At 41.9% G+C, this 72,089-nt stretch overlaps 1 protein-coding gene across 1 annotated transcript; it reads right to left on the minus strand.

The window, feature by feature from the left end:
• Positions 1-1,946: 1,946 nt before the first annotated feature.
• Positions 1,947-47,056, minus strand: LCP2 (lymphocyte cytosolic protein 2). Its single transcript, XM_063123286.1, has 21 exons — positions 46,832-47,056; positions 39,702-39,764; positions 39,379-39,425; positions 21,652-21,717; positions 20,441-20,481; positions 18,810-18,847; positions 16,911-17,103; positions 15,803-15,888; positions 15,315-15,369; positions 14,975-15,058; positions 13,300-13,322; positions 13,190-13,206; positions 13,021-13,095; positions 11,753-11,783; positions 10,602-10,614; positions 8,710-8,827; positions 8,030-8,073; positions 6,497-6,618; positions 4,909-5,001; positions 2,736-2,891; positions 1,947-2,417 (listed from the first exon to the last, which is right to left on the minus strand). The coding sequence occupies exons 1-21, from the start codon at positions 46,907-46,909 to the stop codon at positions 2,295-2,297; spliced, it is 1,566 nt and encodes a 521-aa protein (XP_062979356.1). The 5' UTR covers positions 46,910-47,056; the 3' UTR covers positions 1,947-2,294.
• Positions 47,057-72,089: the final 25,033 nt, after the last annotated feature.

The raw sequence follows: 72,089 nt of genomic DNA on the forward strand, positions 1-72,089 counted from the left end.
TTTGTTTGTAAATTGCTCTATGGGCATTTGGGTGATATACAAATCTAAAAACATCCAACCAACCCTGGACTAAGCCTGACATTAACTAAGCTGAGTTTAAGCAAGCCAGCTTCACAATATATTATTTGAAGTTGCCTTGCTTTAAATTTACAAGGCTAACGTTAGCCACAGTTTATTGGTTTGTATGACAAAACAAGCTTGGTTAAACAAAAATGGGAGCAAAAGTTCAAAACTCCTCTCAAATGTACAGCTAGTGGAGAAGGGAGGCCACAAGCCCAAGGCTTGCTGCGGTTTATTCACATCACACTAAACTATGGTTTGGCAGAGGGCTGGGGAATCTTTTTTAGCCTAAGGACAAGATTCCGCTTTGGAGAAGTTCTTGGGGTCTGCATTCCAGCGGTGGTCAGGGGCAAAGCCCAAAGTGTTTGAGGTTGAAAAAAATCCATGTTCCCCCAACAAATTCCATTGTTACCAGTTTATAGTAGGAAGTCAGAAGTAAGCATGAGCAGCAGCATGTCTGTTTACAAAAAAGCAGGACAATCCTCTGTATGACTACTCAGAGGTAAGCAGGACAAGCCTCAGAAGGAACCAGGACTAGATCACCCAACAGCTTCCTCCCCTTGACAGGCCTTTTGCAGTGTTGAGCAGGGAGAAGCACTCTATGGCCCTTTCTACGCCTAAGTGTTACCCCAGGAAAATGGAGGGATCATCCCTGCCTGCTCCTGGGATCCCCTGTGTGGCATTTGGATGCACAGGAACGATCCAGGGATGATCCTGGGGGAAAAGGCAGGTGTAGAAAGGCCCTATATTCTTCTGATTAGAGATAAGACTTTTCCTCTGATCGGAGATGAGAGCATGGCAGAGGGTTTGGGGTCAGGAAGGTGCTGCTGGCTCATTGCGAAACCTCATAAGCCTTATGAGGCCAATGGGCCAGAGATTCCCCATCCCAAGCTTTACCATGATGTTTGAATGTTGCCATTATCTCTGAATAGAAACAGAATGTTTATTGATAGATTCTTTATACTGCAACATGCAAATCAAAGACAGAACAACCCCATTGTAAATACATCTTTTTTTAAAAAAAAAACACCACCCTGTTCATATGCATAATAAATGGTGGTTTTGTTTTGTTTTACTTTACTACAATACAGATTTTTTTTAAAAAGAAGACTTTTCTAACCATTGTGTTTTGTAATGTTACGTTATGCTATGGTTTTCCTTACCGATAAAATTATAAATTTAGGAGTCATTTCAGCACTCTTTACTTCTATTAATAGTACAAGAATAATACTTCAGTTTAAATTTGACAGAGTATTATATATATATTTTATGACAAAGTGTACAATTCAGCCAAAGTTAAGGATTTTTCTAGCATTAAAATCAACTTGACAATATCTTTCATTTCACTGAGTCCTTTTCTGTGATGGCAGTTTAATTGAAAGTATGGCTGCTGGTGGGTCAGGTTGACAATTACCAAACGTTAATAGTAAACCTATTTGATGTTTGTGAAGTCTAGGCAGTAGTTTGAAGAAATTTGAATTACTAGTGCAGGGTATTGCCTACATTCTATGACTGATGAACAAAATTTGCAGTGGAAAAAATGAATATTAAAACGGATAGTTTATTGATTCTTGCTTCATCTGTAAATACAAGATATGCAATGTATTGATGTCATCATACATGAAATATTGCAAAGAGCACGCATGCTGTGTTTGACAGCATCAGAACACTGATACATTAAGCCAGGGATGAGAGACGTGTGGCTCTCCAGATGTTGGACTGTTACTCCAATAGTGAGGAATAGTGGGAGTTGCAGTACAAAACCATCTGGAGGGCCACACCTTCACCATCCCTACATTAAGCTATTCTCAGCTGAATGTACTTGTTACTGTAACCTTAGAAGAAATGTATATATATATATATATATATATATATATATACAGTGTTACCCACTAGGAAGAAGCCTTGTCATCTGAAGAAAAATGTTAATTAATAATAAGATCCGAGCCCTAAAGTTCTTTTCAGTTTGTGTAATGTGTATTTCAGACAACGGACGACACACACATGAAACGTCCGGGAAGTGTTTGCTTAATGAGAAGTCACAGACAGACAAAAGAAGGGTGAGAGGTAACATTTGAAAACCAAAGGCAATGAGTAGCCATTACACTCTGACATAAAAATACAAGATGAAAAGTTATCTTAGTTCACCAAATATAAACCCGTTACTCTTCTAGCTTGATTTTTCAAAGATAAATAAGGTGGAACTTGAGCTGATCCTTCCCGATTTTTTTCTTCTAAAGCAATCCAGCAGCGTATGTTAACATGCATTGCTTCTTTGAACATCGATCCTTTCCATCAATCAGTAGAAGAGGCATTCTTTTGAAGTAATCAATGATGTCAGTCACTGAAGAAAAAACCTGTGTGATTTACAAAATGTGTTTCAGTCAATGATTTTCACTATAGAGAAATGTAAAGCAACATAATTTTGGCTTTTCTGAAATTACGTTGTTTTATACAAATTGGTCTTTTAGGAACAGATAAGAGAAGACTACTTTTGTACTAGTTCTTGCTATTGCTCTAGATTGCATTGTGCTTACTTGTTGCATTTGAATCTGGAGAAAGTTTGAAGCAGAAGCAGTACGAACAGTATGAATGATGCAGAAAGTCTTACATTTAATAACCTCTTTCCATACTGGAAAGATGATGATGGTAAATAGAGTGATATCACATCATACCTCGTTTCCTTTCAGAACAGTTCCTAAGAAGTATGCTCGCTCCTCCTGCTGATAACGTATTTGAATATTGTATACTTTGTTATGATAAAGTACCATCAGGACGTATGGTTGTTCAAGAGTTTTTCTTGAGCTGTTTCTTACTAAGAAAGTGCCATCCTAGAAAAGCAGGACATTAAAATATTTTTAAGACAAACATAATCACCACTGTGAACTAGTTTGATTGCATTTTCAGCTAAATTTCTTCTGGATTAGAATCAGTGTTTGAGGCCCTGTCTAGACGTCATACTGAAGGCGCATGCATGCGCCCCAAGTACGGCCCCAAAACGATAGTGTAGACTACAGCCAGAAGAGACGGAGGAGGCGGCAGCTGGGGAATCCGGGCGCGTCCTTGCCGCCTCCGCCGCCTCCACCTCCCCGCCGGCCTCCTGCTGCCGGGGTAAGAGCGACTCGGGTCGGAGAGCTCGGCGGAAGCGTAAGCCGAGCTCTCCGACCCGGGTCGCTCTTACCCAGGCAGCAGGAGGCCGGCGGGGAGGCGGCGGCGGCAAGGACGCGCCCGGATTCCCCAGCCGCCTCCTCCTCCGTCTCTTCAGGCTGTAGTCTACACTATCGTTTTGGGGTCGTACTTGGGGTGCATCACAGTAGCTTATTTTGAAAATAAGGTACTGTTATACACCAAACAATCAGACAAATAAGCTACTGAACATAATCTAAGTCACCCCTTATGCACCCTGTCCTCCTGCAGTCCTCCCACCCCAGCAGTGGTGGTTTCACCCATTGACAACATTGTAGTGAAGTCTTTTACCTTCCACAACATCTCAATGAGAGGGGAGAGGTTAATTCAGCGCTTCCAGCATCACCCTGACAAGGGGATGGTGGCTCTAAAGTGCTGAAAGTATGCACAGCTTCCCCTACTCAGGAAGTATCCGATGCACCATCAACCCCCTATGGGATCACACACAAAGGAGCGAAGCCCCCAGGTGCACCAAAAAAGGGGGCGCACAAAGAAACCCTTGGAAGTTTGCAGGATCGGGACTAAATTTGATACACAGCCTCCCCTAGCAGGGATGCCCATCAGGCCAATTGAAAATCTGCATACTGTCAAAGCCATGCGAGTGAAAGCACCTTTTCACCAAAATGGGGGTGGGGGTGGCTATAACTCCATGGAAGTTTGTAGAAGCGAAAAAACTTCATTTGCAGCATACTCTGGCAAGGATGCATGCAAGGCAAAATGACAACCCTGTGTAGCTGCCATCACCCAACAAAGATGGTGTTCGACACTTGGGGAGGTTGCAGAGTGCACTACTGGGGGAAGAGTTAGTGTGATGTTGGGCTGTGAGTGCAATCAGTTGCTAGGCAGATCATGGAAACAGAGACAGCTGGCTGGAGGGGAGCAGCAGCAGTGGTTTGACCGCTCTTGCCAAGCAACTCTAGGCAACCAAAATAACCCACTGTGACCACCACACAACACGATAACCCATGATGGCTTAAATAACCAACTCTGCAGACCATAGATTATTAGAGTGGGTTATTCTGGCCAAATAAGCCACCGTGGGTTAAAACACACCCAACAGATGACACGATGGTTCAGTCCAAACAACACGTTTCTCTACGCAGTGGGAAAACACCACTCAATGGTGGAGTTTGTAGGGGGTACTCACAACACAACATGTTCTAATTCCATCATTGTGTGACTATGGGCTACCATGGAGTTGAGTAAAAGGCAACACAATGTTTGACAGTTCCTCCACCCTCTCTCCTCCCCTAGTCCCCCTGATTGTATCCCATCAGCCATTGCTGAAAAAAAACCCAATCTCGTGGCTCTCCTAGAGCAGCACTTGCTCCTTTTGCCACTCTTGCCAGAGAACGCTGTAGCCAGTGGGAAAAGTCAACTCAACGCAACAGAAAGCTCCACAGAGCCCTCCACACAGCACGCAACACAACGGTTGTGCAAGAACTCTTCTCTGCACAGTGTGGATATTCAGCGTGGAGTGTTTTCCTGACAGACAACACATTTCTCAATGGTGGTGTAAAAACTTCAGTGTGAAGTTCTAAAACCACCATTGAGAAATGTGTTGTCTGAACTGAGACGATAACTCATAATGGGTTACATAAGCCATCATTTCACAATTTTCTCATATTACCATATGCACAGATATTTAATTTAACTCTTCACCTGGTTTATATTCCTGAGGGCGACTTCTGCTTCTGGCCGGTTGATATCAGCAGCATACCATTTCTGATTTTGGAGGCCCTGATTAGAGTTGGGCTAAATGAAAAGAGAAACAGAAAGCTGTTTTTATAGTGAGTAAGTTTATGTAGGCCAAAGGAGTACAAAGTATTGAGAGGCAGGAATGCTATTCATTAACAGAGTGCTTAAGGTGCCGATCATTTATTTATTTACATAATTTGTATACCACTCCATATCTGAAACAGATTCCAGAGTGGTGGACATAAGAAGCAAAACAGTGAAAGATAACAAAGATTAAAACACCATTAAAATTATAATTTTTAAAAAACAGAATGCTAGTAAAAACCGTGGCTGTCAGTCAAAGAATGTTTCCTGGAATAGAGCTGTTTTCAGGAAGCACCGGAAGCAACACAGTATTGGAGTCTGTCTGACCTCCAGGGGCAGGGAGTTCCAAAGAAAGGGGACCACAACAGTGAAGGCTCTTTTCCTGGTGGACTCAAACTGGGCTGTAGGTCCATGTGAAACCACTAGGAGCATGTCCTCTGATGACCTCCGTGAATCATTCTTTTCTTCACTTTACACTGATCACTTGAAGACATCACATGATAGTATACAGGAAGAAAAACAAAAATGGCTTACAAAATGTCAGGGACAGTATTGCAGGGTGGATAGCAAGAATTTCTCCCCAGTAAGTAAATGCTCTCCCTCAGAATGGTGCAGTCTTTAGCATTTTAAATATCAGAAAAATAAAGTATTTAGAAACATTTTTAAGACTTCTTAAACTGCTGTGGACATGGTGGGGAAAAACATATCAGTTTTCCCAACTGATATCGTAGTTCATATCTAACAATACTCAGTAATGATCTAAGCAGTAGCTTATGGGGAAAGGGGAAATTCCCAGCAACAAAAGACCATAATTGAAACACTTGAAACAAGGCTTATGTTAGCTTGGTGTGCTCTGCTTTTTGTGCCTTGGATCTGTTTTTATTGTAATATTTGTTTTTATTGTATTATATTTGTAGATATTGTATTTTTATGTTGTTGTTGTTTTGTATATCACCCTGGTATTTTAAAATGTAGGGCAAGTTAAAAATATTTTAAAAAATAAATAAATAGCACGGGGATGCTCTGGAATAGTTATGCAATGACTGTGTCCTGAAAAGAATGCAGACTAGAAAATTGTTTGAAAGAGTTCAGTGTCAGGGCTTGAGTCCATGCTAGACTAAATCCCTCACATCAGGTGGGGATTTAGTCTATACACTAACACAGCTTTGGACAAAGAGTGGCCAGCCAGATCTGTAAAGAGATTCTAATTTAGGCCAGATCACATCATGTGACAAAGTTGGACCTCTAAAAAAGTTTCCTGCTATCAGACCCCTTCTTTGGCCTGAGTGAGAAAACGACTCAGTTTCCTGCTGCTCCTTGTCAGAGATTTTTCTTTCCTTCACCTTTTCTCACCCAGTGTTCCCATGCCTGGCTCCTTTGCATGCAGGAGCCAAGTCTGAAATTCTACCACGTAAATAATCTGCTGCCAATTCAGCATATTAAACATCTCTTGGTGGCATTCTTGTACCTTGTGGCATTGTTCCACCTCTTCATTCTCAACTCTGGGAAATTGCAGGGTCGGTCTGTTAGGAATGGGTAATGGTGGTCTGCCATCAGCTGGGCCTTTGGAAAAGGTTCTGGAGATGTTACCTTCAGAAAAGTTGAACGTATTTAAAAATTAAACGAAGTCCACTGCATGGATATTGAGACATAGTTAATGAAGCTGATCCTAAGTTAATGAAGCTGATCCTAAGTTAAAGAGCTTGATAGAGCGTTGACATAGGTAAAAACTAAGAGTTTAAATGAGCATTAGATTTGGTTACAACTTTGCTTGATACAAATGTGATGAAAAATACAGTGTATAACACCCAAAATCTCACAGGAATGGAAGGCTTCATAAGGCTATTAGCCCTGATGGTTATGTTCTATGCCCAGTATCCAAGGCAGTAAGCCTGTGTGCACCAGTTGCTGGGGAACATGGATGGGAGGGTGCTGTTGCACCATGTCCTGCTTTGTTGGTCCCTGGTTGACAGCTGGTTGGCCACTGTGTGAAAAGAGTGCTGGACTAAATGGACCCTCGGTCTGATCCAGCACGACACTTCTTATGTTCTTAGGTATTCTAACAAAAGCATTGGTGCAGATGTGCTATAACTTCTCACTGACTTCTGAGTCTGTTATTGCTAAAGAAACATGGGGAAATCAAGGTAGAACTATTTTCCCATGTAAATTCAGGAAAAGCAAATCAGAAAAATGTTTATTAGAAAACACTCATTTCTGGTACGGGGCAAGTCAGTAGCACTCCCTTATGTGAGCTCTACTGACCTGCCCATTCCAGAAATGAGCATTTCGCTCATTTAGGATTGCCTCCAGAAGCACTAAATCTCTGTTTGTGGGACAGATTTGGCAGGGCTGGCTGCTCATGGGTGGTCACCATCAGATTCTGCCCTTTGTTCCTGGAATATGGCATGGGATATGTTACCTCCTGAACTAGAGACAGAAATACCATATCATAAAATCCCTAGGCAAGGGGGGAAATGTCGTAAGAGATATTAAAAAAAGGAGATGGGAGAGGGGAATAGGGTGGCTAATAAGAGCCAAGGGCGGCAGAAAATCAGGCTAAGGGACAGAAAGATGTGGCAAAACCACAACAAAAGAAAGGGCAGGCCACTTAGTCCCTGCCCATTTTTATTGCCACCTAAATATACACAGTGCCACCATTTTCTAATCATTTCACTAGTTCTATTACATGAGTTAAAGCTCTATCAAACCAGTAATCAGTGACTTTTGAATTTAAAATGGGAAACAATTCTTTTTGCAAGGCTAAATTTGGTCATACATGCCACAAGTATTTGATTTAGATTATCTAATTACCATGTCGGGCTACAATAAAAAACCCCACATGGTTGGGCTGCCAATGCTTTATAAATGTGTATTATCACACCATACTTTCTCTTTGTCTACTTAATGGAAAATATGTAAGACAGCACTGGCTACAATTAGATGTTGTTCAAAATGTAAGCTGAACATCCATGAGGTTTTTTTTTTTAAAAAAAATACATACTTGGCTGAACATGTGATAGTAGTGATCCAGTTGATGAAACAGTGCTGTAAAAATAAAGAGTGATTAGCATATACAAATGAGATCTATGTGTTAATTACTAGTTATTTTTAGTATTGCTGTTACAAATAGGCTCAGCCAAGCTGCCATTTTTCTTTATCTCCCTGGCACCTTGCCTCCAAAAAAAGCAATTTTGTCTGGCAAGCAGAGGCTTGTAACCAGGGCAAAGTCACGGTGTATATTAAGTATCCTTTATTAACAGAATAAACGGGAGTGGCTCCTCAACCTCTAGCTTGTGGGTCTGGGACTATTATTATTATTATTATTATTATTATTATTATTATTATTTGCATTTTTATACCGTCCAACAGCCAAAGCTCCCTGGGCAGTTCACAAAAAAACTTTGGAATATGCAACTGCCTTACTCCCTTGCCAGGTTCCTAAAGCACTCAAGTCATACAGACACATGGAAACCACCGTGGAAGAAATGCTAGTAAACACAGGGGTTAGGGACCCACACTCAAAATATGGGCATTACCTTCTTCTTGCTCTCTGCACTTTTGCATTAGATACTAACAGTGGACAACTCAAATCTTATCCTTATCACATGCCATTATGTCATCTTAGAGGAAAACTTCCCTAGAATACTTATATACAACTAGTGGTCATTCAATTCAACAAACCTTTCTGGATATGCATCAGGTATAATCTTGGGTGGTAAAGAAACATGTTTAGGTTGTGGCTTAGATCTGGAAGGGAATGTGTTGAAATGTGGCTGCTGAAATGGCCTTTGAGGAACACCTGCAAATCGAACAGGGGGTGGGGGAAACAAGCAAAAACATTTAACTGGTTCATGAATGGGGTGGTGATTAAGAATTTTGTGGAACTAGTGAGTTATACTTTGGCAAATGTTATGCAGATCTAGATTTTCTAACTGGATGTTCACGGCACATCTGTCTCAATTCTGGAATCCATTTCAAATACAAAAAACTCTGGTGCCAACAACAAATCTATGAAAATTCAGTTGTTTCAAGCAGGTTTCAGTGCTAAAGTACGCTTTGCTTTGCTTACACAAAATAATCCACTACCTATATGTTGCAATGTAATAATTTCACATGGTTAGTGTAGTAGGTTTTGGTTCACGTTTGGTGTGATGTTACTGTACCATTCCGGCACAAGAGACATCTGCATATGGATCAGAAGGCTGCCTGATTCCCTGACAAAATCTGCCATTTTTCAAAAGTTCCAAGTTCATTTGTTGTGTAGCCATCACTAGCCAAACAACAGGTTTGGTGTCAAATTCATATTCAGCAAAATTTGCTGGCACATAGGCATATCAGAGAAATCTGCAACAGAACCAAATGAATTTGGATTTTTACGAATCCGATCCGTAGATTCCGCAGCAGACTGGTTTCCCCCGTTTCTCTAACCTTCAGGGATTTTGCACAAATTTTGTTGTAAAAAATATATATACAAAATTTATTTATTTTTTAAAAAGGCAAAAGTGTACATTTCCCCCATAGGCTAAAGCATGAAAATGCACATTTGGGGAGAATTTGTGTATTTTGGGAGAAGTTGCGCATGTGCAGGCTTGCACAAATTTGGAAACTGAAAAAAAATCTGATTCAATAGATGGGCAGATGATGGAATAAAAGCTGTCTGACAATCTGTGAAACACAGATGGAAAGGATTTTACACAACTAGTGGCATAGCTCTAGTATACATTATGGAATGCTAATGGTTGGTAGACAACTACAAAACAGAATCCCTTGACTTTTTTCATTCGTCCTGTCTTGTTGGGATTTGTTCACAGGTACCAAGGAATAAAGAAGCAGAAGAGAGGTTGCTTTCTTGGCATTTAAGGAAGGCTTCCTATTATTCTCTTTCACATCTGCTTGAGTGTTGAGTTTTGGGCCACAGCAACACACATGAGCTCCCCATGTTCATTGTTCAGTATTTTAGCGGACTTGAGAAGATATGACTGGTCGATATTTGTAGGCACACCAGTATGCAGATCTCAGAATTTAGGGCTGTATAGGACAAAACAAGCACCTTAAGCTGTTGGAAGAAAAAGCCAATTCGGGTGCTTGAGGTTTGTGCTCCCAACAAGTGACCCCACCAGGAGGCAGCCAACTACAATTTCCAAAAGTTAGAATGCATATAGACTCGCGAAGAATGCATAATAGTGCCTAACTATAAGGTTAAAGACATGAATATCAGTGACGGCTGAATCTGATAAAGGGTCATTACAGCCTTCTCAAAGAATACAGTTGCTGGGAAATGAAAATATGCTTGGCTACTACTATATCTTAGGGTTCCAGGCACAAGGATAGATTCAAATGTATTCCAACGATGCAGTTTTGAAACAGTTTAATATAGCTGCTTAACTTTCATCAAAGTTAAGTGGAATATAGCTCTGTTCCTCCAAATTCATCCTCAAAAGTCACATTTTCTGGATTACCTTTGGCTTAATACCTTAGTTCACATTTCTAAACAAACGAATTACTAAATTAGGCCCAGTAACAACACTGACAATGACAACAAGCAAGAACAACAACATAATAGTGTTACATACTGCCATCTTCCGTCTGAAAGAAAGAAAACATAAAGTAATTTAACATTAGAGTTGCCTAATTCAAGATCTCTCACAGTGCAATCTTATGCATGTCTACTCAGAAGGAATTCCCTAAGTGCTGGTTCCAGGATCTGCCTTCTGTGAGATGAAGGGCTCTGCCCATGGAAGTGCCCTGTGTCTGATTTTTAGGGATCCCCACCTACTGACACACCCCATTCAGCAAGGTCTCCTGACTCTCTGTGTAGCATTTCCAGATGGCTGGAAGGGCTGCTCTGGGAAGGAGGGAGTAGAGAAGTCCCAGGGCAGTTGATCCAGTTTAAATTTGGATCCAGCCCCTTTTAACTCAATGGGTTAACTCTAGATAAGTATGTATAGGATTGCAACCTTAATTGATTGATTCTATGAGTTTTACTTGATTAGTAAACAGCATATAATCTACATATAAATTAACAGTTCTAACCCCCCCATTTTCCCCTTTAGAATAGTGCACACACATGTAAGTATAGACAACTCTGTTAATTTTGCTTGCTCTCAATTTGTAATTTTTCACATATTAAGTTAATTTTGTCTCATTCCTACATCAGTTTAAAAGCCGGCATGAAAATTTGTACACATTTCCCCTAATATATGCATTTTTGCCTGCACTTTTTTCTAATGTACACATTTCCCCCCAAACAATTACCTAATATAGTGAGTTATTTTTATTTTTACTAATATATTCATTTTGTTGCATTGTTCTCTATGAGCAGTATCCAATGGAGTCCTTGCATGGGTGGTGGAAGTCTACTGGCTGCAATGTATGCATGGCTGGCACTACTGGTAGCTGTACGTGCATGGCTCCTACTGCCGGCAGCCACGATGTATTGGTTCCAGGGGCAAGCGCTGAAACAAGTGGAAACACTTGTTTCTGGAAGGGGCCTGGTCTAGCTTTTGCATTCTACCCTCTGCTGCTGTGACATATCCTGGTGGCATGAGGAAAGGACACATGCACAACCTTCTGCCAAGTACAACTATTGAAGCGAACCAGATTTGAACCTAGTCTGTCCCTGGAGCAAGAAGTGCCTGGAAACACCTTCAAGGAAAATGTTTCAATTTTTTTTTTTAAAAAAGAGAGATTTAAATATAAAGCCTACAACAGAGAATGTACTCACTTCTGCTTTTTTTTCAGCTAGCTGATTGTTCCTACGTGAGAAAAACATAAGAAATTAATTTTATATATAGTGAGAATTAATAATTAGTTCAGATGTGATATGCTTAAGAAATAAATTACACTGTCCAATTACATAGCCTCCGTTAACAAGGCTTGCAGCAGAAGTGTGCAAAATTTCAGTCACTTTTCTAAGTGAAAATGCATTTGTTATAGGCAAGAAAAAGACAGATGAAAGTCAGTCCTCTGCACCTTCCCTCAGATTAAGCTTTTTATACTGTATTCTGTATTTGTGTTTTTAACCTGTTGGTTGTTTTATTATGGTTTTAATTTTTGTGAACCGCCCAGAGAGCTTTGGCTATTGGGCGGTATAAAAATGTAATAAATAAATAAATAAGCTGCTTAGCGCAGCTAACTCTGTACTAAGTATTTACTCTTTGCCTGCACAACACTTTGTATGAAGTCAGCCTATCAACTGTTGCAAAATAGAAGGGATCTAAGGCTGTAGCTAGAACTAAGGTTTATCCCAGGATCATCCCGGGTTCGTCCCTGCCTGAGCGCTGGATGCCCTGTGTGGCACTTAGATGAACAGGTTCAACCCCAGGACAATCATGGGATAAACCTTAGGTCTAGCTATGGCCTAAGTCTGTTTCAAGTCCGTTCTGAGGCAGTTCTGTGAGGATGCTTTTTTTTTATCCCCCCCCTCCAAAGGCTGTATGTATTTTTGTTATTTTTGTATGCAGTTTTTAAAAAGGGTGTATTAATGGATGCATATCTCCATTGATTAATGGACTGTTTTTGCATATTTCAGAAAAGTCCAGTGTTGCTTGCACATTTTTCAAATCCGTGCATGTTGTCGAATGAAGAGATTTCAGACCACAGATTACAGAGGTTTTGTTATTTGGCTCAGGGAGGTTTGGCTAAGGTAAACGTGTAAACAAAAAGAACATTAAAAACGCACCCCTTGATGAAGTGAATTTTTCACCCATTCCAAGTATTGCAAGTGAACCAAAGGGCAAACGAAATATCACACCAGACACATTCTTTAGAAGTAGGAGAGGGAATTTAAAGAATAGCATGGCTGGCAAACAGGTGCTGAAAGTCGCCCTCTGAAATACCTCTTCCCAGTTTTTTTTTCCTGGTGGGATTTGCAATTTATATCAAAGCCACACCAGGATTAAAATAGCTTGGATTTTTTTGTGGCCAGGGTGGGTGGGGGGAGCAGCACTGGCAAGGAAGGAGAAAATAGCGGGGGGAGGGGCACTATGTTACTTTATGGGTGGCAGCATCCTTCTAGAAGCAGGATTGTTTCTATCCGTTGATGGCACAGGAGGTTTCTGTAGAGACCTAAAACAAAAGAGAAAAATATCATAATAGGAGCCAATTGCTTTTAATTCTGGATAATTCTGACTGTTTATGTTACAGAAAATTAAATCTTTACCTGAGCGTTTTCAAAGGCTGCAGGAAAGAAAGGATAAATTAAAAGAAAACATAAATATGTTTCAAAAACGTATTAAAATGTGATAGAATATTACTGAAGGAGTCTCTTACCATTTCAGGAAAAGTTTTTTTGCCTGAAAAGATTTTAAAATGAAATAAAAAGAGAAAAAAAGTTACTGAAGGTTACTAATTATTTGGTTTTATACAGTGAAGATTATCCTGATCAGGTTTGATTGTGCAACTTTTATGGAATTTCATGATTTGAGTTGAGTTGATTTGATAAAATACAAGAATTTATTTATTTATTTATTACATTTATATCCTGCCTTTTTCCCTCCGAGGAACCCAAGGCGGCGTACATAATCCTCCTCTCCATTTTAACCTCACAACAACAACCCTATTTCCTTTTAGCAGTTGTGCAATGCTGTGATGTTTTCCAGAGAGATAATAAAATAGAACATTTCAAGTGTATGCTATCAGCATCAAAACTAGACTAAACGTGTAACTCCCTGAGGATGGGGAGAGACAATAGTATCTTGTTGCGTCCGTGCACCAGAGGGAGTGACCATTCATGCAAGTTTTTTTCTTGCAGCTCTAAAAAACCCTGAAATGAGCAGAAATATTCATTTCCGGAACAGGACAGGTCAGCGGAGCTCCAGGGTTATTTTTAGGATTGTAAAAGCAAGCAGTTGCTTCCATGAGTGCAACAGAACCAGAAGAGGTAGAGCAGCCCCTGTTGGAGACTCCCCAGAAGTTTCAGCTTTTAGAAGGGTGAAAGAAATGACACACGCCTCAGCTAGACCTAGCGGTCTAGTGTGATGAAGGGGTGAAGATCTCACAATATTTTTATTGTGAGATCTCCCTGTGTTCACACATGGTGCACAACGACCTCAGAGGGAGAGGCGAGCGCCCACCATTTTGGTTTTTTCCTTAAGAAGAAGATGTGCATGAGCGCTCATGCGCAAAAGGTAAAGTTTTTTGTTTTTTAAAAAATATTTCCCCCACTCCCCCCACACCACCCCCGATGGGCGCAGTGCTCCTGAGGAGATCTGCAACCCATGCGTGGGTTCCAGCTCCTCGCGAGAAACCGGGATGAACCGGGATGCCTGCACACACATTCCGCGGTCTTGGGATCAGCCCAAGACCGTGAAAAACCGGACCTAAAGTGTAGGGCGAGATCCCGGGGCAAGAAAGGGATGATCCCTCCCTGATCCTGGGATCTCCTGTGCATCATGTGGACGCACAGGGATGATCCTGGGATCGCCTCGGGATAAAGCCCCATCTAGCTAAGGCTTGACCCTTGAGGACCCGTTATATCGTACATTTGCTGTTGTGCCTTATTAATGCTTGCTTCTACTTTTATTTTCTCTCTCAAACTGCCACTTTGTGAGAAATCTCTCTCCCTCATTCAGAGTCAGATAGTGATATATCATGATGAAGACCCATATAAAATGTTGCTGTAATGAATTAACATCGCTCAGTCATGTTCCTCCTTTCTGAAATTCCTCTCTGACCTTTATACATTTTTTTCAGCTGGTTTGTATACACAACAGGAATGCCCTGACATTTTAGAGGGCCTCCCTACAGACTCACTATCTCCTTGAAGTTATTTCTCAGTTTAAGGACCTCTTGCTAACTCCTTGCCTATAGCAGCCCATAACATATTTCCGGAGCATTGCTCATTTTGTAATATTCTGTAACATATATTTGCCCATTTATATTTTCTTACAGTGCTTTGGAAAACAATGCCAGCACTTAATAGTTATAGCCATAACTAAATGTTAACCTGCAGCTAGGATGTCTCTGTCAAATGGTGGCCCTGGCCGATCCAAGGGAGGCTTTTTGGTTCGATCTACAGTGGGACCAGAAACTGGAAAGAAACAGAAATTTTGTGTCAAATTTTGTGGCAATATGAACCTCAGTACAGCATTTCAGTATTTCATATAACTTCTACTATATAAGTTAATATTCCTTTTTAGAATTAGAATAATAACATCAATTCAGCAATTTGTTAGTTGAGGGTTACTGAAAAGTAGATTGGTCAGACATTAAAAAAAAGAATGCTTTGGGCAATGGAAATATATTAAAGAATGTCATCTAAAACAGGAGTAAATAAAGACACTTACCTTTAAAAGGCTGGTTGCTTTTTTCTCTGTTACTCTCATTATTGCTTGCAGGCTGCTAAAACAATAGATTTAGTAAATGCTGTGCCTAATGGTACATATGGTAGTTACAGACATGATTTAATTTGTTGAGGTATCTGAGGATACTTCATAGCTGCCAACCAGGGATCAGAACTGCCAAGTATCATAGGCCTGTTGCTACCCTATTTTCTGCACCTGGATCGTTTTCTAATTAGACCGGGAGCAGGGATTTACATGTTATGCACCATTTAGAACCTTTGTACTAAAGAATATCTTAATTCTGCCAGCCCATCTCGGACTGACATGTACAATGTGATGAGAGAACAATGCAAACAATTGGAGACCATTTCAGAAGGCAAAAGGAATGCTGGAAAGCGATAGGAAGCCTGTACAGAAGTGGGCTGCTGTGCTTTTAATCCTCAGAAGAAACAAATGTAAAGAGAAACTACTTTTCCACCAAAGAAACATACCCCAGCGCCTCTGCCTCTAGTTGGTCCAGGGGAGGATCCAGGCCTTTCTGGTGGAGTGGGAGGCTGAAGAGATGTTTTAGGTCTATCTGAAGAAAGCAAAAGCATTAACAAAAGGCACAGGAAAATAAATATTCCTTTTTCTGACTTCAACCGATTAAGAAGGGCCCTCCCTATGCATTTATGTTCAAGATGGCATTTCAGAGCACTAGAACTAAATTAATGATGTGGTGTGCCCTTTCCAACTGTCTGTTGGGTTACCTAGGGTAGATCATAAGAGCCATGCTGGAACAGACCAAGGCTTTATCTAGTCCAGCATTCTGTTCACAGACTGGCCAACTAGCTGTGAACTAGGAACCCACAAGCAGGACACAAGTGCAACAGCACCCTCCTACTCATGTTCCCCAGCAGCTGGTGTACATCAGTATACTGACACTGGAGGTAACATAAAACCATCAGGGCTAATAGCCATTGATAGGCTCCTCCTTCAGCAATTTATCCACCCCCCCCCCTTTTAAAGCCATCCAAATTGGTGGCCATCACTACATCTTGCAGTAGCGAATTCCATAGTATAAGAACATAGTACATAAAGGTTCTCAATGCTCAATTAAAATGGTTGTAAAAACAATTAGAAAATTGCCAATAAAATTTGTTGTTTAGAAAAATGGTTCTCTATGCCTCTTCCCCCAAACCAGACATTTCCCTCTAATCAGAACTTGCTCCATGTTTTTGAGAGCCCTTCCACAAGACACCCTCAACGTCCCCCTCCCATAGTGAGGGATTCTTCTCACTCCCGTTGTCACATGCTGCTATTGCTCCTCATTCTCTTTCTCATCACTGCCACCACTTGCTTGCTTGACAGGCAGAGAGCAAGCAGACCGTGGCATCTGCTCCTCCTCCTCCTCCTGCTCCTCCTCCTCCTCACCACGACCATTGTCTGAATCAGAGTGAGAGGCAGAGAGGAAGAACAACTTCAGGACCCTCTTGCCAGTGGGCCCCTGCTGGAGTGTGGGCCCTAAGCAAATGCCTCACTCTGATTACACTTGACACCAGCCCTGCCTCTAATCCATTTCAGACGTAAAATGTCTGAAAGCAGATTTAAAATGGTTACCTAGGTAGTCTGAGTTGGTTGTAGTTTGTTGGGAAGGAAATATATTACGGATTGTGTCATCATTGTTTGATGGAGGAGGTTCGTAATCTGCATCGTTTTCATCATCAGCACCATCTTGATCATTGGGAGTTTCATAGTCAACACTATTTTCAAGGTCCTCATCATCTGGGCTTTCATAATCATCACTTTCCTCCTGTCAAAACAGAAGTGTCAGCCTGCCAGAATAGCTTACCACTGCAAGGCTGCCTTTCATCGTTCAGAATGAATTCTAGAGCACATATCAAAGCCTCATTTGCTGAAGAAGGGGAAGAGGGCTACATAATGAAACCTCATAGGTTTGGATAAACAGGAATTCTGTTGACAAGGAATTATACTGATGTGGTGTTACAGAGCAGAGCAGAGAATAGTGCCCTTAATTTTGACAGTCTACTTAAAAAACGAGGTTCGTATTAGAGTGGCAGAAAACCCAGAACAGCTTTTTTTGAGTTAGTTTACCAGTAAACTACTGAATCAAGAAAAAAAATATATTGGCTATATATATTTTACAACTTCATTGGCTGCCAGTCCAGGTCCGGGCCCAATTCAAAGTGCTGGTATTAACATTTAAAGCCCTAAACGGTTTGGGGCCAGGTTATCTGAAGGAACGCCTCCTCCCATATGTACCTACCCGGACCTTAAGATCATCTACAGGGGGCCTTCTCCGTGAGCCCCTGCCAAAGGAAGTGAGGCAGGTGGCTACTAGGAGGAGGGCTTTCTCCGCTGTGGCACCCCGGTTGTGGAACGAGCTCCCCAGAGAGGTCCGCTTGGCGCCTACACTGTACTGCTTTCGTCGCCAGCTGAAGACCTTTTTATTCACTCAGTATTTTAACACTTAATTTTAACTTAAATTTAAATTTTACTGTTTTAACTCTGTATTTTAATCCTATATCAACTTTGCTGTGTGGTTTTATCCTGGTTGCGCTTTTTATACTGTATTTCGTAATTGTGTTTTAAACTGTTGGGTGTTTTACTGTGGTTTTAATTTTTGTGAACCGCCCAGAGAGCTTCGGCTATTGGGCGGTATAAAAATGTAATAAATAAATAAATAAATAAATAAGTCTTTCTGTCAGGAAGTCTTATGCCTGATAGTGGGCAAGTACCTTGGGGAAGCAGTGGGCAGGCTGAAAGTCAGTATTTTGGCAATGCAGAGGGAGAACTTGCTGAACTCCCTCAGCAAACATAGAAACCTGGGAGCTTTATTTCAGCCATTGGCAGCAGATTGATTCTCAGCCGTCCCTTTACTTTGTAGACCAGAAGCATTACAAGTTGTCCTGTGAATGCTTGCTGGGATGGGTTTGTGAAATGTATTATTTATTTATATTATTTATTTATTTATTGCATTTTTATATCGCCCAATAGCTGAAGCCCAACTTGATTATTGATCTTTTGTTTTCGGTTTGATTTCCCTTTGTTTATTTCCAGGACCCTATGCAATCCGTTTTCTGTTAGTATGTGAATCTGATATATTAACTGTCTGCTTCAAGGACACTATTTAAGCTCAAATAACCTACAATCCCTGCGAGAATTTAACTGACAGATCCTTCCACAAGAACCTCCAGAATGAGTAAGTGATTGGCGTTCCTGAGCAACCTTAGGAAGTGGGATAATGAAGGATGTTTACTAACTTGTATTAGAAACAAAAGTATTTTAATGGGATTACAAAAAAAAAAAAAAAAAAGCACTATTGAAAAAAATCTTCTCCCCTCCCCCCTCATTTTTTCATGACTTCAACTCCAAATCTAAACCTAGGTCGGCTATTTGTAAGGAAGTACATAAAGAGTGCAGTAGTAGCATTGTGATCTTTGCCACAATTTAATTCCTCTCAGCCATATACCTATGCAGTATTTAAAACATACTTACAAAAGAAGACCACCCATCAACCTCTTCCTGTCTGTATTCTGTGGAAGAGCAGCAAAAATAGAAAAAGAAAAAGAAAAGAAAGGGTAAACTTCCTAGTACACAGCAGCTATAAATTCCCACATTCAAGGTGGTTCCACAATTAACAGCTAATGCACTGCAAGAAAAGTTGTGGTAAAGAACGGTGGGACAACAGGCCTGATTCACACATGCATGCATTTTATCTGCTAGGTAATCATGATCACTTCTTGATGTTACTCAAGAGCTCTAGGCCAAATAGGTAAATGGCCTCCATTGATAAGCATTATGCTTGAGGTGATATGAAAGTTCTGTTGCTGTTTCAAGTATGCCAGTTACATGACATATACGAATATATATATATATATATATATATATATATATATATATATGAATTCCTTCTTAGCTCAAGCAGAGGAATGAGCATAGAATGGAGTGAGATTATATATCACAGTTCCAGCTAAACTGAACACAAAAAGGCAGGTGTCACTGTCCTTATTTACAGCACTAACAGTAACTACCTTACAGTGGGAAGTATTCAAATATGGGAGGTTTATTTGAATAGGAAAATAATCCTAGACACACAACTTGGTGAGTTTCAGATAATAAACAGGCTCCACACAGGAATAATGTTCTGAGTCCAATAAGCTAAGGTTTATCAGACTCAGAATGAGTGTTGTGTGCCTGTGTTCCCCCACACAGGGAAATTTAAAAGAGTATTGAAAACTACAGCCCTGGTACAAATCTTGATTTGGCATATAAATTAAAATAACACCTTCACTTATCATAAAATTATATAAAAATATGACCATACCACTTCCAAACAGATGGCTCTACCTAAACTGAGGTTCTGTGAAGGCTATTCACAGTATGGCCTTTTCACATCTTGGTTTAATAAGCGTAATAATATGCACAAGCCTTGTGCCCACATGTTCCTATGTTGCCTCTTCCTTCTTCCCTTCCTGGCACACCACAATTAATCCAGGATGTCTGTGTTTATCGGGATTGGAACAAGATAGTCTCTTCAATGAACATTCTGATGCTGTTAGCCATAGTTTTCAGGTTCAGATGTTAATAGGAAAATATGGTTAACTGAAAACTTTTGGGGTTAATATGGTATGCCGGGAAGGGCAGTACAAAAATGAAGCCTGAAACCACTTATCTTATGCATATTACTAATCCAGATATATGTATGTCTGAACCAGGTCTGTTGTGGTTCAATTTGTGTACAATTGCTTCTCTAAAAAAATCTTATTAGAAGTGCAAGCAGGGATAGAATTTCTGAAGAGCTGCATTGCTCTGGATCACAGATTTTCTTCTGCTGTAGTTTTATTTATAAACTCTGATATGATAGGTTTTCCTCCCTTTGGTTTTCATTGTTTAAGCAGCCATTCTTCTCAATAACATAGACTCTATATGTCATAGAGGAACCATTGGGTCCAGACTAAGTTCGTTGCACTTACTTTCCATTCAGATCAATGGGACTTAAGTGCAACTAGCTTAGCTTGGATCCAGGCCATAGGCTGAGATCATTTCTAAACTGAACGTGGCCAGGATGGCTTCTGAATTTCTAGAGAGTGGACAGAAGTATACACATCAATAGCAAGTATTTTTACCTGTATTTTCTGGAACCTTTGGTGTTGGTGTCCTGTAGTAACTTTGGGAGGAAAAGAGGAAAATTAATGCTTCATATACAAAATATATTTGAGTTGCCCATAATAACATCTAAACATTGTGTGTACAAATAAATGTACATTTTAAATCAGCTTATATTGGCAAAACTGGTAAAAGAGCAAAGAGCAGGCAGCACAGGGCTGCTGTTTTGAGCAGCCGTCACAGCTCCCCTATAAGGTCGACTTCCTGCCTCAGCTTGTTGCTTGAAAGAGCAGGGTTGAATACTGCCTATGAGCAAATTAACTCACCAGTAAGCACCCTATAGATGGCCATTTCAAAACAGCAGACTTGCTGAGGAGAGTGTTCTACCCAGGAACATTGAAAGGGAACCAAGTATCTCTTTAAGTACTCTGTGAGTATGTCCTGGGATTCAAATGAGTCACAATTCCAGGATGAGGTACACATTGCCTCAGCAATCCCCTTTTAATCCAAAGTATTCCCCTGGGAGTACAGATGTCAGACAAATCCACAATAGATTCAAATGAGTTTGACGTTCAAATGAGTTTAAAGTTCAAATGAGTTTGAAGTTCAAATGTGCAGATTCTGCAGCGGACTGGCTTTTTCTGAGTCACGTGGATTCCACAGACTTGCGGAGCGGTTTTTCACTCTGGGGGGTGATTTGCGCTAATTTTCAGTAGCGGCAATGCACATTAGTTAACACCAACACACAACCTGCACATCCCTACATGGGAGGATTTGGGTGAAATTCTTGAATTTTTTTAAAGCTAAATTGTGAAGTCCATGCACTAGTGAACTATACTCATTTGTACATGAAAACTTACATGAGTGGCTTTAAAAAGGAGTGAGCAAGCAAAATTAAAGTATTCCAATCCCAGTCATTTGGGATTTTAGAGTAAATATCGAATCCATGCTCCTGATAAGAGTTTTTTTTTTTTGGTCTAGTTTTTGTATTTGTTCTGTTTTTGTTTTGCTATTCCTTCAGTAAGCAACCCCTTGGTAATGAACACCACATTTAATGTACACAAATTAAGTTATGCAATTAGTTCTCATATAAAATTTAAAGGTGAGCTCTCATACATCTAAGTATTCTTGAATGTACATATTCCATCCTACCACCCAATGGCGCTAAATAATTCTGACATAATTAACTTACATTTGTAACAACAGCAAAATGTTAAGCTACGTTTCCTACCTTTTGGGGAAGAAACTTTTTCTCCCTTCATGTCGGTTTATTTCCTGACTTAGCTTGCTTAGAATTCTATGATTAAATAAACAAACAATATATTATTGACAGAAGGATCATTCCGTATAGATTCAGCCAAAGCTAAACTTAAATGTGCTAAGGATCTTGCCCCTATGGTTTTGTGGTGGTGGTGGTGGTGATAAATTCAAACAGTTGAATTAAGGATGATTTTGATTCTGGGAGGGAAGTGAAATACAGAGTTAACTGGATGTGTTGTTACGTTTTTCTCAACTCCATGGCAAACAAGCAAACCCTCAAGTGGAGTTACGCTGTAATATTAGGATATTACAAACTGAGCAATTATTGTCCCCAGTGCAATAGATGGCAGCCTTAACACACTGTTGCAAAAGGAGATGTGGGGTGTGTGGAGGGAACAATCAGGAACAAATTCTATATCTAGCTCCATTCATTAACTGAACATCATATTTAATGTACATAAATCAAGCTATACAATTCATTGTCATAGGCAACCAATTGCTGAGTTTGCATGGAATGATAAGCAGGATTCCAGAGGATAGGAAGTAGGACTTGTCCTTTGTTCTGGCTTGTAAAAGGAGCAACAAGCCAGGATTCCTGGTTCTGGGCGATATGGTAAACTTTCAATTTCTGGTTAGCTTAGGGTGCAATCCACAGCTGGGGAATGCTGAGAGTTGAATTACTTTTTTCTGTCTAAACATGCATAGGATTGCACCCTGGCTTGTGCTAGTGGGAGAAGCCAAGCAGGAGCAAATGGGCCCTGTGCACTAGCACTCAGCTGTTCACAATATTCATTCCACGCAAATAAGGGCATTGTTAAAGATGAAAAGCCAAAAATGGAAGGAACCCAAGAAGGAAGCCAAAAAAGCCAGAGGCAAAGGGGTGAAAACGGAGATGTGGTTTATTAAAAATTACCAATGCGTTTCACACCTTAAGCAACTTCCTCAGGGTAATTCCAACAAAAATGAGATATCAATTCTCTTATGGACCCACGGTCTCCTATCTCACTTTTGTTTGAATTACTGTTCCAAATTAGAAGTGTACCTTTCTTTGGTTGTGTTTTTTACAAGACCCATCACATGTTGTGAACCGCTGAGAGATTCTATTATATTCAGCAGTATATAAATGTTACAAATAAAAAAACAAACCACATTTCCTTGTATCATCTTCTGTTTAGCTTGCTGATCCTCTAAAAAGTATCAGAAATTTTGTATTCTGTAGTGCACCTGCACACGCGTGCACACTCTCTCTCGCACAGTCTAATGATATTGCTGGTACATAATGAATGTTGCAGAAATTATTTGCATGCTATTGCAATTATTACTAGCCAATTGCATTTAAGATTTTGAAACATGCCCTACATGCAAAGGCAGGAAGGACAGCAGTCAAAAAAGTACAAATAATCCACAACCCACAGAAGAAGAGACACATCAACAAGCACCCGTTCTCAAAAAAGAAAAGAAAAAGGAACCAAAAAAGATAATGGGTTGAACCCAATGCTGGGCAAGTGGGCATCCACTTATGCAAGGGGGTTTCTGCCCCCACCTCCTCACTGCACCTGCCTGCCTTCCCCTCAAAGCTTCACTTGGGTAGGATCTACGCTACTGCTTTAAAATGGTTTATAACAGTAGTGACAACGGTTAGGGCCCAGGACACACTTTTCAAACCATTTTCAAAGTATCATATCCTGTTTGGTGTAGATCTGGCCTTGATGGTTTGAGGGACGCTCAGGAAAAGCCTGGAAGTGGCAGGGAAAGAGGGCTGCAGTGGAAGCCTGGAAGGGGGTAACAGTACAAGGGGGCATATCATGTGGAGATGATACCGTTTTCAAGGGGAGTGAAACCCTTCCAAGGCAGATTGAACTCCTGTTCCCTGATCCTTGTAGGTTAAATTGATGGATGCTCACTTAGGCCATAGCTAGACCTAAGGTTTATCCCTGGATCGTCCAGAGATCAAACCTGTTCATCTAGGTGACACACAGGAGATCCAGTGCTCAGGCAGGAGTGAACCCTGGATGATCCCAGGATAAACCTTAGGTCTAGCTGTGGCCCCAGTGTGCTCAATGGCTGAGCATGTCTTTAAATCTGGGCCTTCATGGAGCTAGTTGAATCACTATGCCACACTAGCTCTGAGACAATTGCCATAAATGTGTGTGTGTGTGTGTATCAAAATGGTCTGAAAAATATATAGAACACCAGATGAACCAGCACAAGTGCTTTAAAAGAATATTATGAGGCAGACTACATAAAATTCACAGTCTCCTCTACTGGAAAATTGATTAGCTCCTTATTGCATTGCTCAGTTACTGAGGTAAGTTCACTTTTTTCTATTTTATAGATGGGAAACAGACAGAGCTAGAAATTCAGCCAGTCCTCTCCTAGTATTCCATGTTAGGGTTGGAATTGTAATCTAAGCCCAAGACTTTAGGCAAGAGATAAAATAATATAGTCTTATAGATTATTGTAGAGTTTGCTGCTTTATCTTTCTAATTACCACTGTGAACAAATCCTTCTGGAACTAAATAATAATAATGGGTTCTCAATGTCAAATGGCCAAGTTTTACATACACATGCTATGTTATATATGGCATAGTTAAATATGACATGGTGTTGGATTTGAATGAGGAAGACCCAGGGCTTTGCTAGACCTGCTGGGATAAGCCGGCAGGGAGGCGGGGCTACGGCGCACTAAGTTTAACGTGTGCCGCCCAGCCTCCTAGACGGCCGACCCGCAGGGATGACGGAAGCTCTGCAGCGTCGGCCATGTTTTTTTTTTTTTAAAGGGGCCATGTGGGGCCTGAAGCCGCCGGAGAAGGTAAGGTTTTTTTTATTTAATCCCCCCCATCCGTCCCCCTCGCCGTCTCCTTCGTCCCCCTCTGCCATCCCCTCGCCGTCTCCTTCGTCGCCCTCCGCCATCCCCTCGTCGTCTCCTTCGTCGCCCTCTGCCCCCCCTCACCATCTCCTTCGTTGCCCTCCGCCATTCCCTCGTTGTCTCCTTCGTCGCCCTCAGCCATCTCCCCCTCCCAGATCACCCACCCCCTGGCACGATGGGCACAGCACATCGTGCCAGGTCCGTGGCTTTTCGCAGCTCCTCGCGAGTAAGCGAGGAGCCGTGAAAAGCCGCGGAACTCTCCACACTTTCCCCAGCCCCGGCCTGAGGCCGGAGCTGGGGAAAAGGCGCGCCATAAGCGACTTCGCTTATGACGGGTAAGACCAGGCCTCAGCGCGGCCTGTCTGCGGATTCCCCTGTGCGTCATCTGGACGCACAGCAGGGAAGCCGGGTCAGAATGCGCACTAAGGCCTCGTCTAGGAAGGCCCCCAGATTCAAATCCTCATTCAGCTACGAAGCTCACAGAGTGAACTTGGACCAGCCAGCCTCTCTCTCAGCCTAACCTACCAGGGTTGCTGTGATGATAAAATGGGATAACCTATGTATTCAGTGCTTAGCTGCTTGGCAGAAGAGCGACACAAAATGAAATAAATAAAGCCTGTATGCTGAGCATGAAGCTTGCTAGAATCACAAAGCAGCACCCAACTTTTGTTAGTGCATTGGTGAGTTTACTGAGGGTGTTATCCTCATATGGAAACAAAGCAGCAGCTTTCCATCAATAGTTCCAGTAAAAGTAGGTGGCATTTTTCAACATGAACTCAAGATCAGTGCCATTAAACTGATGGGACTTTCCAGATGGGACTTCCTGTGATTGGCTGCAAAGGCATGATTTATAATCCTAGCAGCAAGTGTCTGCCTACAACACTACTCATGACTCATCTCAAAGAGGCTCTCTTACAAGCCTTCTTTCCAGCTATGAAGGAATACAAGGTGCAGGAATTAATGAGATGCCACACCAACAGTGCCCCCTTTTCTATTACTCTTTTGCTGCTATTTTTAAATCTTGTCCTTCATTGGCCCCGTTCAGACAACACGCTAAACCATGCTGCTTAACCACAAAATGGTTAATGGAATGCATTTTGTCTACCTTCCTTTGCCTGCTTTAGGTGTAACTAGGTGATGCCTCTTGATGTTAAGTACCATTCCTGTTTAAAGCCTGCAATTGTCATAGAGCTTCATCACACCAGTGTTTTATCATACTTTTAACCTGCCTTGTTTACCATTTTGCCCTGTGACCCTTACACGATGTTGTCCCTGTCCTGCAGTCATCTCGCCTCTTCCCCTCCATTTTCTGTGTTTTTCTGGGGTGGGGAAAGTGTGGTATTTTTTCGCCACACAGGATAAAACTGCCCTTCCGTCCCTGTACATTGCTATCCTTGCGCTGTCACAGAACGTCCCTTGTTGCGGCCGTGTGCGTTGAAGGGTCTTGCTGACGAAAGAGGAGGGTGGGGATGGTTCACCTCCAGTCCATAGAATTGCTCAACCAGGAAGGGGGAGGGAGAGAGGGTGCACGAAGACCCCGCACAGAAGGGAGTATCATCTCGCCTCTAAAGACAGAAATGGCACCTAGCCGATGAAATGCTAAATCGCTAGACAACAAAACCAGAGGGGGGGGGGAAGGTACCCACGCCCATCACAATGTCCATCAACCAGGGTGGATAAAAACCAATGATTTTTAAATATATATATATATATATATATATATATATATATATAAAATCAGATTTTCTTGATTTAAATTGATTTTTTTTAATAAAATGCTTTTTGAGAAAAATCTATCTAAAGATAGTTTTCTATTTAAGATACATTATAGTGCAACGGTTATTCATCATGAAATAAGGTTTAGTTTTTAATTATGTAACATGAGGCTGTTTAAATGTTTTGGTAAATGGATTCCATTAATCCATTCACAATGTCATGCTCGTCCAGAGGTTTCTGTAAGATTATTTTTCTCCTTCCAATAAAGTACAGCAGAAAAGTTGTCCAAATACGAATGATTAACCTATTAAACTGGAGATAGTTCACCTTGCAATAATTTCATAATTATCTATCTATGATGTGTTTCTAATAGTATAACCAACTCAGTATTTTTTGGTATAACCGTAAAACTAATCTGAAAAGTTGCTATTCTAAAAATGAAACCTTCATCTGGTTGTAAATATTAAGATTATACCAGCAAGAATGAGTCTTTGGTAACCCTGAGTTGTGTAAAATATAGCGAGGAAGAGTGCACTTTTTTTGTGGGGGGGAGTCACATGAATAAATCGAGTCTTTCTGAGTAGTGATTTAAATCGTGATTTAAATCATGATTTAAATCAAATTGATTTAAATGAAATCCACCCTGCCATCAACCACAAGAACTAATGAAGTGGAGGAGGAAGGAGAAGGGGACGAGGTGGGGCGGGCACAATAGCGGAAGAGCAAACAAGTGAAAAGAGATTTCGCTGATACAATGGCGATACCAGGAAGGCATGTGAAAGAGACCAGTGCTTGATGTGATAATGAAATGGAGGTGGGAACCGTGGATCTTACCTGGGGGGAAAAGTAGGTGTGATGGACCCCCTTAAGCGTGGTCAGATAAAACCTACTCTGCAACACAGGTGAAATTTGTGTCTCTGCTGCCAGGGATTTCCCCTCATCCAAAGAACATGGTGGTGGAAGGTGCATGCAGGGAGGCGTTCATTATTTTGCACTAATTTTTCTACCATGAATAGAACCCCTCTCCTACCCTAACCCAACCCTCCATGTTTGTAAGCTCCCTAAAGGGTTTATAGATAATCAGATGATGGAGAAAGGAGTACTGATTTAGGGCACAATCCTATGGATACTTGTAAGTCTCTGGATACTCATAAACCTATGCAGAGCAGCTGCAGTATGGAGGGGATCATCTCCTCCGTGCTGTAGCTACCCTGCTTTTTCTGCTAGACAGCTGGTTTCAGCTATCTAGCTGGTGAGGGGAGGAGTCTGCACGGTGCTTAAGAAGCTGTCAAACTAAGCTTCTGTGGTCTCTTCCCCTCATCGCCCCTGGAATGCCCACTTTTCGCCCTCTCCGCACTCAGTTAGCATTGGCATTCTCTGTGCTGGCTGTGAGGAGGAGAGGGCAGGGGGCACAATGTTCTGGCTCTGACCTTGCAGCGCAGTCTCTGAGTTCGGACGCAGAAAATTGACACATCCTACGCCCCAGATGCTGTCTTGGGAACATAGGATTGCTCCCTTAAAAGATTTCATACAGCATATCCTCCTCTCCCAAGCTGCTAGTTCTTTAATTTTTTAAATGTTACTTGCTTTATTTTTAATGATATGTTTAATGCATCATTTTAAAACCATCTCTCTCCATATTTTAGCTGTTCGGATATTTATTCCTTTAAATTATTCTGCTGTAATGCTGCTGCTTTTAAAACAATTCTTTTAATTCTTTTAATGTGTCTGATCATTGGTTTTACTATAGGTTTTATTGTATTTGCTTCTATTATGTATGTCAGCCCGGGAGCTTAGGCTATAGGGTGACTAATATATTGAATAAGTAAATAATACACACACTAAAGTGGGGCTAGCTTTGAAGTATGTTTGGAAACTTCATTTGGTTCAGAACAAGACAAGGCCTTCTTAGTGATGGCACTCAAGCTTTAGACAATACACCTAGCTCTTTCTCTGAAGTCTTTCTGATGTCAGGTGAACACGTTTATAATATATATATATATATATATATATATATATATATATATATGAATGACAGGCCTTAGGCCTGACAAGCTGACTCAATTTTGAAAAGCAGAATAAAATGATGGCTCGTCTTAATGATGGCCACTATTTGATGTTTTATCACTATTCAGTTTTTTTTAAAAAAAACTCACTGTTATAGATTTCTTTTTAAACTGTTTTATTGATTTTTTTTTTTAAGGGAGAGAGTGTTAGGAATGACAACATCATGGGCCCAGGCCATTTCTGTATTCCAGAGATCTTTGACAGTACCACCAATGCATGAGGAACTTCCCACTCAATCTAACTTTTAGGGTCTGTGTGTTGGATTTAGTGTCTGTTTTGCTCTCTGCTTCCCCCTCCCCTGGTCAATACTTTTATTGATTATTTGACTAGGGCTGTATGTACCAACACTAGCTGCTGCACATTTGTAGCTGTATCAAAGTAACGGGCTTTAATGGATTCAGTTACAATATGTTAGCATGGCAGCTCCTCTGAATTGTTTTCTTCTAGACTATTTTAAGCACTAGGCCTGTGAATCTGAAGCTAAGGAAGGAAGTATACAAAACCACACTGCTAAGTTAAAAAGGGTTGTATATGATTGATTAAGGATAAGGCCAGGCAGCAAGGCTTGAGGAAAATATTACTCATACAATTGTCTCCTCCTTCCCACATGGACAGGTCAAAGAGTGGTATGTTTTACATGTCTTCTTATTCACAATTCCAAGTAATAAGAGGTAAAAATGCCAGCCAGTGTAATGCCAACACTGGCTTGATAAGGCCACAGACAAAACGTCCGTAGTTTAAAAGGCCACTTCTAGAGGGTGGTGACTAGAGTGTGTTAACTTGCATTTGTTGCCCAATTTTAAGTAGAACAGTCCTTCCTACCCAGGAACCCCTAATAGGTGATTTCTAAAGAGGAGATTTCTCAAACTTTCAAAAGAGGAAACTTCTCAAGAACGAGAATTGTTAAAAAGAAACTGAAAAGAGAGAGTCAACAATGTCAAATCCCTCTATTGATGAGAAGCTGAGGTAGAATCTATACCTCAGATTAGGAAAGTTGAAGAGGATGCCACTATGACTAGCAAGCTGTAAAAGGCAATAAGACCTTTGTCAAGTCTTGCCCAAATACAGAGAACAACAGGAGTTCAACAACAACAACAACAACAACAACAACCTGGTAAAACAAATATACGTTGGCAAAAAGGCTGGCCAAAGAAGAATTTGCTAAAATCATTAAGAACAACCAGAAAACAATTCTTTGAATGTCAATAGTAGGAAACTGAGCAGGGAGGTGACTGGAGTGGGACCATTAGTCAACAAAGGAGTGCTAAAGGAGGAAAATGAGACTGCAGAGAAGCTGAATGAATACTTTGTGTCAGTCTTCACTGCAGAAGCTCTAGGATAGATATCGATGCCTGAGCAGATATGTTTCCAAAAAGGTGCCTCAAGAACTGAGTTCAATAAAGGTGACAAGCAATGAAGTTCTAGGTTTTCTAAAATTAAACAAATCAGTGGGTCCACACAACATCCAAATCACTGTTCTTAAATCTTCTTAGAAGCTCTTTTCCTTAAAATTAGCCTCGCTCCCAAAGGACTGGAAAGTAGCCAATGAAGTTCTGATTTTTAAAAAGGTGTAGTGGATAGACAGCATTTCTTTCTTCTCCTCTCACAACATTAGAAATTATCTCATGAGATTGCATGGCAATAGATTACGTAAAGGCAAAACTAAGTAGTTGTTTACGCAATGCAGAAACAATTCATGGAATTTGCAACCACAGGATGTAATGATGGCCACAAGCTTAGACAATTTTATGGAGGATGAGACAAATCTACAAGGATATGTCACTCAATGGCTGTTAGGCATTATGGCTATATGAAACCTCCATGTCCAGAGGCAGTACACTGGCTAGCAACAACAGGAGAGGGCTACTGCCTTCATGTCCTGCTCATGAGCCTCACAGAGCCATCTGGTTGGCCATCATTGTTTAGATGGATCTATTGTCTGATCCAGCAGGGCTCTTCTTATGTTCTTAATTCCAGTGTTCCTAGCTAACTCTCTAAGAACAAATTACAAGATATTTTGCAGAAAATGTTGGAAAGAGACTTCTGATGGGATACTTTGTAAAAAAAAAATCAATCTCTTTAACATACGTTTTAAGAAATTAGAACATTTAAAAATAAATATCTGAAGATGTTCAGATGAACAGAAACATAATGTATAATTTGAAACATATGTTCATGATTTCCTCCATGTGATGGGATAGCTGGTTAAAGTCTTTCCTTGGATCACAAAGCCTCTAAAGTCACTAAAACTACTATATGGCCCCATTTGGATGTAACAATATACCATGGTTTATTGCTAAGAGAACAAGCCTAGGTGAGCCTCAGGCTTGTGCACTTTCACCTCCCTGTTCCTCCTCTAGCAAGGCCAGGTGGAGGAGTTCACAAGCTTCTGCTTCTGCTTTAGACTAACCACAGTTTAGTGTTTTATCGAAACCTGGACAAACTGTGGTTAGTTTTAACCATGATTAGTTGAAACAAATAAACTGCATAAAGCTGGATTGCTTCAACTAACTGTAGTTAAGATTAACCACACTTTAGAGTGCAGATGTAATGCTAAACTGTGTTAATTCTCCACTTGTCAGAGATGGTACCCGACTATGAAATGCGCTCCCCACTGAGGCCTGCCTGGCGCCGACACTGTAATCTTTTCAGCACCAAATAAAGACCACCCTTTGCTCCCTGGCATTTATTGATATATGTCTGCTGTTTTAAAACAGGTTTTAGAACACGTCTATTGTGGGTGGGTGGATGGGTGGGGGACATTGTTTATTTAAAGTGTTTTTAGGTGTTTAAATGGTTTTAACTTTTCTAAATATTTAGATTATTTCTATGATGTTTTATTTTGTTTGTTTATGGATTCTTGTAAAATGCCCAGAGAGCTTCAGCTATGGAGTGGTATAGAAATGAAATAAATAATAGATAATATAAATTCAAATCACAAGCAAAAGCTTCTGATCTCCTCCTCGTGGCTACACTGGAGGGGGAGAGGGGAGTGCATGATTCTGAGGCATGTGCATATAATGATAACCACAATTTAACATTAAGCAGGGTTGATTTGATTTAAATCATAGTTTAAATCACTTCTCTGAAGGATTCACTTTTAATTATGTAAATCTCAGTTTAAATCACTAGTAGGGTGACCATATTTTGGAAACCAAAAAGGAGGACAACATGGTCGGCCCCCCAAGGGGGCGTGTCCAGCACCAAGGGGGCGTGCCCACAAGAACATAGCCTTGGTCACATGTCTGATTTTACAGCACACATTTAAGACAAATCTGTTCTACATAACATCTCTATCTTAAAATCACTGAAATAAAGAACAAGTGAGAGATTCAATGTATCTGAAATTAACTTCACTCACTCCTACTTTTGCAGGTTTTGCTGTACTTTGAAGCTTTTGCTATACTCTGTGTGTTACATTCTCCCCTTCCCTCAAATATCTTTTCTGACTGTATCTTCACTCATTGCAAGCTGCTGTTGTTGTTAACAGGGTTTGCTACTGGCCGGCCGGATGGCTGGCTTTTTTAATTTCAATTTTTTAAAAAAGCTTGTGTATAATTGTCACAAGTTTCTCTACTCTAACATTAGGGTGGGTGTTGTGGCAGCGAACACTACTTTGCCCATTCACACTTCTCACTTATATACATTAGCTTCTCAAGGCTTGTGTGTTGGCACCACTTTGCACACCCAGACTTTGAACTCCTGTCTACTTCCTGCACAAACATGCAACTCTGAGACCCGCTTCCTAATGCCCTGCGTTTCATGCCAGCACCATGGGGCTAAGTTACAATAGATGTCTCTGGGTTGTCTGTGCAGCCTCTGTTGTCTCTCACTCTAAGTCATTGCAGACTCCAGGTTCAAACAATCTCTCTCTCTCTCTCTCCCCCCCCCCAAGTCTCCCAATGGTCCAGCTAGGCTGGACACTTGTGGCTTGGGATATTGCTTATTGCAGGTTATTGCTTGGTCATGACTGGTGACTCTTACATCATCATCATCATCATCATCATCATCATCATCATATCCCACCTTTTGCCCAATGCTTTAAAAACCTCTGCCACCAGCCGCCTCCACCTCTTCTCCTCCTGCACAACTTTGATGCACTCTTAAAACACTCTGCGTGGCAAGCCAGCCTCAGGGCCAAGCTATAGATCATCTGGGTTGCCTTCAGCCTCTCTCTGCCTTATGACAGCCTGCCAACATTTCCAGCCTCAAATAATCCCCCACCCCCCCTCTCTCTTCCAAAGTCTCCCAACGGTCCAGCCAGGATGTGCACTTGGCTGGGCGTAAGGCAACAGCTTATAGCTTGGTTTCATCTGGTGACTCTTGTTTTTTTTAAAAAAAAAACTCCACTGCCAGCCACCTCTGCCTGCACCAAAACTGGACTCTGAGATACTCTTTAAAAGTCTCTGTGTGGTACAGCAGCCTCTCAGGGCTCTGCTACAGCCATCTCTGAGTTGTGTCTTCAGTCTAACTTTCTCTCTAAGAGATATGCCAGCCAGCCAAAGCCACAAATCTATCTATTTTTCTCTGGTATGCACTTCAAACGTTCTGCATTGCATCCCAGCAGTGCAGTCACAGCCTAGCTCACAAGTGTACAAAGGGAAGTGGAAGGGAAGTGGTAGCGAAGCAAAGCAATGATATGCCAGGTTCCAACATTCACAACAACAGGGCATCTGCAAAGAAGAGAGCCTCTCTCTCGACTGGCACCTTACTGTTGGTCATGAGAGTTTTTCTCTAAAGATGACCCTTCATTGCCCATGATGTGGAAATTTGAGAAAAAGGCCTCTGGCCCATTCTGTTTTGCCCTGTGGGCTGCTTTGACTGACCTCTCCTTTCCCACATTTTGATTTGTGGATGCCTTGCCTCTGCTGAGCTCCAGGTACCCGACTGAACACCAAATCTGCAACAGGAAAGGTGCCCTGCTTGCCCAGGACTTCTTACCTAAAGACTGGAGATGCCCTTAATGCCAAGGACTGAAACTGCTCAATGTGCAACACCCCAAAGAGGAGGTTTGACAACCTGAGTTTGAAGAATATGGCTCCAGCAGTTTTAAAAAACAATAATTTTAAAATTTTAAACTTTTTAAAAAATCCTAAAAAAACAATGGATGAACAGATCTGATTCAAGCTTGACATGGCTAAATCTCTCCTTAAGAGCCATCATGGTGCCAGCTTTCAGCCCTTTATCTTTAAAAATGTCATTTTTAAAAATTAATAATTTTAAAACCTCAAACTTTTTTAAAAATCGTAAAACTCAATGGATGAACAGATCTGTTTCAAACTAGGCATAGCTAAAGTCCTTGTTAAGAGCAATCATGGTGCCAAGTTTCATCTCTTTATCTTTAAAAATGACGATTTTAAAAATAATTTAATTTATAACCTCAATTTTTAAAAACTTCCTAAAAAATCAATGGTTGAACGGATCTGTTTCAAATTTGGTATGACTAAAGCTGCACCTAAGAGCTACCATTGTGCCAAGTTTCATGTCTTTATCTTTAAAAATGACGGAGTTATAAGCATTTTTGTTAATTCTCATTAGAGCTGCTCTTTGGCCAGGGAAGATTGGGAAAATCCGGATTTCCCCTCCCCCTCCCGGATTTGTCACCAAAAAAACCCCTGGACAAATCTGGGCAAATCTGGTCAAATGGTCACCCTAATAGTGAGGAAGATTCTACTTAATTATTTTTAGTAGAAGTACATTATTGTTTAATGTAATACATATTCAGAGATGTAGGTTTCATTAGAAGCTAGGTAGACACTAATAGTTTTCATATTATTTTTTCATCAAAAATGGGATGATAATTTGGTCATTTTAGTACTAAAACAGAATGAACTTGTGAAGTCGTTCAAGAGATGAACCAGCTCCAACTGTTCAATTAATCATGATGTTTTTTTGTCATGATGTGCCAAAATCACCACCATCAAACATGCTTTAGATTGTTTATTCTTCTGGTTAGTTTTCATTTTCAACAAACGACATTAGCAAAACACGCACATGTATTTTTGAACAGATAATTTTTTAGATAAATATAAAGTTGTTGTTGTTGTTGTTGTTGTTGTTTTTTAAAAAGTAGGCAATTTCACAGCAGGTACAGAAACAAAGTATTCCCATATGAGATCTTTTTCATGGCCTGCTGCTGTTATGCTAAGTATTTCCCCTTCTACAATAGAGGATACAGGAAGCAGAGGTTTCCTCAGGAGTCAGGACCATGAATATGTTCTGTTCACTTTTGGTTTCACTTTCTATTCCCCTCCCCTATCCCTTGTATTTATATCTAGACTTCTGCGCCTTATTCAGATCTACTCTATCATCCCCTATTCTCTATGCATTAACCTTCTCTGTCGTTGCACTTGGAGAGAAGCAAGGCCTTGAGAGAATGAGAGAGTAAACTTCTTTAGTCAAGGCCAGCTTCAGGTTTGATAGTACCCTTGGCAAAGTGTCCTCCATGGCCTCCCTCCATAAAATGAAATAAATAAAATAAATGGTGAAGCCAGCTTTGGGTTTAACAATGCTCCTGGTAGCCATAGGCAACAAGGAATTCCATGCAGGCACTTTGGCTGGGGAAGGACGAACCTCTCCACCAGTCTGTTTGGTTTCCATGATAGCTGCAAGTGAAGGGAAGTCCCTTTCTCAGCAACCAGCCTGGAAATGCAATAGTCCATCCCTCTGCTGACAGCTTGCTCGGTCAAAGGCAAACATTTTTACTAGCCTGCTAAGAAGCTGGTAGTCTGCTCTTCCATGCCAGCTGAAGTGGAGGGGGCCTGAGTGGTCTACAGACCGAGTTAAACAACCTCAAATATAAACAACCAGATGAACAGCCACATTGCCTGATGAAACAAGCGTGCTTTCTTTCCAATAGCTAGTAATGATGGACATTTCCGCAAGAGCATTCCAAAGTCTCAAGGTGACAATGGAAAAAGTCCTACATGTGTGTAACAGATCCCTTCCGAGCAAAACAGAGTTCTACTAGCATCAGAAATTGTAAGCAAGGGCTGGATGAACTTTAAAAGCCAAGGTGCTAACAAAACAACCCCAAAACCCACAAAATGGAAGGAAGTTTGCAAAAACCTACACACCTACTCCATCCTGCTCTCAATAGGGTGGAAATCTGGCCACACTCTGCTCTCACCTGAGAGAAACCACATACCAAACAACCTTTAGCCAATATCATTCACACCAATGCTATTGCAACCTCCCTCTGCAAAAGAAAACCCACACTCCTATTTCCATTTCCACCCATCCCAAAGTCATTTCACTTGTCCTCACTGACACTAAGGCCATAGCTAGACCTAAGGTTTATCCCTGGATCGTCCAGGGGTCAAACCTGTTCATCTAGGTGACACATAGGGGATCCAGTGCTCAGGCAGGGGCGAACCCTGGATAAACCTTAGGTCTAGCTGTGGCCTAAGAGGACAGAGAAGGAGAAAGAAACTGGTGGTTTTCTTTCTGATCTTATTGGGAAGCAGTTGCTTTAGGGCTTTGCTCCTAACAGCTGCCCCTGTAAATTTGGCTGAGGAAGTATAATGGGGAATGCACATCAATATTTACATATGGAAAATCTTGTAAGTTTTGGGTATGGTTAGATTATATTATATTTGGCAACACTAGGTAATGAAGGGGCATGCCTGCACCATGCCTTATCCCGGGGATCACACTGGGATCATCCCTGTGCATCCACATGATGCACAGGGGATCTCGGGGGCAAGGAGGGATGATCCCTCCATTTCCCCGGGATAACTGGGATGGCTTTCACACTGGTTTTTCCCATGGTGTCAGGATTGTCCTGAGACTGTGGGACATGTGGGTGGCCATCCCAGTTTTGTCCCGGCTCCTTGCAAGTAAATGCGAGGAGCTGGGAACCAGGCACAGGGGCACGGAGCTCTTCAAGGGTGGGGGTGGGGAGAGGAGCGGGGTCGGGGCAGGTTTTTTTTAACATTTACTTTTGCTCAGGTGCGCACCAGGTCCTTTTCTTTTTTAAAAAAATGGTGGGCACGACGTCCTCCTGGGACGTCGTGCGCTGTGTGTGGACAAAGGGGGAGGATCTCGCGATCAACATATCATGAGATCCTCCCCCCTCTGCCAGAAGGTGTACCCTGAGATTGGCCAGCTACATAAATACAAACAGCCTCTGTTTTATTATTTGCCATCACTCTAGCTTGGTTTGAGGGACATGCTTTAATGGACTAAAAAGAAAGAAAATGCTTTTAACTCAAGTTCTTAGCAGGCCTCAGTGCAGACACCTCTCATGTCAGAAATTCAGAACAGCAGATTGTTCCTTACAACTGCTAATAAGGGCACAATCTAGCCAAAATGATGATTCAATTGGTGTAAATTGGAGGTATTTAAGGACATGCTTAATATCCTCACGCTGAAACTGAGAAAACCATTGGTTTAATTCGTACAACCTCCAGATGGAGGTGAGCCAAACTAGTTGTGATGCTAAATGAGACCCAGGGGATCCAGATTGTCATTAAGAGGACAGATTTAGCATTTCCTTAGCTGTGATTCCAAGAAAAAAAAATGCCCCCATGCTGCTATAAGCCCTACAAAATCAACTCCCATTGATGTCAATGTGTTTGTGGAGGGGGGAGCCGCTTTGGTTCTGCAAAGGCTAATAGTAACACTGGGTTACTATTTCACCTGCTGAAATTCCCTTTTCTATGCAACTGTTAAAGATGCAGGAGCCCTGTCCTCCTTTTCATATGGTCAGCCTATGCAAGGGCTCCCTTGTACACAGTCCCTTTCATATGGGGTTTTGCTTATTTGCTCTTCCATCCCACCCCGCTGCTTCTCCTTCCTCCTCCAGTTCATTGGCTGTGGTACTCTGATGGGTGTGGGCTCTTCCCCCCTCACACTGGCTTTGTTATCTAGCAATTACTTTTAAGGTTTCATCTGGGCTCTGTTTCTGTGGGCAATGAGGGGGGCTGGCGGTTGGAGCACTAAAAAGTCCATTCAACCAACTAACAATTCCTACGATGACCGTGCTGGAGGAGGAGAACCGTCCCGCCCTCCCCTTTCATTATCAAGACTCCATTAGCACACACCCCCAACAAAGGAAAAAAAACGAGAGGGGAAAATAATCCAGGCTTTCCCTGCACCAAAATAAAATGCAACAAGGAGGGGAGTAAGGGGCGAGATGAGTGCAGGACAGGGCCAACGTCATGTGAGTACCGCACTGCAAATCCACGTACCAGGAATGACCAGTGTACAATAAATTGCCATTAGGAGGACAGATTTTTTTGGCTCTAGGAGTGCCAAAAAAAATCCAGATAAATATGAGTAGAAAAGCAGTGTGTACAGATCTGTGAATTAATTGTTATGAGCTATTGACTTACTCTGGAGGTGAAAATGTTTCACAGGTAATAATTCAGCTGGCAAAGATGGCACAGAAAATCGCATGGAAGTTAAACTTCCCCCAATAAAAATACTGCTCAAATGTTCAAGAAGTCAGCCCTGTTAGATATGACATCAGCAAGTGGGATTCTACAGTTAAGCAGGGTCAGGTTGAAGTAAAATTAAGGTAGCTGCATTTGTGGCTGAACATAATTTACCCATAAATGAGATGGAGCATCTTCTGTAATTTCTTCAGATCATTTTCAAATACTTCGCTATAGCAAATTACAACAACAATAGCAACAATTTTTGGAGGTAGAAAACAAAAACTGCAGCACTTTTGAAACAAGTAACTGGGAAATCCAGTAGTGACCTAATTAACAATGGCCAGTGCTATGTATATATGCATGCTGAATACTTAGGGGAGGAAGTGAGAGTGCATTTCTCTTTCATTGGATTATTATGTTCGAATCTTTTAAAATATGTTTTTATACGTTTCAGAAATCTACTGAGGTTTTTTTCCTTGTAGCTATACTTAAAGTTGAGCCTTCTGACCTGGCCACACTATGTGTGTGAGTGTGCACGTGTGTGTGTGTGTGTGTGTGTGTGTGTGTGTGTGTGTGTATGTGTTTGAGAGGGAATGTGAAAGTACTGTGTGTGTCTTGGTGTGAAAAGATTGAAGCCGTTTGGCAATATTTCAGAGATCTCTGCTTCCCCCATTTACTGAAGTGTGTGTATATGTGTGTGTGTGTGTGTGTGTGTGTGTGTGTTATAAATACAATGGGTTGAATAGATTAAGTTAGTTGCACATTTGCCCCAAGGAAATCTATGTGTAAAGTTAGCTTTGACGTAAGTCCTGTTGATTTCTGCGATCCCACCACCTAACAAACGAGGCTTTGATGCATACACCTCCCTCAGGCTAAGCACCACCACTTAAATACCTGAGGAAGGGTAAAAAGAAAAGTATAACCTTTCCCTTATAGCAGAGGGAAAAGGTAAGGAGTTTTGGAAAAGGCTTTTCTGTGAATATAGCAGGTTGAAGGTTTAATGTAATGTGTTTATTTATGAACTAATAGAGCAGGAGACACAGCCAAACTGACACGTGGTTTTATGGTAGCAAAATAAAGAAAATGTTTATTGTTTAAAGTTCTTAGTTCCTTCAAATTCTATTCAACTCCTGCCTATTCTTAAGAATACTGGTAGTAACTAATCTAATAATAACAATCCTTAGTCCCTATGATCTTATTTTCACTCACTCCTCACACAACTCCTGACAAGAAATCACACAGCTAATCACTAAGTGCAACTGAGTCTGGATCCAATCCAGTTTCTTTCATGGCTCTTCATTAGAAAAGGCAGTGTGGGCCCAAGATGTTTTGCTGCCTGAAGTAGAGTCCTAACATGCCATCCCCTCTCCACCCTGCAACAAGGGCCAATACTTTTTAAAAAAATCTTCCTGCACCATTCAGACACCAGTTCTTGCCTTCATATATCCCCCTTCATTGTGATATCTCAAGTCAGTTGCTTGTCCTGCTGCATGGCAAGGCTGGCCCTGGGAACAAGCAGTTGGCAAAAGTGGATATGAACAGATTTTGTCTGTCTTGGGATTAGACTCCTATCTCTATGTGATCACTTTAGCTGGCTTCTTCACTTAGTTACAGCCAATCCTATATACATGTTTTAGAATCCGAGCATATCGTCAGTTTTACTTACGGCATGTTTAACTTTGGAAACTTCTGAATATCATTGTCAGACATGTTCTGAAACAGAAACACACCCCGTGTTATAATGGTAACTGTGCAACAGTTTTTAGTTCCTGATGTAGCTGATTACAAAGTATAAATAGAAAAGCCATCGTGATGTAAGAGTGGTATTTAGAACTTAGCCATCTGCTTATACGCGAATTGTGACTACAGGCCTCCCTGTCAACCAACATTCACTTTCTCCAATCATTCACCCATATGATATGAAAGCTTGCCTTTCACATCCAAAGGAACCGTAATCTTTTGAAAGTGTAAGTTTATTGAAAAACCTACCAGAAATCTTTGTCCAGTTATACTGTGTTTCCTGACAACTTTCTCACAGTCCTTGAGGTTTAACTGCAAATGAAGAGAGACATGATTTGATTATTCAGAGATACACTTAAGAAACATTTTTCATAAGTCACAAAAGGTTGAAACGTCTTGCATAACTGATTTATGACCTAATGGTATGTATGGTTACTCATAAGTGAGTCTCATTAATGGACTTAATTCCTAGAAATGTGCATAGGATTGCAACCTTAAGCAAGAATTGTTTGAGCATTCCCACATTATCCAAACTTCACTTCAAAGCTCTGTTTGGCTTGCTCCCATTTTCATCTGTAGCCTGTTTTCCAGTTTGTTTGAATGGGAAAAGTACACATTTCAAATGGAAACAGTGTACACTTTCGTCCATTGATTAAAGTGTGTAAATGCTTTTTTTAAATGTGCACTTCAAAGCATTTTTCTAATGGGACTGCAAGTTCAGGAATTTCTAAATATTTTTCTACGAAAAAGCTTTTGCATTCGGAGATGTGTATGGGGCAAATTTAGATAATTTGCGAACCGAAATGAAATTTTCATCCATCCCTGTCTTGACGGCTCCTTATTATCACTAGACTTATTTATTTCAACCAGACTTGCATTAGCAAAGTTTTGTAAGGAATAGTACACAAAGGCACAGTTTTGTCTGACCTTTTATGTTCTGAAATAAACATGTAAAAAGCTTTGTTTAATTGCAATGGAAATCATATATTTGAAGGCGCTGAAATCATAATGACCAAGATAGAAGACCATTACCAAATTAATTGTTTTACCTCTTCAGTATTACCCTTTATGTTTCATGTTTTAATTAGCAAAATTGCAGGTTTTCACAACTTACAAAGCAATTGAAAATCTCTCTCCCCACCAATCCTACCTTCAGAGGAAAGTAGACTGAGAAAGAACCTGTTTACTTCTCTTTTTAACAGCTTCAGATATTTACACTAGTGTGATTAAAGAAAGCCTTTCACATGATTTTGAGGCTTAAATAAAGCAATATGTGATATCTGTTGTAGTGTATAAAATGTCTGACTCCCACCTGGGGTATTAGTGTTGTAGTTTATGGAAACCTATTGCCTCCTTTGAAGATAAAATGTAGTATGATGCAGTATAAATTCACAAATGGAACCTGGCTTTCAATTACATTCTCTTTCCAAGAAAATTGGTTTCTTCAGCTGCGATGTACAACATACAGAGCAAACATCTACTGAGTTCCCGTCTCACAAAGAATGTCATTTTAGTATATGCTGTGGATCACTTATGGTGAGGACAATGAGCCATAACTTCTAGAGTTTTTTTTCAGTTTCTACAATTTCAATAGAGTTATGGAGCCATTTTGTGTGGAACAGTTATAGCAGGGCATTTGAGATACAAGTTTCCTATATGCCTACTTGAATAAAATGATCTTAAGAGCTCATTTAAAATGGGAAAGAGAAAGCCAGAACAATCTCCCTTGAGGGGCAGTTTCACAGAACAGGTGAAAAGGTCATCTTCCTCATTCCTACCAACCCTGTCGATAGCCATTGGCAAAGGGAGAACGAGAAGAGCTTCAGGAACCAAATGCAGCTCTTGAGCAGGTTCATATGGGAGGAAGCAATTTCTAAGATATCTTCAGAAACTACTGTAAGCCAAGGGGCTTACAAAGCAAAACAGCTTGTAATGATCATTGGAAAGCCTGCTACGTAGGGGCCAAATGGACCTCCCAGTGAGAGGTGTTACAAAGTCTCAGCACTGGCACTGCAAAGTCACTGCATTGTGTTGCCACCATGCATGGCCATGACGGGACATGAAGGAGAGCCTCTGCAGATTATCTCAATGGAGAGGCAGATGTATGTGACAGAAAGTATGTGGTCTCAAATTTTATAGGCCTTTAAAGGTCGTCAGGGGCATGAACAGAAGCAGTATAGACTAAAACAGCAAAGGAGTTTCGTTATCTATGCCAGAAATGTAGAACCTTAGGCCTTGGGTCTAAATCGAGCTCTCTGGGGTTCGCTAGGTGGCCCTGCCCCTTTCCATGACCAATGATCATTTGGTACGTTTCTGGCATTTCCCCCTCTCCATTCTAAAAGACGGACATCTCTCACCTAAGGCTTAGTTACTGGCAATAAAACCTTTAAGCTAAAATATGCTGGTAGTTTCGATATTTTGACTCCACCCCCTTTCCCTTTAGCCCTACCTACTACCGGAATGTGACTCCCAAGAGCTTCTCCTAGATGGAATTCAGCACTGAAAGAGGTTTAACACCCTTGATCTATGACATAAGGCTTCCAACAGCAATTTGGCAACAACATTCTGTACCAGTTGCAGCTTCCAAATCCTTTTCAAAGGCTGCCCCATGCAGAACACACTAAAGCAGTCCAACCCAGATGGCAGTTATGCATGTGTGACAGTGGCCAGATTGGTCTTCTTCAGGAAAGGGTACAGCTGGCACAGCAGGCAAAAGTGATGCAAAAGCACTTAGGGTGGCCATTTAAGCATCACCAGAGAAAAGGTCAAAGGAGAACACAGGTTTGCATAAAAACTGCATATGTTAATGTATATGTATAGATGCAAATTTAGATATATTACTATAATTTACATGGAAATACAATGCTTCTTCCCATTCTACTGTCCAGGATGAGCAGCTAAGGACCCTATGCTCCCTTCTTATGGTACGTTTACCTTTAAATTGGACTTGGACTGGACAGCCCTCCAAATAAAGAACAACTTCAAAAAGTATCCTATGTAAAGTAGGGCACATGACCATCTTAATAGCACTGCTGGGCAGAGGGTTGCCTGGCCATCCAGGAGCAAAGTTGGATCTAGGAGCACTCCCAGGCTACAAAATTGTGCAATCCCACCCAAACAGACTGTACACCCAATCCCAGATCAGTTTTCACACTAAACAAAACACCTCTGTCTTGTGTGGATTTAATCTCAGCCTGTTAGCCCACATCAAGTCATGAATTATCCTCTATTCAGAGACAATTTTTGGTGGCATCCTGGTGGCAACTGAAACATGCTCTGGCCTAAGTAATCGGAGAAAAGATTGCCTTGTTTGCGGCTGAGGCAAAGCACACATACAGTGCTTTCATAAAGGAAATGCTTGTTACTGGCTTGAAGGGAACTGCTAATCAAACTAGAGCTCAGCCCAAACTATCTAATTTGAGTTTTGAAAGCACATTTAGTTTTTCAACAGCTGCCTCAAATAGTTTGGTATTTTATATCCAAATCCTGGACACAGCTGGCTAGGAATTGCAGGGGAACTTCATCCTTCTCTGCAGTGGGGCTGTGAGCATGTGTCCTTCTACATAAAAGTATGTGCAGCTGGAGTTGGGATGCCTCTTGCTAGCCCTTCGTTCCCTGCCTTAAACAGAGTCATCTTGCACTTTTTAGAACATCCCTGGAAAGAAGAGTAGCATCTACACTACTGCTTTGTAACAGTATTGAAGTGCACTGACAACTGTTGAGGCCAGGACACATTCCATATACCGTTTTCAAACCACTTTCATAATGTTATATCCTGCTTAGTGTAGATCTGGCCAAGTTCTCAAAAGGGACTAGTCCACCTGTCCACTCCTCCAGCTTTACATTAGTAATTTGTGACCCAAAAGTTGAAAAAGTACTTTTCTGGCTGGTTGTCTATGGGAGTTTCTGACTATGGGTTTTTTGAATTTATGAACCTTACATAGCTCAGTGGTAGAGCACCTGCTTTGCATGCAGAAGGTCCCAGGTTAAATCCCCAGCATCTCCAGTTAAAGAAACTGGTAACAGGTGATAGGAAAGACCCTTTTTGGCAGGAGACCCCAGAGAGACTGTTGGGGTAGACAGCACTGGACTTGATGGACCAATGGTTTTCTTTGTATGTTCATATCACTCACCATAGGCAGCCACATGAGCGGCTGCTTCATTTAGAAGCCTGCTTTAGAACCAGATTAGACATGTCCCAAACTTTCCAAGATCAGAAGAGCACACAGAACAACAACAACCTTGTAGCATGTCGCGAGGGCATTGGGAGGTTCTGGTACACATAAAAAAGCAGGGTGCATGAAAAATCTCGGTAGACCATAACCCCTACAAAATCAATGCAAGTGGGTTTATAGGAAATATACAGAAGGAAACACAGGCTTCAGTTTTAAATTTAAAAACGCTAATGCCGATCACATAACTTTGCAGAGGGTTTAATGTCTCAGTTCTGTGCGTTCTTTTAAGCTGCACTGGATGGCAGCAAGGGTAGCTTGTGCTGCTGCACAGAACGGCCGCCCTAGTTTTCTTATGTCCTTGATAACTTGCCTGGGAAAACTGTAAGGTTGAACAGGACAAACTGAATTTGTCAGGGATGAGAGGCCTGTAAAGGCCAATGTAATGTAGACTTCTCTCCATTTCCTGCTCCGCCTCTGAAGTTACACCATGGCCTAAAGAAGCCCTTGTGTGCCATTTGGCTTCATGCTGCCATGTCCGTGGAATCGGCTCATCTGAAGGCCCATTGCAATGCGTTGCTACAAAATGTGATGGTGTAGGGCCAGCCCAGCCATGCAACAGAGTGAAGGTGGGAATCTCTGTCTGAACGGTACAGCCGGAAGTTTTAAAGGGTTGGCCCTAACAGGAAGGGGGCGGTATGTGGACCACTTCAGCTAGAAAATATCTTGGACTGGCACTGTTAAAATGAGATTAAAAGGCAGTGTTTGAATTATTTGAGGCTGTGTGAAGAAAATGGCCCATTATTGTAATCCACAGACTATGGTCCCTGACCTGCATTGATTTTATAGCCCCTCCCACTAGCCCTCATAAGTCATGCCCCCAGCTCTCTTCCTACAGGATACTGTCACAATTCAGGTATGGGAATAGAAGGATGACAAATACAGTGTTATACAAGACCTACAATATCCATAAGCTTCCTTACAATGGTTCTTTGGAATGGGTCAATCCCCTCAATCCTCTCCTGTTCTTTTTCCTGCTGAGGTTCAAGAATGTGCTCCCACTGACACCAGAATATGTTTGTATCCTGATATTGACCAAGGCCAGATCTACACTAAGCATGATATAATACTTTGAAAATGTTTTGAAAACTGTATATGGAGTGTGTCCTGAGCTCCAACAATTGTCAATACCTTTATCTTGTACACCACTCTGAAATTTTTCAATGGGGAGCGGTATATATATAAATAAATAAATAAATAAACAATTTTAAAGCAGTAGTGTAGATTCTGCCCAAGTTATAAGACAAATAACCTGCTTCCTTACTAGTCACTTAGTATGGAATGGACATTAATTCACTCAGTTTTTATGGAGAATCTAGATGGCATTGACCTACCTGTTGAATTATACTGTCCTCCATGTTGTCCTCCTATCTTTTTGGGGGCCTGATTTGTGCCTATTATTGTTTTTAAGTGCAATTGCAGTGCCAGCTGTCCAATGTGAATTGGCAAAGCACTATTGAAGCCTTTCAGGGCTACTGTTCTTTTAATTAGTGACTTCCTTCTCAGCCACACCATTGCTAAATTTTTCCTTTAACTATCAATTTTCTATTTGCTGGTTGCGGCTTCTTTACTAACCACTTCCATTTTGCAGCCAGAGTAGGTATTTGTCGTAATTTCTAAAAAAAAAAAAATGATCAGAATTGGGCAGTTGCACAATTTCAATCATTTCCCTAGCTTGCCCTGCAGATTTCTCCTGTGCCATGGGATACTTTGGGTGTGGGTGAGAGATGGTGTTTTGCTCATAGCCACTCATTGTACTTCATATAGCTTAGGAATGGCAATTTGTGCCCACCCCCATTTTTCAGGCCTACAGCTCCCCTCACCATTGTCTCTGCTGGCTAGGGGTGCTGGGAATTGTAGGTCAAAACAACAGGAAGACTGTCAAGTTGCCCATGCCTGATAGAGCTGAACAGAGTTCAGCTAACCATAACGGAGACTGTAGCCATTTGTACACACGTATTTGGTTTCTAAATTTCTCTGATCGGGAGGTACAGTGATATGAACATAAATAGCAGGTAAAATTTGTTTTTTAGATGATAGAGAGATAAACAGCTAAGGTTCCCCAAAGTTTTAGTGTTGCCATCCTGCAAACACAGAGAGTAGTTGTTTATCCTGTGGACTCCTCAAGCCAGTATAAGCAGCTGCTCTGTAACTCTCATTTAATGTAAAATCAGGGTGAAGCCTTTGTTGACAAATGCTGAAGGATATGATATGCCTCAGTGCTGAATTGGCCTTTGTATGGAATGGATGGGGCCCTGCCCTTCAAGCTACTTTGCCTAAAATGTTTGTGTATTTTAGCACAGGACCTGACAATTGACTGGTGTTCCAATGTTTCTTCACATTTCTTCAGCTTCAGCAATGTGCTAGGTTCTGTAAAAATCCACACAAATACCATGGTCCTTTGCCAGAGGTTTTACAAATCCATTTTCAATAGGCAGGGCAAGGGTGGAGTGAGAATTTAGAGACTGACAATAATCTGGATCCAAGAGTGTAGATGCATGAGAGGAAGGCTCTTCTGCTTGACTTTTGGGGATTTTACCATCCTGCTGTCACTCCTGATCCTCGTATTACACGCCATGCTGTTCCAAACCTCATTAGGAGATTTCGGGGGGATGCAGGATAAGGGAAAAGGAGATGTGAGAAAAATCCATTTCATGACCAGAACCCCAGTTTTCATTCACAGAAAAGGGGTTAGGCTGCAAACCAATGGAGAGGAGTGATGGGGTCGGTTGTAGGGAGGAGACTGTCCTTTTGGGCAAGAGAATTAGGACAACGTTTTCTAACCAGTCTTGTGGCAGCTTTAAGGCCAATAAATTTATCATGACATAAGCTTTCGTGGACACTGTCCGCTTCATCTGATGCATGAAGTTCACATCTGATGAAGAGGACAGTGTCTACGAAAGCTCATGCCATGATGAATGTTTCTGCCTTAAAGATTCCACAAGACTCTCTTGTTTTTGCTGCAACAGACTAACATGGCTGCCCCTCTGGAAATAGTTTCTAACATGTTCAATAATCACATTCAGAAGAACAGCTGACAGCAACGGCTCCCCAAAGACTCTTCCAAACAACACAGTTGATCTTACATGTAACATGAATGCTTATTGCAACAGAAAGATGGAAGAGTTGAATTGGAGTGAAACTTACCTTCCTGAAGTAGTCTGCCAAATCTTCCGGGGACCAGCGGGCCACTTCTGAGCGATAGGGAGTATTTCGTGGATCCATTTTTTTGTCCTCACTTAGCCAGTTACGAACCTATTCGTACCAGTCTTGCCAGTACCTCAGCGGCAGGACTCACAATCAGTAGCAACCAAGGCTGGTAAATCCACTTAAATTCCTGGGATTTGGCTTTCTTTGGAACTGCTGCCGCAAAAAAAACACCACCCTGAAGACAGCTTCCTGTGTGAACTGAACAGTCCCTCTTCTTTCTCAGAAAACCTGTCAGCTAGTTAGTCAGCTTCACCACTTCCTTTTTCTGAATCTAAATATGTAAACAAGGAAGCACAGTGACTCAATCCTACTTTTGCAAAAGGAGGGATGAAAATGAAGTGGTAGAAATAATATCACCATTGTAAAGCCATTTGGCCAACACCTCTGAGGGCTGGTTTACCCATGCAGAAAAATGTGATAATGACGTTCCGAGGGGTAGACTGGACTAAATCACCACATTGTAGGTGGAGATATGTTTGAATGTTCCATATACGATTTAAAAAACAAAACAAAACCCTCCCAGCAAGGAGAAACTTCATCATTATTAGTACTAATATATTTGTAGCATGCTTCTCTTTTGATAGATCTAAGACAACTTACAATTCTACGTGGTAAAACTTTAACAACAACTTTAAAATGTACAGAAATACCAAATAAAAGCTTGCCGAGGCAGTGAAATAGATAACTTCGGTTATTGGGTGGTATAAAAATGCAATAAAATAAATAAATAAATAACCTTTACCATAAGAGTTAGGTCAAAAACCTCCCTGTTTCCTACATACTCCCTTTCTCAGACAGTGGGATTTACATGGACTAGGAATTTCACAAAACAGGGGCGAACACAGAAAGGACTTTGTTCCTAATTGACAGCAACAAGGCTTTCCTCAAGAAGCCAGTGCTGTTTCCTGGCTTTTGATGGCCGTTAGGCAAGATGCCCCCAATGGGCCCCCTCCCTCAGCGAGTCTGCCTTCTCAGCACCAGCTGCTTTTGATCTTCATTATCTTTCACATACTGTCTGGGTTCAAACGACATGATAAGCAATGGGGTGGGGGTGGGATAAAGAGTCAACCATCAGTTGCATTGCTTATTGTGTTGTCTGGCGGGCAACATGCAACAGACACACAATTTTGCCAGAATAGTCAACAGAGAAAAACAACAGGCTGCTCTGTTGACCATCCCGGCAACCATTAGTTAATGTGCCATCTGGTGGCTCCATTTATTATTCTCCCCTGTCCACAGAGTCACAAGGTAAGAGTTGCAGAAACCCAGCCCCCCTAGCCCCGAGGGGCTCCCTGGGCACGGGAGAATAATCCCATGCCGGTGAATGCTACAAGAGCCCCATTGTTTCATCCCTTGGGGCGATTGGGCTTCTGAAGCGCTGGCCTGCATGAGAACATGCCGTCCCTGGGAGGTTGCAGTGCGACACCCAGGGACAGCATATCCTAAGCCACACCCCCATGCCCTCCATCCATTTGGGGATTGCAGGTGCAAGAACACTGGCAGGGGGTGGTGTCCTTGCACCTGCCCCATACCCTGATCCTATACCAATCACTGTTTTGGGGGGAGGGGATCTTATCCTTTGCAAGGAGATCCTTCTCACCATGTCACATCTTCTATGCCCATCTCCCTGCTCTCTGGCTCCAGACTCAATGGGCATAGAAGATACGATGCTGGGGAGAAGGGTCGCCTTGCAACGGACAAGATCCCCTCCTCCTGGCAACGCATCCTTCTTAGCTCATGCCATGTCATCCCTCGGATGACGTGGCTTAGTGCTGAGATGTCCTTCGTGAGAGCTGGAATTGTGGCCCGTGACATGTGAGGAAGTGGGTTCCAAGCCTCCCAGCCACAGAAGAAGGTGGGAACAGCCTCCTCGCATGTTAGGGGCTGTGATTCCGGCTCTTGTGTAGTCTCTACCACCAGCCAAACCCGGGCCTGTCCCCTCCCCTGATAGGGGAGATGCAGCATCCCGGTTGCATGGTGACAGCGGATGATGAATCCCTTCTGTCAACAGGGGACAGGGCTCGGTTGGGATTTCTTCCTGGAGCCCTGTCCCCATTGACAGATGGGATTCATCTGCTGCCTGGAGTCTTGTCTCTCCTCTGCTCCCCCTCCAGATAATGATGCCTCCAGTAAGGTAAGGCCTCACCAGCACCACCATTAGGTGGGGAGGTGCTACAGGTATGGGGGGAGAGACGACAACTCAACGGAGAGGAGGCAATCCTCTCCAGAGAGCGGCACTTCTGTGTTGCCCAAAGGCGGCCTGTGGTTTTGCCCTCCGTTGAGTGGACTATTCCTCTCCGTTGATTAAAGTATCATCTGAATGTGGCCAATTACTACCAATTGCTTGCTTGACAGATATAGACCCTTTCCAATGTGATAACATTTATGCTAAGCTACAGTGTTAAGTATTGTAATAAAAGAATGGTTTGCTGTACCAGGGCCAGAGGTTACACGTCAAAAATAAATGCTGAAAAATAAAAATAAATTAATGAAGAGTTGCCACATTAGGAAATATTGCCTTCCCTTAATTTAATAAAACCAGAATTAAACCAAATATCTGAAATCTTTTAAGGTTTCATTCAAAGTTTTAGTATTTCTGATTTATGTCCTTTCCCAAAATGAAAGGACTCTTTGTGTCGATCATTTCAAATAATGAGCTTAATATAACATGTAGCATTTTTATTCTTTGCATATGCCTTAATGCAATGACTGAAACTGGCCATTCCTACCTTAATCTATCTATCTATCTGAAATTATTTCTAGACTGCGTTTACAGGTGGGAAACATGCAAAGTTTTTTAGTTGAGCCCCTTAGATATGCTGTAATTTGTTATAACTATATATATATATTGTCGATAGCTTATGGTTTTATGCACATAAACATAACTGTTCTATGGATTACTCAAATTTCCTCTTATCATCTACTATGGGCCTTGCTAGACCAAGCCGGATAAGCTGGCAGGGAGGCGGGGTGACGGTGCGCTAACTTTAGCGCGTGCCGCCCCGCCTCCTACACGCACGACACACAGGGACTCCGGAAGCCCTGCAGCGTTGGCCATTTTTTTTGTTTTGTTAAAGGGGCCACGTGCGCCCCGAAGACTCCGGACAAAGTAAGTGTTTTTTTTTTAAAAAAAAATCCTTCCCTCGCCCCCATCCCATCCCCGGCTGTCCGTCCCTCACCCCGTGCCATCCCCGGCTGTCCGTCCCTCCCCCCGTGCCATCCCTGGCTGTCCTTCCCTTGCCCCGTGCCATCCCCGGCTGTCCGTCCCTCCCCCCGTGCCATCCCCGGCTGTCCTTCCCTCACCCCGTGCCATCCCCGGCTGTCCCTCCCTCCCCCCCGTGCCATCCCCAGCTGTCCTTCCCTCGCCCTGTGCCATCCCCGGCTGTCCTTCCCTCCCCCCGTGCCATCCCTGGCTGTCCGTCCCTCGCCCCGTGCTATCCCCGATGTCTGGCTTTCCCCCCCTCTCTCCTGCCGGTCCGGCCTTCCCCCCTATCTCCCCCCACCGGGATCCCCCCGGCCCAATGGGCACAGCGCTTGTATGAGCGCTGTGCCCAGTCCTTGGCTTTCCCCGGCTACTCGCAAGTAAGCGAGTAGCCGCAAAAAGCCACGGACCCTGCTAGACATTCCTCAGCCCTGGCCTCAGGCCGGGGCTGCGGAAAAGCCGCGCCATAAGCGACTTCGCTTATGGCGCGTCAAACGAGGTCTCAGCATGGCCTGACCCCGGATTCCCCTGTGCGTCATCTGGACGCACAGCAGGGAAACCAGGCCTCACAGCGTGCTAAGACCTCATCTAGCAAGGCCCTATGTTAATATGCTATATACATCATTACCCCCATTCAATCTACACATTTCTGCAGCAGCTGAGGCTGTATATACTGTATATCCCAAAGCAGACAATGCTGACAATGTTCATAAAAGGTGACATAACGTGAGTTTAAAAAACAACAACCCTACAGTCACTTTAATGGCTTTTGTTAGTTTCTTATCCAAAATAGTAAAGTTACAGCAGATCAAGCTCTATACAGAAAGAAATCATAGCAAACTCCCTGTATTACCACAAGAGTGCAGCCAAACTCAGTTCTTTGCATACACATTTAGAATTTGGTCAAAACCGGAACTAGGAGGAGGTTAGCATTTAAACTTGTGAAACCGATGAACTGATATTAGAAGGCCTAAACGCTTACTCTTGCTCTCAGAGCCAAACTGGGGGGTTGGGGGAGGGGAAAGAATACAGGTGTGAGAGAAGCAGATGGGGAGAAGGTTCAGCATTACCCACCACCAATTCACCCCTTTGGCTCTTCAAGACTGCAGTCCTAAATACAATTACGAGGGAGTAAACCCCATTGCACTTAATTCTGAGTAAACAGGCCTTGCATTGTACTGGGTAAATCAACCCCACTCCCTGCGTTCAGTGTAATTGGGAATGACTCGCATTTGAAGACATCTGCAGTTCACGTTTAGCTTGGGCCTCAAAGCACTACTGCTATTATCAGGATGACTGGATTTTGTTTGGTGGCAAGTCAGTGCTGAGTTGGCCAAGCCAGGCATAGGATTCAGTATGCTAGGCTGGCAAACCTACTTACTTGGAAGTAAACTCAGATGAAACTGATAAGACTTAGCCCCCATCTTGACAGCCTTGGGTCTGCGCCCCAAGGCCCTGGCCTCCCAAATCGGTGCTCCTTGCCAGCATCTGCATGGGAAGGAGTGCCAAATCGGAGTTGCCACTGGCAGAACCAAAGAGACGGGAGGAACGGGCCAGCCGGCTTTCCTCCCTCTGAGCTCACTCTGGCTGCACTGTTCCTCTCCCCGCCCTTTTTTATTTTTAATCTGTAGATATGAAGGCTCACATCTACAGATTAGAAATAAAAAATGGGGGGGGGAGGAACGGGGCAGCCGGAGCGAGCTCAGAGGGAGGAGAGCTGGCTGCCCTGTTTGACCCCGCTCCCCGGTGCTTGTCCCTGCAGCGGTGGCAGCCTCCCTGCTGCCCCATTCCTCTCCTCCCACCTACCTCCACAGTGTGGAGCCTGAAGTAACCTGTCTGCCCCCTTCCAGCACCCCTTTTAATTTTTTCCCCTTTTCTTAAAAAGGCTCTGCAAAGGTGTGGATCATGGCTTCAAGCTAAAAAAAGTCGGGGTAAGTACCTGACTTATTTAGCATGGAGCTTTGCGGCTTTGCACCTGGATCCCTTTGGAGCGGCGGCTGCATCATGTTGATCATCTGCCACCACTCCGAAGTTACCCTGGGGTAAAATGCCCGTGTAGACAAGGCCTTAGGCAGGATCTACACTACTGCGTGGCAACTGTTGGGGCCCAGGACACACTGCAAATACATTTTTCAAATCATTTTCAAAGTGTCATATCCTGCTTGGTGTAGACCAGCCCTCACTCCAGTAGACATAGTTTGGTGAGGGTTGCAAGTTAGTGGTTCACAAACTTTGGGAGCAAGGTCTTTTCAATCATTACCTCCAAGGATAAGTGCTTGTAAGATCCATAGTGAGAAGGTCAGCTCACCCCTGGTCACTCAAACAGAAATCATCATCATCATCATCATCATCATCATCATCATCTATATGAACAGATGCAATATAACTGCAAAAATAATTCACCAACAACTGGCCATCTAATTCAACCTCATCAAACAACCAGACCATAAAATATACTGGGACAGAACAATTCATACAGACAAGACAATACCTTGCAATCAACCAGATATAACAGTTATAGACAAAAAAGAAAAACACACCTCATTGACATAGCAATACCCAATGACAAAAAATGTTGTAGAAAAGGAAGAGGAAAATAGAGAAAATATACACTTCTGGCCATGGAAGTCAAAGAACTATGGCAACAGGAAAAGGTCCCAATTATTATTATTAGTCACATCAGTTACCGACATGACATCAAACACCTATACAGAAAAAACCTTCAGAAACTGGGCCAACCAAAATACATCCACACCAACATCCAGAAAGCAGTCATACTCAAAACATGTTCAATAGTCAAGAGGTTTTTGAATCAGTAAAGGACAGCATGATTTGGCAAAGCCCACCATGTCTGTCTAGAAAAACTGCCAAGAGTGCGAAAAGAGAGATAATAATAATAATAATAGTAATAATAATAATAATAATAATACTTTTATTTGATTTCTGTCAAGAAAATGGCCCTCAAGGCAACCCGTCATCATCATCATCATCATCAGCCCAGTAGATAGAAAGGGGAAGTGATAGAACTATTGTGAAACTATGTACTTCCCTAGCAATGGCAATGGTTTAGTGGTGATCCTGGATTGTGATCCAAGCACATGGCTTTTTTCAAAATACTTTCTGTTTCTGTTTTGTTGTTGTTGAAATCATTTTCTAAAACTTCAGCATTTAAAAACCTTGATTCTGGCACTCTGTAGGAGCTAGACGCATCTCAGAACGGAAGCCCTCGGTTCCTGTAAGGGGAGGGTAAGAAAATAAGAAGAGCCATGCTGGATCAGACCAAGGGTCCATCTAGTCCAACACTCTGTTCACACAATGGACAACCAGCTGTTGACCTGGGACCCCCAAGCAGGACATGTTGCAATAGCACCCTTCTGCCCTTGTTCCCCAGCAACTAGTATATACAGGCTTACTGCTTCTGATACTGGAGGTAGAACATAGCCATCAGGACTGGTAGCCATTGAAAGCCTTCTCCTCCAAGAATCTATCTAACCTCCTTTTAAGACCATCCAAATTAGTGTCCATCATCACATCTTGTGGTAGTGAATTCCATAGTTTAACTATGCACTGTGGGAAGAAGAAATTCCTTTTATCTGTCCTGAAACTCCCACCAATCAGCTTCATGGGATGACCCTGGGTTCTAGTATTATGGGAGAGGAAGAAAAATGTCTCCCTATCTACATCCTCCACACCATTATGGTGACCATATGAAAAGGAGGACAGGGCTCCTGTATCTTTAACAGTTGTACAGAAATGGGAATTTCAGCAGGTGTCATTTGTATGCATGCAGCACCTGGTGAAATTCCTTCTTCATCACAACATTTGAAGTTGCAGGATCTCTGCCCTTTTTTGCATCTGGTCACTCTAATATAGCTCCTGCAGTTTTAACTGTTGTGATGAAGAGGGAATTTCAACAGGTGCTGCATGCATCTAAATGACACCTGCTTAAATTCCCTTTTCTATACAACTGTTAAAGAGTCCTGCCCTCCTTTCCATATAGTCTTCCTACACCATGCATAATTTTGTACACTTCTACCAGGTCTCCTCTCAGCCTCCTTTTTTCCAAGCTAAACAATCCGAGCCCTTGTAACCTTCCCTCATAGGGGAGATGCTCCAGTCCCTTGATCATTTTAGTTGCCCTTCCTTGCGCTTTACTCTAACGTAAAAGCCTATTTAGCCCTGAGACATGAGGATGTGACATAGGGAAACAAAAAACATCTACTTAATCTCCTTTATATCCAAAGAGTTTCAGTCCAACAGGAGAGATGCATTTACCCCTTCACCAAATCCAATTGATTTGCCTAGTTTTGACAGAGCCAAACGAAATCCTCCACTATCTGCCAAAATGTAAAGGGACAGAAATCAGAGTTTTCATCTACTCCTACTCAGGGGCCACATAGCTGGCTCTATATTGATAGACAGACAGAATTAGACACAACAGGAGGGATTTAAGATTTCGTTAACAGAGCTTTCCAGTTTAGCACAAGCCTAAACAGATTTGTATATTGACTTATCAGTCCAATTCTATGAATCAGACACAATCCAGCAAATATATGTTTAGCCTTAGGCTAGGTCATCTGCTGTAGACTGTGATACAATCTTGAATGTTGCAACATCACAGTAGGATGTGTCAGTACTCAAAGAACTGCTGTCATTGCTAGATGACAGTGCAAAGTTGTTAAGGATGCAATCCTATGTATTTTTAGGCAGAAAAAAGTCCAACAGTTCTTTTGCTGGTTAGGGCATGCTGGGAATGGTCAGAGACTTTTGCCTAAACATACATAGGATTGCACCCTAAATAACTCAGAGTCAGATGGATAGAGCAGTGTTGGGGCAGGAACGAAGATTACTCCTATATGTGCTATCTAAAAGACAAATCAGCCACCTTTCAGGACTTGAGCCTGCAGGACATCTTGAACCTGGTTGTCAGGTCCAACTACCCAGTTCTGACTAACGGGACAAATAACAGGATATTAGTCAGGCCAAGATGGAAGCCTTTAAGTACAATTGACTGGACCAAGTCATGGAGTTCTACAAAAGCTTCTAGGGCCAAACTGAACATTTTTCTAAGCAATTTTATTTACCTTCATGTAAATGTGCGGGACTCAAGTTCAGATCCGGACTATGGTGCTCCAGGAGAGAGGGGTACTCTCCTGCATTTTCATCCTGAAATATCATCCCTCAATGGGGAGATATTAACAAAGGAAAAAGGTCATTGGAGTCAATGGCTTTAGTTTTTGTAAAATTACAGGTCTATATATCAATAAACAAAGTTTTCTGAGTTAACCAGAATAATAGAGATACTTCATGTAAATTTCTATTGCCTGATAGTGATTATGGTACTATTGGGCAATAGATAGGCTAACTCAGGATTGGAGGTAAAACCTATTCTTGATTAAGGCCCTTTCTATACCATACAGGTGTAGAGGGAGGGAGGGGGGCGATCCCAGACTTACCTCCTTCTGGGATCGTCCCCCGTATTCAAATGTCCAGCGCGATGCCCGGGATGGGAGGAGGGACGTCACATGAGTGGAGGCAGCCATTTTTTTAAAAAGTTACAGGAGCTGGAGTGCTCTCACACTCCAGCGAAAGGCACGTGGAAAAAACACACCACTCCTCCACCCACCCCTGATTCCTCCTGGCCCGGCTCCTTCCCTCTACTGATCCCTGCTACTCACAGGGAGGAGGGAAGAAGCCGGGATAGGCGGCCACACACCTCCCACGGTCTCGGGATGATCCCAAGATCGTGGGAGGAATCAGGTTTTCCCAGGGAGTACTTATCCCTGGGAAAACCCGTGCTCGTCCCCCCTGTGTGGCCAAATGCTCGTCCTCATTTGGACACACAGGGACTCAGCTGTGACCAGCCCAGATTTTCGGGCTGGTGTAGAAACGGCCTCAGTTATAGTTTAGGGATGCTTCTCAACCCAGATTTGCTTCTGTAAGGTCAGGAGGCTGCTGTGCCAGGAGCCCCTTTGCCCAGCTTTGTCTGGTGTGCCTGTTGTGCTCCTTCTTGGAGTAGGTGGATCTGGCCACAATAAGCCATGCCTTAATCACCTCTCATTTATATTACTGAAATACACTCTACATGAGGCTCCCCTTGAAGAGTGTTTGGAAATTGCAGCTAGTGCAAAATGCTGCAGCCAGAATGCATTGTGGTGTGTGCTTTGTTGACTATACTACACTGGTCTTGTACGAGCTGCACTTGCTTTCAATTTGTTTCCAGGTACAATTCAAGTTGCTATAAACCCCTAAATAGTTTCAGTCCAGGTTATCTGAAATATTGCGTCCTCCCACGTCAACATGCCCATAGTTTAAGATCTGCTTCAGAGGTCCTGAAGTACGTCTCACCACCCAAAGAGGCTAGTTTCATGGGAACATGGAACAGGGACTTTTTTGTGGTGACACCCTGGCTGTGGAGTTCACTCTGTAGGGAGGTTGTTCAGCATTGTTTAGTTTTAAGTGGGGTGTTAACACTTCTCTTCCCCACATGACTTTTGGATAATTGTAAAATTAGATAATTATGCTTTCTGTTTTTTAAAGGATTTTTCTTTTTTTTAATGAGTCAAGATATTGTCTTAGATTGACAGAATTGTCCATTCAAGTACCAGGATTTTGCTTTGCTCTTAAAAGTCTGGGTTTAAATCCCTGTATATTCAACATTGTTTGCAGTGCTGAAACAGGGTTGCCAGCTCCTTTTTCCCATCAGGCTCCTCATCTTTAATAGCTATGTGGTAGGTACAGCATGTACATTATACAATCGATTCTCCGCTTTCAGCAATAGGGTTCTAAAAAATTATCCTTCCGTGTTCAATCTAGTCATGGTGTAAAGCAAAGCAAAAACAGCCTCAGCTCTTCAAAAGCCCCTGCTGAAATGAGCAGGAAAAAGCCCTGCCATTACGTAGGAGGAGAGGTATGCTATGAATAGCCAAATCAATAGTGAATGCAGGTGGACTCAAGACTGACTGCACCTTGACTTGAGTCTTGAAACTTACTGGTACCACTGTAGTTGTTTAAGTTCTGGAGTAATAGCGGGGTTCTGTACTAGTTGCAGTTCCTAAACTGCCTTCATGAGAGACTCTGGGTATCATCAGGCAGGGGCAAATTGCGTTTCCTTACCGTCGCTCTTGCTTCCTGCTGCTCTTCCGCTACAGCGATGAGAAGACTCACACAGGAGAGAAAGGGGAAACAAGCTGCAACCACATGGCCCACTCAGTGTAGTGGAACAGCGCCTTCTAGTGGGCGTTTTATAGTGAAACTTCTCTGCACACAGCAGAAAATGGTGACTAATTTCGTTATAACTCAGAAGAGTCACATTTTGTTCGGACTATTTTACTACGAAAATAATGGCAGAAGGAGTGGGAAAACAGCAGGAGGTGCACAGGAGGCGGATAGCGTCACGAGAGAGACCCACGAAAATCTGTGAGTGCCCACTAACAAGCGTGCTATAAAATGCTCATCTGATGGTGCTCCCCACGTAGAGTGCATTATAGTAGCTTAATCTCAAAACCATTAAGGCCTGGTCAGTTCTCTGTCTTCAAGCAGATGGCATAGCTGGCATAGCAACCAAGGATGGTAAAAAGCACTTTGAACAGGATGGACTGATCTGTCTATTTTGCTTCCTCCAACATCCTTTTTTCCACTCTCAAGTTCATTCTGTACTGTTTATGAAGCAAATGTATGAATTTCAGTAACGTCTTCTCAAAGAAGAAACAGAGTGAAATTCTCACCCATCTGCACTGGCCAAATTCAATAGGCACTATTATTCCCAACATGGAGATGACCAGGTATTTCCCTGAATGGTGACATAAAAATTCCACTATACCACAGTGCCATCTAGTGGCTGTGAACACATAGAAAGGCAGATAAATAAAGATCCCATTAAAAAGCATGTGTAAAGGAGCCTATCTTAAACCCACAAAGAATCTGGAAGCAGACGCCTCAATAAAGTGGTGGGTTAAAAGCCGCATGTAGAAAAGCCCTTAGTCCAAACTGCAAGACTATCTGCCTCTAAATCCTCTCTAACTCAACCTCTGGGTTACTGTCCTTAAAGCAACTTAGCTCTCTCAATATTTAAAAGACTTGCAGAGTGATACAAAGACAGTAAGGAGATTTTTTGTGAGGGAGGGGGAATCTATAACTTGCATCTGACACCTTTTCTTCATAAAATCTTCTGGGGAAATGAAGTAGCATCCTGAGTGGTTCTACAAGTGAACTAACACCAGCAGGTATTTTATTCACTCAGCGAAGCAGAAAACCCAGACATGCAAGAGCACTTTGGGAAGATGGATGCTATTCCAGACCGACATTTACCATGACGGAAGATACTGGCCTGTGGTGCGCTAAGGCATGCAGAACCAACTTCTCCTATTTCTATTTTCTTAGGGCTGCAAGCTTTAGAAAATGAATTAATCAACTGGAAGTTTTCCATGATTAATCGGTGGCAATAAATTTTAATCAGTGTGGTCGCAACTAATGATACATTTGTTTCTTTTTCAAGCCGTTTTGTTGTGCTATTTTAATGGGTATTGAATAAGAAGGTATGGCCTTTCCTTCTAATCATGAGTGATAACTCCTTTTATTATGTAAACTGCCTTTCATGGCCTTTGCTATCTCAAAAACATAGGTATAATCTTTGGGTAATATATAATGTATTTTACATTTAATTGATTAACAGACCGGTCCTATGCTCCCTGGGAGAATGAGTGGGGTAGATGGGTTCAGAGGCCCATTTAGCTCTAAATAGCAAAATGGAGGAATGGCAGTGGCGGGCTGTAAATGATTTCGCCACTGCCCCTGCTCTGCCTAGTTCTGACCGGCAGAACACAGGATAGACGGAATCGGCTAAAAGCCATGTTATGACAACTACAAGTTGACAGCCCTAAGATTTTTGCCTGCCACTCTTGGAGGAAGGCTGAAATGGGGAATTTGAGATATTTTCCATTCTGATATACCAAGGGGAGGAGGTTGTACATTACTGTACATTACTGTACTGTACACCCTGGTTGTGGAATGAGCTCCCCAGAGAGGTCTGCCTGGCGCCTACACTGTACTGCTTTCGTCGCCAGCTGAAGACCTTTTTATTCTCTCAATATTTTAACACTTAATTTTAACTTAAATTTAAATCTTACTGTTTTAACTCTGTATTTTAATCTTATATCAATTTTGCTGTGTGGTTTTATCCTGGTTGTGCTTTTTGTACTGTATTTTGTAATTGTGCTTTTAACCTGTCTGGTTGTTTTATTGTGGTTTTAATTTTTGTGAACCGCCCAGAGAGCTTCGGCTATTGGGCGGTATAAAAATGTAACAAATAAATAAATACTTAGGACCCAGCATATCATCTGTTGCCACAGACATATTAAATGGTTGCATTTCTGCTGAGGCAGAGCCTTTCAAATATGAAAATAGCAACCCAAATTATTAAAAGCAAGCACTCAAAAGTAACCTTCCAAGAACTTTTGAATGAATGTGACTCAGTTCACATTCTGGCAAAGTTAATAGAGGCTGCAACGGAGTCTTACCTCTTTCCAAGCTACACTCCTAAAACTTGCATTGTGATTTTTCATTGCTAGCCCACAGCATAGTTTTTTAAAATTCACTCACTTTTTCTGGAACTGCACTTTTGTGAGAAATGGCCAATATCATTCTTTCTCTGTTGTGAATATATTTTCTGTAATTTTGCAATATATTTTGCCTGAGCTTACAACAACCACAACCAGTTTTATAAATGGGTTAACTGAGGCTGAGAGACAGTGACTTGCTCTTTTCCACTGAGTCAGTCAGTGCTTGAGTAATGATTTTAACTCAGCTCTACATCCCACATCCTATCCACTGGGCCACATAAAACACATCTCCTAAAATGACCCCCCTCAGGATTAAAAATGTCAGAACATTTCCCATCAAAGCTCCCATCCAAAGGCTTAGCTGAAGATGACCACAGAAAAGAAGGAGCCGCAGTGGATGAGAAGTTGGACAGAGTTTTTTTTTTTAATATAAGGCCAACAACCTATATATCCATGGCAAGAAAGTATTATATCCTAGTTCATGAAAAGATGTGTGTGTGTGTGTGTGTGTGTGTGTGTGTGTGTGTATGACAACAAGCCTCACAGTTAAAGAACCTCAAATATATGTACAACATACAAAGGATATGTTGTGGGAAACCTTTTATTTACCAAGTTAAATATTTCCTACCACAAATTGTATATATGTTTAGTCATGAATGACAATGTAGGTTTAATTGGAACACAAAGACCCTGTTCAGACAACACTCTAAGCCACGGTGGTTAAGCATTTTGAGCTAAACATTATGGCTTAGTGTGTCATGTAAACCATGACTTAGCATGTCGTGTGAGCCATTGCTAACCATGGTGGCTATATAACCATGGTTTAAACACACACTAACTATTTGCTGCAAAAGGGTTAGTGGCCTAACCATGGCTTAGTGTGTTGTCTGAACAGACCCAATTAGCTATACAGACCATGGTTTTGGTTAACCATTCCTGAAAAGGTTAGTGCCAAAGTGCACACTTGAAAAAAGCATGTGACACAATTCAATAAGCCTGTGCCATTTCAGTTTACAGGGTTGAGCATACTGCATACTAAAAGTGTTTCCATTTGTCAAAAACACCTTGCCTCTGGAAACCTAGCCCTTGAAGAGTTAAGCCTAGACTTCTTCACGATATGGTAGTTTTCTACCTGCAGGGGACCTTTTTAGAAACATGAATGCAGGAACACAGGAAGCTGCCTTATACTGAGTCAGACCATTGGTCCATCTAGCCCAGTATTGTTGACACTGGAAGGAGTCTTTCCTAGACCTACCCGGAGAAGCTAGGATCAAACCTGGGGCCTTCTGGGTTTTCAATTAGAGCAATGGAATAAAAAGTGGATTAAAGATAATAGAATGTGCAGAAAGATGACGAGGTTTGAAGAATTAGTAGTAAGTAAGGAGAAAGGAAAAGGAAGTAGTATAGTTTCAAAAGGATTAATGAGTGAAATATATAAAATATTGTTAGAGAAGGAGTTTAGAGAGAATACAGAGAAAATGATTTGGGAATCAGATTTGAAGATACAAATAGGGCGACAGAGCTGGGAGGGACTATGGAAACAAAGAGTGTTGAGAAGTTTATCAGTAAGAATAAAGGAGAATTATTTTAAAATTTTATGGAGGTGGTACCTAACCCCGGTTAGATTGAATAAGATAAGTGATCAACATTCAGCAAATTGTTGGAGAGGATGTGGGGAAAAAGGAACGTATTTACATATGTGGTGGCAATGCAAATATGTACAAAGATTATGGAAGATGGTGTTTTCAGAAATTGAAGAAATAGTGGGAATGAAAATAGAACAAACACCAAAAATAGCATTGCTGTCACTATTTGAAGATATAAAGTGTGGAAAAGGAACTATAGAGCTGATATCGAGTTTGTTGGTTGCAGCACGATTGATGATAGCTAGGAACTGGAAGATCCAAGGGGAATATTCTATTGAGGAATGGTATAAAGTAGTATGGGACATAGCCATTAATGATAAACTGACATGTAATATTAAGTGGAGAAAAGGCGTAACTAAAATAAATGAGTTCGAAGGAATCTGGAAACAGTTCCTAGTGTTCGTGTTTACTAAGGGAAGTGGGAAACCACCAGCAGAAGAAATGATTAGATTTTGGACTCAAGAATGATCCCGAGGTGGGGGGTGCACATTTATGTTAAGAATGAAGATGTTGTAGAGTGATAAGGCATATGTAATAGTTTTTGATATTTGTACTCAACAATTATTCAATATGTATGCAGCAGATATTTGATGTATTTTTTTCTTATTGTGTTAGTTTCAGTTATATTTTGGAAATGTTTATCTATGTTTATATAGTGTTGAAAATGAATAAAAATTAAAAAAAAAAAAAAAAAAAGAAACATTCCAACATGCAACATACAATTCCTGCATTGTGGCCGAATGCCAGGAGGACTGTACTCTTTGCTTTTTTTTTCATACTTGATTACTTTAGGAGTTCTACGTTTGGAAGAGCCGATTCTATTATTCATTAACATTATCCATAAGCTTTGGTTGACGACCCATTACTATCCAAACTCTAAGAGAAGTTTTGGCACTCTCCATTCACTATACATTTTTAATACTATTAACATAAATTCACCTTTTAGTTGTAAGGAGATAATTAATTAATAATTGTCTTCAGATTTATTTATTTATTTTAAAAAATGTTTGCTGCTCTTTTAGTTATATAGAGCAGAAGAGTCCACATTAAATAGCCCCCTCTCTCTGCTATAACATAGCCCAGTAATATGGAATTATTCTTGTAAGGCCATGTAGTTTGAAAAGATGCTTCTGTTAAAGAACCCGCAGACCGTTGGCACACCAGACACGATTGGCCTGCTTGTGAGTTTCCCAGAGACCCTTTAAAGGAGCTGATCCACATATCCTCCCCAAGAGGAGAGGAAGGGATGTGACTGTGCTGGCTCTTTGAAGTAGCTAATGGCAACTTCACCCTCTCTTAGCAAAGTGCTGGCCAAGAGAGAAAGGAAGGGATCACGCCATTCAGTTTTCAGTGCAAAAGTTTATTCAAGGGGTTGGATTTGTGCTTTGCTGGGTGCCTCACCACTTTGCAATTGCAGCAGGTGTGGAAACTTTCATACCCAAAACCAAACCAGTTTTTACTTTTCTATGTGCATGATATAGGCAAACACAGTTCCTTTTGATTGTTCGTTCTTTACAGCCTGTTCCTACTACATTTACCCATATCCTGACCATGTGATGGCCCTAAAACTACTATTAGTAATTAATGGATGGATGAGAATGACACTGCATTAATGTCTAGAACCTTGTTCTCTTTCCAGTAGTTGACAGGTGGGCTATTTGGGGTGGTGGTTCCTGGTCCCACTTTCAAACCTCCTGCTGCCATGCCACCAAATTCGGTGACACAGCCAAAAAACAAACAAACCCCACAGTGTTTTGCCACCAATTTTTTTTTGAAAATTGATATGGCGCTTTAGAAAGGCCAAATTTAGCTTGAAAATCTGATGAATTTGGCCTTTCTAGGGCTCTATGGTGAATTTTAGCAGGAAACCACCGTAGTTTCTGCTGCTGTACTAACGAATTCAGGGGCATGATGGTGGAAGAAGCAAAAGAGGATGTGGGGTCCACAAGCGGCCTGCGGGCCACGTGTTGCTCACCCCTCTTTAGCACATCAGCTCTTATTTTAAATAGACAAACGCCTATTAACAGTGAAGCTCTCCAAGAGTTAAAGCTGTGAAACCACACTGAAGTTTATTTTCTTGAGAACAGCTTGGAATTCTGTACCAAGATAATGTCACTCTCTTTACCAATTCATGAGGCCTGAGGGGAACCCACATCTTATCCTTTCTAAGGAATAAAGCAAGCAATAGGGAAGGCATATAAGCATGCCTGTTTGAGGTGGTCACAGCAAACCCTTTTTGACAGCTGCAGAATCCTGCCTTTCTCTACTCAAACATTGTTACAGTGCAGGTGTAGCCAGTTGGCTTTTGAGGTGGAGTACAGTTGTTGTTGTTGTTGTTGTTGTTGTTGTTGTTGTTGTTATTTTGGCACTCACTGATTGGGCTTAAGGCTGTGGTCCTGTTTTCAAAAATTGCACTGTACTGTTATTGGCGGTTAATTTGGTGAGGTCAAGTTGTTTATTTATGCCAGCCTTCCCCAATCTGGAACCCTCAAGGTGTTTCGGGCTACAATTCCCAGCATTCGTGACCCCTGGCCATGCTGTCTGAGGCTGATGAGAGTTGAAGTCAATGGCTACTAGCCCTGATGGTTCTGTGCTATCTCCAGTATTCGAGGCAATAAGCCAGTGTGTACTGCTTTGTTGGTCCCTGGCTGACAGCTGGTTGGCCATTGTGTGAACAGAGTGCTGGACTAGATGGACCATTGGACTGATCCAGCATGGCACTTCTTATGTTCTTATGAAGTCCAAAATATTTGGAGGGCACCAGGTTGGGGAAGGTCCTAACTAGTTAACAAGGGTAGTGAGTACAGTTCAGGTTGGGTAGAGTATCCTCTACCTGGAGACCATGGTGAGGGCTGAGGCATCAAGTGGTGAAGAGAAAATTCAGCCAAAAGAGCCTCCCAAGGCTCATTGGCTAGTGGAGAGCGAAGACAGGGAATCCTTTAGAGCTTGGCAGCCTCACTAATGTCATAAAAGGTGTAGAGACCAGTCAAAAAACTAGACAAGAGCTTTATTGTCTCTATTAAACAAGGCGAAACAGCAACAGGAAGTTGAAAACTGCACACATATACAACTAAGTACAGTGCCACCTAGTGACTAAACTAAATAATGGCACTATCCAGGCACTACCCCTGTCTGCACTGATAAGCTTGGTGGCAGATGATGGTGCCATATCCCTTGCCATATCTTTAATATGTTTGGCCATAAAATAATGAAGTGCACGACGTGCAATTGTTCTTTGGCTTTGAGCCAGCTTGAGGTGACCCAGGCAGGAAGGCCACAGGGGACAGTCATTTTCAAAGTCACACCTAAGTTTTGGTTAACGCTTAACTCACAGTAGGGACCAGAAGGCCAAGTAAAAGCTAAATGGGGGCCCAAGTGGTTGATAAGCTATTTAATAAAGTGGTGGCCTGAGTTTGATCATGCCTTTCTGTCCCATTATATGTTTATTCTTAAGCTTTCGGAAAGCAAATGTAGAGTTCATTTGTATATGCTATCCTGGTGCATGGTTGTTGATGGGGCCTGCCGAGCCCTGCTGTTCTAGCTGAGCATAAGCATATGGTAAAACCCATGCGTTCTCCGGTGTGTTATCTGCTATGTTTAGCACCACCACAAACCACATAGGCTTCCCTTTATAGAAACAGCGAACTGTGTGTCTGTGGCCATCATGTGATCTGGCTTCTGGCTGGCAGCAACCATGCTGGGTGGCCTAGGTACCTGCTCCAGATGACTGAAAAGAATGGCAACCGGGTGTAGATGGGAATGTGTTGAGAGCAAGGAACAGAGCAAGCCGCCAAATGCCGAGTCAAACCATTGCCCCATCTAGCTCTGTATTGTTTACACTGACTGGCAGGAGCTTCAGCCCTACCTAGAGATGCCACCTGAGGCCTTCTGCACATAAAGTGTGTGCTCTATTACGGCCTATATAGTATGGTGATTATGATTTTGGAATGATTTGCCTGCATTGGGAGACAATTAGTCACGTACACTTTCTGTGTGCAGCTTTTCCTGAGGCAAAATCTTATCTGTAGGGCATATTTCAAGCAGCACAGGGCTGATATCTAGTTTTTATGTGGAGAAGCACTTGCTTATGTGAGTACCTAGCTTCGAAGCAGTATAGCCTACACAGCGTTTCAGTTAGAACGAGGTCTCACACTGTGGCTTGGTCTGCTCACGCAGCAGAATGAGGTCAGCGAATTCTGAGATGGTAGAATAGGCTGCACCCCAGCAGACTGCAGATGGGACGGACGGACGGACGGACGGACGGACACACACACACACACACACCACATTTTGCTTTAAAATTTCCTTGGAAGTAGAATGACAGCATAGCTGGCAAGGAAGCAGGCTAGAATATTTCTATCTTCTTTTTCATTGGTGGGATGAGTAACTAATATCCCACCACCTATAGACATAAGTGGTACAGTCTACTCTACCATCTTATTCTATTGCAGCCTTTGCTATTTAGCAAAGCAGAATTTTTAACCAACAAACAAGGATTGTTGAGAGATAAGTCAGGAATGTAGCCAAGGTCAAGCCCACAGGATAGCAGGCAAGTATAATCCAAGGTCAGAGGTAGCATAAGGTAGAAGTCCAAGGTTGATAATATGGAGGGCCAAACACAAGTCAAGATCAGGGAAACAAGATACCAAGCACAAGGAGCTGAGGAAAAAATATTGCTTCCAGCACTTACTAGACTGAAACTGAAGGCTTATATCACCAGAATTTCCTGAGCCCCACCCAAGGCTTAGCTGTAGTTCATTATTCTAAGAAGAGCCCTACTCATGAGGCAGAGGCAGTGGCCATCTCCCCAGAGGGCCCAGACTCCTCCTGGTCGTCTTAGGCTGATTCCGGCTGGACATCAGGAAAAACTTCCTGACTGTTAGAGCAGTGCGACGGTGGAATCAGCTACCTAGGGAGGTTGTGGGCTCTCCCACACTAGAGGCATTCAAGAGGCAGCTGGACAACCATCTGTCAGGGATGCTTTAGGGTGGATTCCTGCATTGAGCAGGGGGTTGGACTCGATGGCCTTGTAGGCCCCTTTCAACTCTGCTATTCTATGATTCTATGATCTAGGATGTTCTTGCTCTCTGGGAGCCCTAACTCCTTCTTTGAGGAGGATTCCTCCAGTGGGGATATGACACCTGGTACCTTCCAGATATTTTCAATGACAATTCCCAGAATTCTTGACCATTTGCCATGCTGGTATAACCTCTCCTAGTGTGGGTTCTATGGGGCTTAATTAGAACAAACTTGCAAAGAATATCTTCAACAAAATATGCCTTTACTAAGCATTCAAACACAGAAATATGCTTCAATCTGTCCTTTGTGCAACAGCAACAAAACATGGATTTCTTGCTTGCAGCTCAATCCTGCATGGTGTGAGGAGTACTCTGGGAGTCCCTTTTTGCAGACTTTTTCAACTTTTATGTCCCAGGGCAATCCCCAATGAGCAACAAAACAGCTCAGAGTATCAGCCCTGCAATAATACAATTAGTACAATTATCAATACAAAAAAAGATTCCCCACCCCCTTGAAATGCTACTGACACAATTAACATTTCAATTTACCTTATACAAGGTGATAAGCGCTTATAATTAAACAGAATTCTCATAACATTCAGCCTTCAGCAGAACAGGTTCTCTTTCTTCCTGCTGTTTCTTCTCTAGCCAGCCCTCTGAGTGACAGCCCTGCCCAAGGGACTAAAATATCTGCTCCATAGGGGTTACACTGGCTGGAGCTGATGGAAGTTGAAGTCCAAAAATATCTGGAGGGCATCTGATTGGGGATGGCTGTTCTATTGCATATGTAGACCAGAATTTCATCCCTTTAAATCTGGGCCCAATTTGTTACAGAGTGGATTGAACCACTTTAGGCTGCAAGTGAGGAATACCATTTTGGATATCACCCCCCAAAAAAGTACAAACCAAACAATTCCAATATCTTACAAGTAAAAAACTGATCACATCACCAGGAGGTGCTAGAACTCTAGGAAGACCTCCTCTGAAGAAGAGACATGGAATGGCATGGACTTGGAAGAACCGACTATTTTATTTTATTTTTATTACATTTTTATACCGAAGCTCTCTGGGCGGTTCACAAAAACCCAAGTAGTCCAAAGTGTGTCATATCATGGATTCTTCTAAGCACATCACAAGCTCTACCTCCATCTCAGATTCTCCCCTTTCGTTGCCCAGGCCTCAAAGGTGAAGGTGGCAGTGGAGCCAATGGGAAATCTAGAGTTGCATGTTTGGTTGCCAGGAATCTCTATCACCAGAATTTCCTCAGGAGGATGAGAAGTCATGGAGGATGGGAATACTGGAGGAAGAAAAGTCAAGTAAAATCTAGTTGTAAAGAATGACTAAATAGATGACCAGGAAAAGAATGAACAGAAAGTGAGGATATAAGCCATCTGGTCACCTCTGGAACCTTGCTGGCTTAACAGCTCCGATGATTCAGCTCTTCTTTGCTCGGTTCTGGCTCACTCACTAGGCATTGGTCATGAACAAAAGGAGCTCTAACTAGCTTATTCTGTTTCAGTTTTCTACTTGGGTAGAGTGTTTATGTAGCATTCAAAAATGTGAATCATGTCTTCAGTGATCCAGTCCATTCTACCAATAGGAGTTGAGGGTCTGAGTCCTCTGGCAGAGATATTTGGGAATCAGAAAGAAAATTTGGATTTGGAGACGAGAGAGATGAGAGTTTCTGGCTGGAGTTAGCTGAGAGAGGGGTGCAGCTGTGAGGCAGCTTCAGAATTATTCACTGGGAATTTGGGGGTAAGTTTGGCAGATCTGCTACAGAAGCTTCTTTAGCTTCCATTTATATTCTACTTATATAGTTGTAAATGAAATAAAAAATATTACCAAGATTCTCTAAGCCTCCAGTGTTCTCTCATTCAGAGGAAACAAGAACCTTTAGGGTTGCCTGAAGCTTTCATTGCTTTGGGAAATGAGGAATGCTTACCAATACCGTGGAAATATACAGACGCTAACGTGGGTGCAAATTCCATTGAAAATGAGACATACTTCTGAGGAGGCATGCATAGGATTGCGACCTTAGCCAAGCTATTGCTTTTAAATTTTATCATTTAAATAATAGGCACCTTTAAATTACAAAATCTTCTGGCTGTTGTGTCCCCCCATCCCAATTAAAAATAAAGAAAAGTGTTATTCATTGTTACTTTTTCATTTAACATCCCTACAGAGATAGCATAAAATGTTTGAATCCGTTTGCAAGGTGTGTTTTGAAGTCGGAGGCTCAAAGGCATTCAAAAGACACCATTTGTGACTCTCACCTTCATGGGAAAAACATTTTTAGAAAACAAAACGTTAGCAAATTGACTTTCAGTTTCCTGTTGCCAAGAGTTTATGAAAAGCAGCCTAATGTACTCTAAGTCCTGATAATGAAGCGTGATGCTAACAAGACCTTGACATTAAAGAGCAGGGGGAAAGCGCAAACAGTATTGTGAGGCTACGTGAAATGTGAGCAGATCACCGGTATTCCAAAGAAAGTGTTGAGCAGACATTAAACTTTAATGGCAAACTCTCATCGGAATAATTTACTTTGCTGCAGTTGGCATGCTTTTCTTATTAATATAATACATGGTCACTTTTGCAACTTGAATAATAAAGTGCTTTTTTCCCCCCAGAAAGGTTAGACCTATTTGGACTGTAAGAGGGAGACATCAGTCTGATTCACATATTACGCTTGTAATGAATAATAGATATAAATAAGCCCCCCACTGCTTGCACTAGCCTCAGAAGATGGCAGCAAGAAGGCTTCTTCCAGAAGCTAATACAAGCAGCAGCAGCAGAGGCTTCTGCTATGCATCTACATTCTGCCTTGCCTGAGAAACTTTAAAAGAGACCCTCCTGCATGCAATAGGTGTTTGGAATATGTGTCGCCACTGGTTGTCTGCTATTATCTGAAAGCTACAATCCTAAGCATGCTTGCTATGGAAAAATCTCCATTGAAAACTGTTGATATTTTGAAATTGTGTAAATAATCAAATGTATGTTTTAGTTAAAGATTGAAAGTAGAGAAATGCAGCAGCAAATTAGGCAGGTGTCTGTAATGAAGGCAAGAAACACCTGAGTTAATTGATGTCGGTTTGCTAACAGTTTAAAAAGGGAGTGTCTTAAACAGTTGGTAGGAGGGGGTCGGAAGGGGGAAAAGAATGGATGAAAGGAACTAATCGGTGAATGAAAATTGCCACAGAAGGAGTTGGAAACAAAGTTGCTGATACCGCATCGTTTGGCTGGCACGGGAGGAAAGCTTCAAAGCAAAAGGTCTGAAAAATGAAACTCCCAGAGACTAATTGCTGGTAGGAAAGATTGTTTAAAAGTTCTCAGAAGAAAGGAAAAAGAACTATGCAATCTGAATATGCAATGTAAAGAATTGTATGCCAATGCTGAAAAGTAAAGCTATACTCCTTTTAACCTACTTGGTGTAAGAACTTATCTTTACAGCAGCGTGAGGGAGTAAGCTTGAATCCGCTGACTCCTTCCTCTCAGGTGAGGAAAGAGTATAAACACAACCCAACAAAAACAATGGAACTTGCTTCCAAGTGACCTGCCTAGGACTGAGTGGTAAGTGGTTAATAAATACAAACATTGGTGGTATCAATAATGCATGTTAAAGATAGCTATAGAACACTCTAGATTAGTGTATGTCATGGCTATTTATAACCATCTTCTGAACAACAGTTTAAAATGCTTATTAATATGTCTTTAAACATCCATTAACTATTCATAAATGAAAGATTTTTGCCTTGAGGATGAGTGCCTCAGTCCCACTAGCTCTTAGGAATAAGTTAATTGGAAGATTTTGGGAGTTAGCACCCAACATTAAATATTGCTATCCATATTGATGAGTGACCGAATTCTGAAGTGATTAGAAACCACAGGTCCTTACAATTTCCAAATTCATTACTTCTGTAGTATTTATTCATTTATATTAAAAAAAATGTCTAACCAGCTCTTCATTCCGATGGATTCCAAGGCAGCATACAATTAAAGTACTAGGAATGTGCATCGACCACAGTTTGGCATTTTGGAAAACAACCCAATTATTGTTAGATGAATTTGGTGGGTGCCCAATTTGGCTCTGAGGCTGACTCCAAATATCAAGAAATGTGTGCCTCCCATTGACTATCATTGGAATTCAACATTATTATATTTGCTTGTTGACAGAATTTGATGAAATTTGCTGGCATAGTAGCACCATGTGAGGGGATGCAATCTTCCAAATGTGAGACCAGCAGGAGCAGAGATTTTTGTGTTTTGTTGAGAAATGGTTGAAATTTGCAGGCATAGTTATCCCTTCAGAGGGCATCAAACCTGCCAAGTTTCAGATGAATAGGTGCAGGAGTTCCTGTGCAGGAGAAGAGTCTGCAGTTTGGTGGGGGTCCCAAACCAGGCTATGTTTGTCCCTTATGTTCTTTGTGGATTATTATTATTATTATTATTATTATTATTATTATTAATGAAAATGTCATACAGCATAGAGGTGGCCTTGGATAAGAAATCTGCAATTTTTTGAATGGATGGGTGCAGTGGCTTTTGTGGAAGGGGAGGAGCCCTTCTGCGCATCCCACTAATGCAACATATACGTTATGATGGGACAAGGGAGAGGGCCTTCTCTGTGGTGGCACCCCGACTGTGGAATGCCCTCCCTTTGGAGGCCCGATTGGCGCCAACATTGATTGCATTTCGACACCAAGTAAAAACATGGCTTTTTAACAAAGCCTTTGATGGTTAAACTCACTGGCACATTGTTTTAACTGCATCTATTGCTTTTAAATTATATATTTTTTTTAACTTGGATCATAGTTTAATTTGTTTTTAACTGTGTATATTTATTGTTTTATACTGTATGTTTTTATCTGTATGCCGCCCTGAGATCTCAGTGATATAGGGCGGGATATAAATATTTTAAATCAATCAATCAATCAATCTTCACATTGTAGGAATGAGGGGCTTGATACATTTATGCTCCCCCTCCATTTTTTTTCAATTTGTGTGGGAACAGGGTACCTCATAGAGATATCCCTAGGTTGGAAGCCTGCAAACTTTTATAAGGATAGGTACAGTGTTGAGGGAATGAAGGTATATATATATATATATATATATATATATATATATATTCCTCTGAATCTGAAGTGCTAATAAAACTTCAGGAGGGTTCAGATTTAGATTTAGGCCTAATCTACACCAAGCAGGATATTGCACTATGAAAGCAGTATATGGTATGTGTCAATGGGCCCAACAGTTGTCAGTGCACTTCAATACCGCTATAAACCAGTAGTGTGGCTCCTGCCTTTTATATACTGCTTTCATACCGCTTTCATAGTGCAATAGCCTACTTGGTGTAGATCAGGCCTTAGTCTACTTCAGCGGAGTTCTGCTTTGATTCAGACATCTCTTAACTCTTTCCAATCAGCCCAATTTCGGGGCTTCCTAAAAGAAGCAGTAAATCTCCACCGTGAAAGTAGTGGGTCCTACTTATGCAACAGAATCAGCAGAAGGAGCCACTTGTGCAAGGGTGCCATTGGATACTGCCTCTAACTGTAAGCTTGGGATTGAACCTGGGACCTTCTGCCAATAAAACTTGTGCTCTACTGCTGAGCTGTGGCCCTTAATTCACAAGGACAGAGGAAACTAGGGTGACCATATTTTGGAAACCAAAAAGGAGGACAACATGGTTGCCCCCAAGGGGGCGTGTCCAGCACCAAGGGGGCGTGCCCACCCGAACATAGCCTTGGTCACATGTCTGATTTTACAGCACACATT

The sequence above is a fragment of the Elgaria multicarinata genome, chromosome 3 (assembly GCF_023053635.1).
Source record: "Elgaria multicarinata webbii isolate HBS135686 ecotype San Diego chromosome 3, rElgMul1.1.pri, whole genome shotgun sequence".
Lineage (NCBI taxonomy): Eukaryota > Metazoa > Chordata > Lepidosauria > Squamata > Anguidae > Elgaria > Elgaria multicarinata.

Excerpts from the sequence above, each read along its gene's own strand:
- LCP2 (XM_063123286.1), bottom strand. The coding sequence starts at position 46,909 with ATGGATCCACGAAATACTCCCTATCGCTCAGAAGTGGCCCGCTGGTCC. Across the intron at positions 13,323-14,974 it reads CAGAGACATCCTAGCTGCAG|GCAAAAAAACTTTTCCTGAA; the intron begins GTTAACATTTAG and ends AAATCTTTTCAG. Across the intron at positions 2,418-2,735 it reads CTGTTCTGAAAGGAAACGAG|GTTTTTTCTTCAGTGACTGA; the intron begins GTATGATGTGAT and ends TAAATCACACAG.